Source organism: Drosophila busckii, chromosome 3R (genome assembly GCF_011750605.1).
Source record: "Drosophila busckii strain San Diego stock center, stock number 13000-0081.31 chromosome 3R, ASM1175060v1, whole genome shotgun sequence".
Classification (NCBI taxonomy): domain Eukaryota; kingdom Metazoa; phylum Arthropoda; class Insecta; order Diptera; family Drosophilidae; genus Drosophila; species Drosophila busckii.
In genome coordinates this window covers 3980590-4052510 of record NC_046607.1, presented here as the reverse complement: position 1 = coordinate 4052510, position 71921 = coordinate 3980590, and the positions used below count along the sequence as shown (strand labels likewise).

At 41.4% G+C, this 71921-nt stretch overlaps 4 protein-coding genes across 5 annotated transcripts in view; 1 reads left to right on the top strand and 3 right to left on the bottom strand.

The window, feature by feature from the left end:
* LOC108604505 (ankyrin repeat and SAM domain-containing protein 1A) overlaps positions 1 to 3140 on the bottom strand; it is a 7572-nt gene extending 4432 nt beyond the window's left edge. For both annotated transcript variants that reach the window (XM_017994003.1, XM_017994004.1), the window contains exons 1-2: positions 2780 to 3140; positions 389 to 1278 (exon numbers count right to left, since the gene is read on the bottom strand). In XM_017994003.1, the coding sequence (XP_017849492.1) occupies positions 389 to 1268 (880 nt within the window). In that variant the 5' untranslated portion in view covers positions 1269 to 1278; positions 2780 to 3140. The remainder of the gene's footprint in view (positions 1 to 388; positions 1279 to 2779) is intronic.
* Positions 3141 to 5689: 2549 nt separating this feature from the next.
* On the bottom strand, positions 5690 to 6286 carry LOC108601479 (kunitz-type serine protease inhibitor PPTI). Its single transcript, XM_017989378.1, has 2 exons — positions 6205 to 6286; positions 5690 to 6147 (listed from the first exon to the last, which is right to left on the bottom strand). Exons 1-2 carry the CDS (start codon positions 6284 to 6286, stop codon positions 5885 to 5887), a joined length of 345 nt encoding a protein of 114 aa, XP_017844867.1. The 3' UTR covers positions 5690 to 5884.
* A 10222-nt stretch (positions 6287 to 16508) lies between these two features.
* LOC108602187 lies at positions 16509 to 20563 on the top strand. The gene is made up of 5 exons (XM_017990232.2): positions 16509 to 16682; positions 16735 to 17135; positions 17425 to 17713; positions 18737 to 19165; positions 19232 to 20563. Exons 1-5 carry the CDS (start codon positions 16536 to 16538, stop codon positions 20561 to 20563), a joined length of 2598 nt encoding a protein of 865 aa, XP_017845721.2. The 5' UTR covers positions 16509 to 16535.
* A 2100-nt stretch (positions 20564 to 22663) lies between these two features.
* LOC108602163 (myb-like protein AA) lies at positions 22664 to 35302 on the bottom strand. Its single transcript, XM_017990196.1, has 3 exons — positions 35245 to 35302; positions 24947 to 25383; positions 22664 to 24867 (listed from the first exon to the last, which is right to left on the bottom strand). Exons 2-3 carry the CDS (start codon positions 25304 to 25306, stop codon positions 22888 to 22890), a joined length of 2340 nt encoding a protein of 779 aa, XP_017845685.1. The 5' UTR covers positions 25307 to 25383; positions 35245 to 35302; the 3' UTR covers positions 22664 to 22887.
* Between the last annotated feature and the right edge of the window lie 36619 nt (positions 35303 to 71921).

Genomic DNA, 71921 nt, shown 5'->3' with positions numbered 1-71921 from the left:
TTTTCTTAAGCAAAAATAAATGTTGTTAGATTAAATTTATAATAAAAACTTAAAGTATGACTATGACAACAAATTTTACAAACTTAGAATGCCAGCTGTGCATTGATTCTCAATATAATATCACATTAGTAAGCCAAATGGAAACTTTAAATATTTTATTTTTGATTATTGCAACGATTTGATTGGAATTTTGATTACAACTCAAACAATTTCATGAATCAGCCTATTATTATTGTTGAAATTCAATTATGAAGCAATTATTAATGCCTATTATACAGCTGCAGTGCTATAAATTTCTTAATAAAAGCAGCTCTGCATGAGTTTAGTTTAATCATAGCGCTGCTGACTTATGCATTTCAACATAGACCTATATATTACGCATACGTACTGTTGATGACTGCAATAATATGCTTAGTCACATGCGGTGGAAACTCGCGCAGAATGTCCAGCGCTGTGCGTTCCTCATTATCTGTGGCAGCCAGATCGATGCCAGCGCGCAGCAGCGTACGCACCACATTCTCCTTGCCACAAAGCGCTGCCTCATGCAGCGCCGTACCCGAGGGCGTTAGCAGATTGACACTAACGCCAGCTGAGAGCAGCACTTCCACCACGTTCTTGTGACCATTGCGACTGGCCAGATGCAGACAGGTGTGCGGAAAGATGTGACGCGTGGGCGATGCTGGCGAGGCACGATGATTGCTTTGCGCCGACAGCGCCTCTGTGCTGAGATGCGCTATCAGCTCCGGATGTGCGCGTATGAGCATCTGCACCGCCTGCAGACGACCATACTGCGCCGCCAGATCCAACGGTGTCTCGCCGCGTGAGTTGCGCATATTGGGATTGGCGCCATGTGCCAGCAGCAGCGCCAACGCACCCGTGTGTCCATGCTGAGCGGCGCAGTGCAGCGGCGTTTCCTGCTCTGCTGTCTGCAGATTTGCATTGGCCGGACGATACGGCTGCGTTAGCAGCTGGCGCACAATTTCCGTTTCGCCTGCCCAGGCGGCCAGATGCAGCGGCGAGGAGCCGCGTGAGTCGGGCAAGTTGGGCGACGCCTCATGCGCCAGCAGCAGTCGCACTATATCCTCATGGCCATTGAGACAGGCATGATGCAGCGCCGAGTAGCCGCCGCTATCCTGCACATTGACGCCAGTGCCACGCCGCAGACTGGCCAATGGACCCGCGCGCTTGCCCTTGGCTGTCAGCACCTTCTCAATGTGACCGATGTTGCCATTACGCGCCGCCTCCAGAAACTCCTGATCCTTGCCCATTTTGTTTTAGCTGTAATTGCAATTGGGTACATAAGTCAAGTTGTGAACGCGGCAAATGTATTTATGAGTCTAAAGTGTGCTTCATTAAAATGCCGTCAGCCTTTGTGGCCACCAGCTTTTAGCTCTAATGACTTGGCTTGCCAGCAACCCCAAAACTGAACCACATTAAGCGCTGACGACGAAAAGGAAAAACGTTAACAGCCCAGGCGCTAAAGCACTCATGAGGGATTGACGTCGAGGCAGAGTCAACATCTTTCGCTTGATGAAGTGCGTTTAAATACAGTTAAGAGTGTTTGATGTGTCAAGAGCACAGTGGCTGCAAAACGTAGCTTGCCGCATATTAAATTATAATTATAAATTCAAAAGTGCTGCAATATTTAAGCTCCTAACATTTTAACAGAGCTGTAATAAAATGTGCTGAATGAATAGGTTTGAAATTCAATTCTTGCACTATTTTTAACAATCTGTATTTAAATTAAGGAATTATAAATTCTATTTAAATTTTGTTTGTCTGCAGTTGTTTGAATTTGATTGCTCTTTAGTCAATTTAAGCATTCAATTACATGCAGGCATAGCATTAATGTTGTAATTGAATTTATGCTGAATTTGATTTAATGCGGCCATTGTACGCAACGTTAGTCTGTCTGCCCATTGGGGGCGATGGGAGCTTTGCTGTCACTTGGGCCTCAATGAGATAAATACAAGAGACTGCAACAGATAATCACCTGCTTAAACACGCACACACACACATAGACACACACACATACGTATATTTTTATTGTGCTACTAGCAAATTCAACAAAAGGTAGGTTAGGCACGTCCTGGAGAAGCAGCGCACAAGCGAGCCAGCGCCAAAAAGAGAGAGAGAGAGAGTGAGAGCGTGAGCGTATGTATGTGTGTGTGTGTGCTTGGGAGAGAGCAACGCTTTGGCTTGCATAAAAGAGTCCTGCCGCACCCACCAGCGCCTTTTACAACTTTATACGCAACTTTGACTTGTGTGTGCTTTTTTATGCCTTTGCATGCAAACGTTAAGGCGTGTCTGTCATAGAGAGGGAGCGGGTTGCGGGGTTAACGTTTAGTCCATTTGCAAGCCAGACAAATACATAAAGCAACGGAAATTGAAGCACATTATAAACGACTTGATGCTGTCACAAAAACAACAACAAGAGCAACAACCACAACGAGTTAAGTAAAAAATGTCAATTGGCTGCTTTGCTTATGAGCTTATAGTGGCGTTCATAATTGGGTCAAAGGATATTGACCCCCCCCGCATATGCGGATAAGTCACTTGGCAAATGGCCAGACAACAACAAAAAAAAAAAACTCAATTTAATATGTAACTTGATACAATTTTGGCGTCAGTCTGCCACGCATTTCCGGTTGAAATTTTTGCGAAATAAGTATATCAACAAAATGTAGCAATTAGCATAAGGCGTGGTACACACACACACACACAAAAGCTAATTGCTATAGCATTTTTTAGCTGCACTTTAATACATTTGTTTATCTACCTTGTGTTAGTTTATAGTCGTTTTAGCTGTGTTTAGTTTTGTTGTATACATATGCATAGATATGTATGTATGTATGTGTTTTTGCTGCCTGGTGTGTATCCAAATGCAGCTTGTAACTTTTCACTTCCGTTCGCACATTCAGATTTGGGTTTACACATACGTCTTCACGTTCTTTTTAATTTAATAAATTTCATTTCATTTAGCTGCTGCTGCTGCCTGCCGTGCTGCCCGCGCGTTTAACTTTAACGTCTGTCGTCTGCAGCGTCTCTAGCACTTTTCCCATTTACGAAATGAGTTTGCTACGCCCGCGTTTGAATACCAAGCGCGTACTGACGACAACAACGACAACGACAACGACGACGACGCGGTTTGACGTTGATTTCTCAATGCGACGACACTGAGTGTCTGACTCTGGGCTCTGTAAGTTCCGTAAGAATTTCTACTATATATACATATATATATATTTATTTTTTGCTCTTACACTGCGCGCTCTGGGCGCTCTCTCAACACTTTGCAGCTGCCGTGCGCCGTGCACTTTGCTCTACTGCAATGTAAGCAGCCTTGTCGTAGTAGTAGTAGTAGTCGTCGTAGTATTTGTATGCGTGTGTATCTGCCGCCGCTCAGCTAATGAAAGTTGTAGATACAATAGCAGACAATAAGTTTTTGGCTACGCTCAGCTCAACGCTTTCACTTGATTGTTGTATGCGGGCACAAGAGCGAGCAGCAGCAGCAGCAGTCGCCGCAGTGAGAGCGACAACCATTAGCTATGTGAGAACAAATATAAATTTCGTTTTGTGTTCTGTTTATTTACACTGCCAGCCGTACGCTTTTGTTTACGTATTTTGATGCGCGAAACTCTACGCACACTCTCTCTGCTTCACTCTGAAGAGAGCGAGAGCGCGTATACGCAATGCATGCCAGCCAGGCAGATAACATTTGTCACAATTGTAAAAGATGCCAGTTGAACTGTTGTTAATTGCATGCCAGAGCGCCACAACAGGCACTCGAGCAGCAGTTGCTAAAACAAAAGCAAATATTGTCAACATGTTGTCTAAGTTGTCAGCAATAAAAATACAAATACGAATGTGTGGAATGTAAGGGATTAGTTGACATTGCTATATATAGATAGTATATAAATATATATGCGATCGGTAAATTTATTTAAAGCATAGTAGTGTTGGTCACAGCAACTTTCTTTGGTCCATTATATAAGTATAATTAATTATAATATGAATAACAAAAAGACGCAGAGAATTGATTAAGCTATAAATAATTATATTTAATTGCATTTAAACGATAGCAAAACTAGCTAACATATAAATTTTTTTAAATTATATTTCAATTGCACTTTACCAAAGAAAACTAAATACAAATATTTATTACAAATTGTTGCTCAATTGCAATTGAATAATTCTCATTTAATTTTTAAACGCATTCAAGTGATTGCCAAAATTAATAAACTATAATTTGAAGTCTTGTATTTCAAGTGTCAAAGAAAGTTAAATAAAAATACATACTTACAAATTGTTATGCAGTACCAATTTATATTTAATTTTTATATATTTTTTGTTATTGTACTTCACACTCTTTTGTTTACAGGGTATATAAAAACTCATCACTTTATTGTCTTTGCTTTTCTGAGCGTTTTATTGTTTGATTATCAATGCGCGCGCGCTCTCACCCGCACTAAGAGAGAGCGCAGCGCTTTTGCTCTCTCTCTCTCTTTCGCTTTCCCTCTCTTGATAATTAGACATGCGCCCTGCGCGAGCTTTCTTATCAGCTGCTTGGCTGTCTGGGCCAAAGCTTTGCGTTGAGGTCGTGCGGAGTTTGCGGCTCAGCTGTTATGGCTAAGCGTTTGGCATTTAACCCTAGGTTGGCCCAACAAATGCCAGAACATATATTTTGGGCCATGTTATTGAGCATGAATAATGGCTTGCATGGCTGGGGCAACATGACTCACTTGACCACAGCGCAGTTGTGGGCGGACACATGCAGCTTTTGTTGTGGCATGCCCCATAACAAATAACCAACAAAGCAGGAATAACCAAACATAGCAAAATAGACAAACATTCATACAGACAAACAGACAGACAGACAGACAAAGAGGCTAACACCTACAGTCGATTGCACTGGTTGGTCGACCCACCGCATTGGTGGCGGCGCGATTTGCCACAAATGCCACAAATATGTGTAATTGACTTGAAAATGCGCCAAGCAAATCAATCCAAACGCAAACGCAAACCGCTATCCGCTTTGGCCACTTGAGTCGACCTCAAGTGCAGCGCGTGAACTCATTCTCATTCCTGCAGCCGCCGCCGCCGCCGTTGCCGCCGCGTGATTGATGAATGTTGCATATTTTGGACACAGCGGGACGTTGCCGTCGCCGTCGCCGTTGGCTGCCTCCATTGTGTGGCATTAATGAGACACTGGCCATTTGTTTGGCTGACAATGAACTGGACGCTTAGCCCGCTGTGTTATGCCGAATTGTAATGGGCTGCATTATAAATTGCATGCTTAAAATGTTGCCTGCTGCACTCAATGACGTTTCAACATTTCAATATGCAACGTGCGCGCGCGCGCGTGCGAAATCTGCATGCCACCAAATCAGCTGAACTAATAAAATTTTATTGCAACTCTAACACTATTTTTTTTTTTTTTTTATTTAGCAGAGCGCTGCAATTAGGCGCTGCACATAATGTGGACTAAAGCTTTGCAGCAGCAGCGTTGGGTCTGGGGCAGCTTTAACGCTTTTTATTACCATAAATAATTGTCAACGCTTTGGAAAAGTCAACTGATATACAGTCGGCCCGACTTGGCCTGGCCCAGCCTGCACACACTTAAAAGGCCTGCAAGCCGATGCCGACGATGCCGCACCCCTGACGTCATCATGTGGGTGCAGCGGCAGCAATAATAAAGTCATTAGAATGTGCGCTAGCTTAAAAACCAAACACACAAGATCTAAAGCTCAAATTCTCGACAAGTTAGGGGCGTTTATAGTTTAGTTCCGCTGCATTAGCTACGCAACTTGTTGTTGTTGTTGTGGGCGTTATAACAAACTTCCGCACTAAGCAAATTAGTTTTTTACGACTATATATTGGTTATTGGTTATTCGTCGTCGTTGCCAGGCGTTGTTTCCATCAGCTCATCTTCATTCGAATCGTACGTTTGTGTCGTCTCATTTTCGGTTTTGTCATTTTCGTCTCTTAAATGGCAAAAGTGACGGCAAGTGCCTTCCGAATGAAAACGATTGGGATTGCCACCACAGCCGCCGTATATGAAAGCTCTGCAGCGATTCGAAATAAAGTCATAGCCATGCCTTTCGAATTCTCCATTACAAGGACCCACGTCAACAATCAGTTTGCAAAACCCTGCAAATGAGTTTGCTTTAAATATGAATTGAGTTTTTCTCAAGTAAACTTAAATACGTGGCTGGTTTTCAATTGTAGAATCTGCACTTGCAGTCACAATTACAAGGCAAAGCAACAGGCCAAGGAGTGCGAGCTTCATGTTGCTGCAGCTAATTAACAACTGATTTGAAACATTTTTCAAAATTAGTAACTAAGCCCTAAACTACATTTTGTTTAACAAATTAAAATATGGCTAGCAAATTTTATTCTCACAGAACGTCAACATATTATATAGTTGCTTATTAATAGCTTGGGCACAACAGTTGGGCTAGCTAAGGTTGCACAGTGGCAAGTCAATAAATAAATAAATTGTATCTAATTTAGCAGCATTTTATACTAAGCAAAAATATTTAAAAATTGTTGTAATATAAATATATTTTCTTAATCATTATTGAAGATGAATATCATAAACATCCATATACTTAATTATTATTAGTAAAGTCCCTGCTTCTTTTTTTAATGCATTTTGCTAATGAAATACTAAATGATGAGCTTAGTATATTAGCTTTATTTATTATAAAAATTAAATAGCGGCAGCTCAAATATATAAAATGCAGTAGCTTGAATTCTATTACTAACAATATTAGATTTATTTCTTGTACGAATTGCTAGCTTGCTGAATTTTTGCACCACTGTGCCCTGGCCCTGCTATCATTGTTTGCTGTCTCATCATTGTCGCACGACTCACGACGGTGATAAATAATCATCACTCTGACTGACGGCGTTGACTGACTTTCTGTCTGTCTCTTGGTCTATGTGTCTGCCTGTTTGTTTGTTTGTTGTTTGTGTCTGGCGCACTTGTCCACGTTGCAGTTATAGTTCGCGTCCAAAGAGGCTTCTAATTAAGCTTTGCCTGGCTTTGGTATAGTTAGTCGTAATTGCATTAGAAGTAACGGCACTTGTTGCTGCTGCTGCTGCTGTTTCGTTATTATCGCCATCTCTATGGCTCATTTTGTACTAGCTCATAGGCATTATTGTTAGGAGCTATAGATAGCAACAGTTTGGCAATGACATTTCAATGCATTTATGATGTTTATCTGCGGCTTCATGCAAAGTGCCTGCCTGCCTGCAATGCAATGCAGCTGCCAAATGTGCACCGATTTCGATAAAAACAAAAAATAAATTGTGCACGTTTTGCTTAGGCAGGGCTGCTATTTATTTTATTTGTTATCACAACAACTTCATCATCAGCAGCAGCAGCAACAACTGCAGCAGCCCATTGATCTGTTTGCTTGCCTGATTTTTTGGGCTGCTTAATTGGCCAAGTGATGGTCAAAATAAAAACAAAGGACGCCGCGTTCTTGCAGCTGCAGCCAGCGCGCTGCCTCAGCTTCTACTCATAACTCATTTGGTTTTGTTTAGATTTAGTTTTGGGCTTGGTCGATTAGCATACAATTAGAGCATTGCATATATAAGTATTTATAATATTTTTCTGTGTTTTTGTTTTAGGCAACATTCAAATGCAATATGGCGCAGCTACTATATATAGTCAGCTATTTAAGCAGATTGTTGCTGTTGTTGTTGCTGTGGCTTAGTATTTAGCAATAGCCTAGACAGCCGGCTAGTTTTTTGGAAAGTTTTTTTTTGTTGCTGCAGCTAGCACAAAGTTTACTGCTACACAGCGAGGCATGTTGACCGTTAAGTGCCATTAACCAGGCGATGGCTTTGACTGCAAAATGCAACTGCAACTGCGACAGCGACGGCAGCGGCGACGGCGACGGTTACAGAGTCTCTGCATTGGCATTGGCATTGGCATTGTTGTTGCTGCCGCTTTCCAAGCCAACTTGAAAATGAAGCAGGTGCGCAATTGTCAATTTTCTTGCGGCCTGCTCGCAGAGATATACAGAAAAGCAAAAAAATAACAACAATGCATAACTAAAAAAAAGTCAAACGCTTGCTGCATACGCTTTTGGAATATATAAGTTTAATATATAAAATATATATTGTGATTAATCATAACTGTTAATTAATAATAACTGTTAATATTGTATTGAGAATAGAGTTGACCACTTCTCTACAACTTCCATTTAAACCTTAGAACATATCACGTATAATTCCTTTTAACTAAACTAGCTCTAAGGCATATTATTATGAATTATGATGCGTAATCACAATGATTAGAAATTGAAAATATATAACACCTGGGCATTAGTTTAATTGATGTAAGTATATGTAATAACGACTGTACTCTTATTATTAAAGTGCCAACTTAAATGCAATGTGTCATTTGATTTCTTGACTACTATAATCATCTAGTATATATAAATATTAAGCCAACTCTAGCTATGAAAGCGTATTAGCTCTTCTTTATGCTTTAGCAGCTTCGTTTTTTATCAGTCGCATATCGGCTTGACACAGACATTGTAAGTAGCTTTTGTTGCCTATTGCTGTTGTTGTTGCTGCTGCTGTTGCTGTTATTGTTGCTGGCTGTTATTGCCGTCCAGCCGCGCTGCGACTGTGATTATTATGATTGTCCAGTCAAGCATGGACGCTGCCGCTGCCAATACTGCATATCGATGTTCAAATGCTGCTGCTGGCGGCCAAACTTGCGCTATGATTTATAGCCTTTTTCCTTGCAGTTAGCTAGATTTAGCGACGGCGCTTGTTCTACCAGTTGTTTTTCCATAGATATCTCTCTCTCTCTTCATATATATGAGTTTATATATGCATATCGCGAGCCTGTTTTATTCATATAATAATAATAACTATAATTTGCTTGATTTATGTTTTGGTTTTGTGACATCAATTTGGCATGCGCGCGCAGCCAAAGCTAACTGAATTTGAATTGTGCGCGCGCCGTATGCGGCGTATGCGTAATAAATTGAGAAATTATTTTGTTGCTTTTAATAATTAGTTGAGCAATTGCAACTGTCAAACCGCATTGCATGCCGCTTTCTACAATTGCAGCGGCAACACAAAGCAGCGCAATTATAGCAACTACAACAGCAACAGCAACAATATAAATGCTATCAAAATATCAAATATAATTGCAAAATGTCATTTGCTGGCGCAAGAATCACGCGCTCATAGACAATGCTCGTTAACGCAATGCCAACAATAAATAGCAATAGCTTATAATTTATGTTGGCAGCAGCGACAAGCGATTGCTGCAAATGCGTCTACAAATCTATTGAGTGACAGTTGCAATTGCCGCTGGGCAAAACAGTTGGGATGTCACATAAAGTACGCAAAGTAATTTTCCAGCGCATGCTAATTAAAACTGCCAGCAGGCAGCAGGTGTAAAAAGGGTACAGCACACAGACACAGACACAGACAGAGAGAGAGCAGTGATTGTGGCACAAGTTCTGGGAAGTGCAGCCGGCGGGCAAGTCCAAGCTGCTGCTACTGCTGCCTAGATCAGGGCAACCAGTTGTTTCGTTATGGTTTAAATGAGCAATTTAACAAGCAGGCAGCAGTGTCTAAGCTGTTGCTGCTGCTGCTGCTGTTGCTGCTGTTGCTGCTGCTACTGCTGCATGTGGAGTAAGAGATCAAAGATAGAAATCTCGGCAAGAAGCGGCAGACAGTGGCAAACAGGCACACGGCGCTGGCGGCTTGAGCTCTCAGTCTCAGTCTCTCGCTTGCAGTTGCAGTCGCTGGAGACTCAGTTAGGGTTATTGCTTGTTGTTGTTGTCGACTTAATAGCGGCGCTTGCTGCTGCTGCTGCTTTTGTTGCTGCTGCACTTGAAATTGAATCTGCTGCAAAATCGTGCACATTCTGAGGCGACACCGCGTTGCGGAAACGGCAGCAAAGAACAAGCACAGAAGCCCGTTAGTTAAACTGTTTTCCCGCTGCCGCTGGCGGCTGGCAGGCGTTCAAGTGCGCGCACAGCTGCAACTGCAACCGCAACCAAGATCCAAGCCCAAACGAAGAACGTCCAATTGCCTCGAACCCTGCCCTTGTCGCCTGTCATAAGCGCTGGCCGGCTAGGCTCGCTCGCTCGGTTTTTATGCTCTTGAGGCATATTAATTATTTTTTTGGGCGCTTTTGTCGTTTGCTGTCGTTGCTGTTGTAGCTGTTGAGGATGTACGCCAAGCCTGCAGCTGCCATGGTCAAAACGCCCGCCAGCGTTATTTTTGCCTTTTTGTTTTTGTTTTTTTGTTTTGGGCAGAGATTTTCGCAATTGTTGGCGAATCGTGGCCAGCAAAAAGCTGCAGCAAGCAATGAAAATTTTTGTTGTTTTTTGCCTACATGTTGTGCATGTTGCCGGTACACTAACAATTGCTGTTGCGACTGTGGCTGTGTTGCTGCTGCGGCGGCAAGTCGAGCCACCCATGGCGGGTTCAATCGGGTTTCGTTACAGTTTTGCTTTAAAGCCAATGGACACACATACATACATACAGTGGGGAGATTGGTCGCCTAGTTGTCTTTTTAGCGTTTGGCATTTTCAATTTCATGTTTGCTGGCTCTCTTGTTGTTATTGCTGCTATTGTTGTTGTTGTTGTTGTTTTCCTGGGTTTTCTGTGAAGCACGATAAGCATTTCTTTTGAATTCGTTTTGTTGAGGGCGTGTGCAAGACAAAATCACAGTTACATCAAATAGTTAATTCGTTTCAGTTTGCACTGACTGCGCGCCACAGTTATCAAGCGCTTGTAGCTACCGTTGCCTTTCGACAACAACAACAACAACAACAGCAGCGGCAGCAGCAATAACAACTGTTGAGGTCAATTGAACTAGTGCAGAAAATCAATTGACAGCAAGCGACTGTTGCTCAAAATAGGGTTTGTCTCTTTGTCGCATTAGCGCTGGTCAATCTATTAAAAAAAAAAATATATATATATATATAGGTAACTTGCTTGTCAGCTTCCAAAAAGGCAAACTAACTGTATCAGCAGCAGCAGCGCCCACCTGCCACTGCTTTGGCCTCAAAAGTAGCTTTAACTAAATTATGAGCAGATGTACTATAAAAATTTCCACATAAATTTCAATTTGCTTGCCTGCAACGACAGTGAAATTTGGCACAGAAAAGCGTAGCATCTGCTGTTTTATGTACGACAGCCGTTAGCAAAAGCAGCCTACGCCTGCAACACGAACAACAGCAGCAGCAGCAGCGACAGCAGCAGCAACAACAACAACGCCACCCACTGTTTTAATTAAGCTGAAATGCAAATGAGTTGCAGTGCAAGTTGGCTGCTCTCGGTTTTTCGTTTGAATTTTCATACATGTGTGTGTGTTAGTGTGTGTGTTTGGGCTGGGGGCGGGCGCTGCCTATTGACGCTGCTATGCGATTAATTGCGCAAAATTGGCGCGCGGCATTTGCATGCAAATGCCAGTGGTAAGTGAAAGCTTTGCCAGCTGCCGGTGGCTTCTTTATTTTTATAGTCCAACGTTGCGATAAGCAATCTACCAGCAGCATTTTACTTTAGATTGATTTTTTCCCAGCTGCTGCTGCTGCTGCTGCTTTTGGGCTCTTTGGCCCAACAAATGCCAAATAATTTAAAATAGCGACAAGCATAACTTTTAGCAGCGACACTTTGGAAACACGTTTGACTAGGCTGTCCTAAGATCGATACCAGTCTGAGCTGCTGCTGCTGCTGCCAGCCGCGTTAGATTAATTTTTCAAAGGCTGTCATTAAAATTCCAGCCGTGTGCAATTTATATGCCACACACATGCCAATGCAGCCACGATGCCATCTAGGCCTCATGCAATTTTTTAATAAAAACTGTTTCATATTTATGACAAAAAGACGCAAAAGCCAAAAAGCAGTCAAACACAAATAAAGACAACGACAACAACAACGACGGCGACGACGACCACGCGCCGCTCGTTAGCCCGTTAGCGAGCAAGACAACATCATCAATGTGGCACATGCAACATGCAACGCGCGCAGCGTACCGTTGAAATTTGCATGACAAACTCAAACTCATCCATCAATCAGCAGACGCAAGGCGCGCGGCAGTTAAAGCTGCAGTTGTAAACTCGTTAGGACCTCTTGGCCAAATAATTTCACTTTTAATTACACCCATACCAATGCAGCATTTACTTCTGTCAGTGTGTGTGTGTCATGCTAATCCCTCTAGCCAGCGCTTAGCGTAAATTTTCACTTGTCTTTTGCATAATGCAGACAATCTGCAACAGCAACAGCGATTGGAGACGCCTGCGGCATTTGGCACGGGCGGCGCCACAAAATCAATTTGTTGCCACGCAATGCGTTATCAATGTGTGCGTGTGTGCGTAAGCCTGTTGGAGCGAGCTGGCACTACCATCGACTGCTCACCTCACCTGTCGTCGCTCGTTAGCGTCATCATAAATAATTTTAGCAGTTTTGCTTTAGCAAACTCTATGCAAATTTAAACGATGCTGCAGTCGTGTGAGTGAGCGAGACGGCTGGCGATAGCCAAGTTTAATCGGCATTTCCTAGTTGCTCGGCAGTGTGATAACGAAATTACCATTATGGCCATTAGAGAGCATTTGCTTTTGACCATTTGCTGTTGTCGTTGCTGTTGCTGTTGCATATGCGATGGGCAAACATGTGCATGCTATAGCAGCTGCCTGCTGTGCCACGAAATGTATGCAACTTGCAACATTTTAAGTTTTTCTTCGCTCTCTCCTGCTCTCTGTGTGCCAGGCGAAATAAATAAATAGAAATAATTGTAAATCGTTAGATTTATGACCGAAAACATAGCCACGAATTATGACGACGGTCACAGGTGGAAATCGCATGCTGATTTCAACTTGATTTGCTTGCCATATAATTGCAAATTGTATTTGTTTAAAGACGTTCGTATTTGTGTACACGTATTATGTACTTATGTACATACTACATGCATGCGTACACTGAGCAAAAACAAACAGCAGTTTGGTATTCGTAGCTTATAGAATTAGCAAACGAAATTTCTGTTAAATTAACAGCAAATGTTATGTTAAGTCGACGAGCGACGTTTGGCATTGCTTTGAGTTTTGACTTTGCTTGTATTTAAAATTAAATAAGAAATATATATTTTATTTGATTATTTGATATCAACTATATGTAAATTGTCGATGGAAAAAGGAAATTTGAGCTATAAAAACATTTAAATTACATAAAGCGTAAGTATTTGAAAATGATTTCTATTATATATGTTAGTGTTGCTTATTAATGCTTATAAATAACGAAATACATTGTTAAAGCATTAAATCTAATTTAACTGTGTTAAAGACATAATATAGCCTGTTGTAATATGGTCAGAGTATTCGTAGGAGTTAATGCAAGGAATAGTTAGCAGTACAGTCTTTAAGACATAATGCGATAAAATTACCAATACACCTGTCAGGAATATAACATATAAATATTATTATTATTCAGCTCTCTTCAGTCTTTATTTGCAGCTATTTTGTTAAGTGCATGCATATGGATACTGTAGGTTTGATTGCTGATTGCTAGGGGTATGAATAGAAGCACGAAATTGGCGTCAGGCTAGCGCACGTCGCATGTTGCTCATGTGTACACTTTGGCTTCGGCTGTTTAAAATGTTGCACGCCCACACACAACATAAGCCACACTCTCCACACTTCACTTCAGTGCAGCTCAGTCCACTCTACTATACTCCACAGCTTTAAATGTTTCTGATTGCTTGACGTGTTGTCCAATTGAACTCAAGTACTCATCTGTTTATGCGTAATGCAATAATTAATAAATAATGTAATGTATAATGTTCCTGTTTTATGCATTTGCGCTGCAGCGTATTATAAATTAACAACAATTGCTGCATCTGCAGCTGCAACATTTCATGTGTGTGTCTGTGTGTGTTTGTGTGTGATAGCGTTGCACGTGTGTGCTCCATTTCTAGTTGCCACGAAAGGTGTCAATGTGGCAAATGTGCAGCGCTTAACGATTTTATGACCAACATAAGTTGGCTTAGAACGCGCAGCTAAATTTGCCTGCGCCGCGCGTCGGCCACTGACACTTGAGGTATCGGTTTCATTAGCGAAATGTTTCCTTAAGCATGGCAAAAGGTCGCAATTGGTGCCATTTACAAGCCAATGGCCATAAGAGGGCATTACTGCTACACACACACACATGATGCTTGTGGCCGTAGCGTAGCTGCAGTGGCAGTGGCAATGGCCATTATAATTTGTATTGAATTTCTGTTGTGCTTATCGCGCTTGTGGCCATCGCTGGTGATTTGTTTTTGGCAGGCGCAAAGTGCGGCTAGTAAATTCAATAAATTTATCAAATTGAATATAAATAAAGTTGACCAACTGCAGCAGCAGCAGCGACGGAGCTAAGCAAATAAACCAAATAAAAGTTAAATAAATAAATAAATAGTGTTTTGATTTTTTATGGTATTGTGTAAGCAATCAGCTAGGCCCCACCTTTGTACGCTTAGACTTTAGCGACAATATGTCGAAATTTATGCTGCAGTTACATTTGTGGTGCAAAGTGCAGCGGGGCGTGGCAGCCACAGCCACAGCAACTGAGCTAGTCAGAAACAAATGCAAACCGCCAAAAACTGCGACACTTTATATAAATTTTAAGCAGACTTTGCTTGCAATTTGCTGCACACACAGATACACACACACACACACACCCCTGCGGGCCAATGCAACAAATTATTGTCATCAGTTGACCAGATGCAAAAGCTTGAGGAGTGACATTTATTGAAGCATGCGCCTGCCGGCTCCAGGATGCAGTCAGTCGAACGTGATTGCTGACTGTTAATGTTGTTGTTGATTATAGTGCTGCAACTGCTGCGACTGACAATGACACGTTTGCAACAAGTGGCAGTCTTAGCATTGCTTTGAATTTCGTTTTCAGTTAGCGCGCTGCTTCATTAACGCCCAAAAAAGTAAGAGCAGCCAAGAAAGAGATAAGTAATGACCATAGTTGTTGTAAATTATGGCAACCCTTTCATAAATCACAACTACTGCTGGCAGCTGCAGCAGCAACAGCAAGCAGGACGACCTAGCCAACTATGTTTGGAGCACGTTGGAGCAAGCGAAATTTACATTGTGGCACAATTGTGTGGCAACTGCCACCGAAGCTGGACAATCGCTTGCTTTTAAACTGTGCCATTTATCATACAAATACATGTTTATATACTTACTTACTATATAGAGCGCACGTTATAAGCGCGCATTTTGTCAGGCTGCATTTAGCCTTTTTGGCTATTTTCACCATTTCTTTCGCTTTCGCAATGCCACTGTGTCCAGCTAGCTGGCAACAATGCCATTGTTGCTACCGTTTGTTGTGGCACGCGGCAACTGCGTGGCAACTTGAACTGGGCCGCGGCGACTCGTGGCTTTTGTCGCTGTCCAAAAACCCAAATAGCTTGCAATATTTATGCTCTCACCAAAATATTGTATATATATGTATTTATGCTTTATTTTAAAGCGCTTTTCGCACTTATGAACTCTGGGCTACGCAAAAATGCCAATTAAAGGCCTACACATGACCCATCAGCCAAGCCAACTTCGCTTGTCATTGTCATGCAGCATTTTTTCTCTCTCTCTTTGAGATATGCGCAGCTAATTGACCGCACATCGCGGCCTCAGTTGCTGCTGCACTTCATCAAAATCAACACAACACAGCATATAAAAAGCTTAACGAAAAATTACGAACAAAAAGCTAGTGAGACCCACTCGACTGAGTGCTGCGGCATTACGTCAACGTCAACTCAATTTGGCAGTTAACAAGCATGGGACACAGTTTCAAAGGCTCTGCCAAGCAGCGAGTCTCGAGTCTCGGGTCAAGTGCCGACGCATCTGCCAAATCGAGTGAAGTGCATCAAAACTTGTTGTAACCAAAAATTTATATACAAAATGAAAAAAAGCTTGAAAAATATAATGAGAGTTGTTGCTGGCTGGCAGCATCATTAAGAGTGATCAGCTGTCAAACAGCATGAAACATGTGGAGATCTTTGCAGCAGCTTTTGGATTTATTACTTTTTTTTTCATTTAGCTTGAAAAGTTTAATTAAACTCATGTTGGTGAAATTTAATAATTTTATTGTTCTTATTACAGCTGACATGTGTTTTCTTTTTTGTATGAATTGTATAATCTAATAAATTATTAATATCAAATATTGTATTAAGAATATCAAATTACAACAAGCATTTGAGATTCTCTGCAAAATATTTTATTTTCGTAACTTTCACTCATCTCTTATACATAACTGACTTCTCTCTTTGATTGATCGCTGATATCAAGTTTAGCCAAGTATATTTTACATTTAAGACACTAAAAGTTGCATATTACTGCAAGTAAGTGTATTTCTGTTTTATTGTTTATACAACTATTAGCTCTTGAAATCATACAAATGTTTTTCATTTTAATGGGAATTTTATTAGTTGCTGCTTACTTGAGACTATAAAAAGCCAAGTATTTATTCCAAGCTTTGCATTAATCAACGCACACTCTACGCAAACAAAAATGTCCTCAAACACAGTGCGACATTACATTTTATTAATTTCCTGGTTTTTGTTTATATGCAACAGTCAAAGCGTCGCTGCTAAGCACAATGCTTATTGCAAATTACCCAACTGCGGCACACACAACTTGGCCTGCCTAAGTCCAGAGGTAAGCAAAACAATAAAACAAAAATCAACTACTTAATATACAAATGGCAAAGACTTTCAGTGCAGCATGTCCAGCCAACGCTGCTATGGTGTCCTTAAGGCCATTTAAAGCTTTGCTGCTGGATCACTTCAATACGTTTAGAAATAAAGTCGCTGCTGGTTATACGAAAACTTTATTTCCTGCTGGTCGCATGGCGAGAATGGTGTGGTCCAATGAGCTGGAGAACTTTGCTAAGATGGACATACGAATTTGTCAGATTGAGCCACGTCCTTGCATGTCCTCGTCACAGTTTACCTTGATTGGCAGCATTATTGATGCTGTAACCATTGGAGAGCGACCAAATGCGCGCACCTTGCAGGAAGTTCTACAGCAGCTAATTGAGGAGTGGATGGAGGAGGCGCGACTTGTTACAAGAGATTTGCTCATGAATTTAACACCTACTTTTAAAAGATCGTAAGTAGAAAGTTAGCAAAACCAATTATATGCACTTTGGTTTTTAAGTAATAGTTGAGCGCATTTACAAAAGTATAAGTCAAAGTTTGTTCATTGATCGTGGATCATTTGAATGTCTGTCTGCCTTAATCTCAGGGACTATAAGCTAGAGATAGCAAGTAAATTGATTTAGTCTTTACTGGAGCGAAGAGCATAGATCAGCTTATGGTTAGACTCGAATAGTGAGCATGGGTTATATTGTTTTCTTCCGATCTTAGCCTAACGCTTATTTGATTTTCTCTTCTCCAAGCAACATGCGACGTGCCATGCTGCTGATGGCTGATCGCAATACTCACGTTGGCTGCAGTGCCTTGCAAGCTATCACAGGTTATGCCACACAATATCACGTATCCTGCACCTTTGCCACTGAGAATCTGCAAAACAAGCCCATTTACAAGGTGGCCCCAAAGCCTGGCAAGTTGTGCAGACGACGCGATACGACTTATAAGAATCTCTGCGCCTTGGGTGAAGCTTATGGCAACAATCGACGATATAAGGATGGTGACATTTTGCCAGCGTTCGCCACCAATTACGGCGCCGTTTAATAGTAACAATTGCAAGCATTTTAATAAACACACTTTAGTCTAATTTTTTTCATTTTTATGCACACAAGTAGAGGCGCATTCATAGTAAGATCTAAAGCGATTTGGATTGCCACCACAGCCACTGTAATCAAATTCCTTGCAGCTATTTTCAGCTGCATCATAGGCGAACATTGTAATTAGAGTCTTACAAGGACCTGCATTGGCCATCAGGCTACATAAAGCTACAGTATGCTGCGATAAGTATATTGATATGTATATGCTGCTCAAGACTTACCTGGATATGGCTGCTCAGCTGCGCGGCAGGCTAAGAAAATACTAACAAGACAGCAAATTAGTAATTTATGCATAATAAACAAAGTTAATTTTTTGCTAGCTTAAATGTATGTGTTTTATTTGAATTTAAATTGTGTGCTAACTTGATAAAACTAAATTCAATATGTTAAACATATAAAGCTAATTTTAAATACATAAAAAAAGAAATAACGCATCGCCGCGCTAAGGAAATCATAGATATATATCAATTTACGCATGTTCCATATTAATTTTCTGTATAAAGAGCAGCGCGAAGAGTTAAAGCTGACGCAAATTGTATTTTGAAAGTTGAATGCGTCTAATTTTAGCGGCGCTGTGTTGTTTGATCTTTTTTTAAATTTCGTATTAGAATAACAATTTAAAAGCAGTTGGCCTAGCAGCTGCTCTATTAACAAGACGCTAACTGCCACTGAACTGAACTAATTGTTAATTGTCGTGATGTGGCAATGCACTTGGACTAGACCAAATCAATTAATGCGGCGCTGCTTAATTATTGTGCTGTAGCTATGTAAGCCCTTGGGTTGTGTTTGCTTGCTTGTTAACAACGTTAATGCGAAGTGTGCATTGGGGAGTTGGTTGGCGAACCCTTTAAAAGTGCAGCCGCATCAATCAGTGTCAGCGAGTTGTGTTTCAATAGTCAACATGTTTGTTAGAAGGATTTGCTTGTGCTACTTGCTTGCCACTTGCTTAGCATTTGTCGCTGAGTGTGTAACGCTGCTTGAGCTGCTGGGGCATATCAAGGCGCAGGATAATTACAATTGTGTGCTGCTAATGAAAGCTCAAAATGATAGCATAGCAGAGTCAAAGCCAGAGCCAGGCTTGCTGCAAGGCCTAATGACGTCGCTGCAGACGCCAGTGATGCAACTGGATGAGCGCGTGACTTACTTTCTATATAGGCAACAAAGCAATCAACTAATTACGCTGCTCTATATGGCAAATGCAACGCTGGAGCAGCAGGCTGCACTGCTCAAGGCTTTGGTGGCTAATCTGCGACTCATGACAACCACGCGCGTTGTCTTGCTGCTGCAGCAACAAACTGCAGCTGCAGTGGATGAGAATTATTTGGGCAAACTATTTTTGCTTTGCTGGCAGTCGCGGCTGCTCAATGTGCTGGCGCTCTATGAGAACTTTGAGGTGCGTGCTGTATGCTTATAAATTAAATTCAAATATTTATTTATTGTTGCATCTTGCGCGGTGCAGCAAACTCAAGTGTATTACAGCTATACAGCATTTCCCAGCTTCAAGCTGCTCACACGCAACTATGAGCAGCAGGCGCGCATCTTTGTTGATCGCCTGAACAATCTGCAAGGCTTTGAGCTCAACATAGTGCTGGGTGGCTCCACACCACGGCTGATAGCCTATTATGATAAGCATGGCAGTATTGTCTATCGCGGCACCTTGGGACACTTTATGGATGCCTTTGCCCAACGCTACAATTGCAAGTTGCGACAAAAGTTTCCAGCCAAGCCCAACGAATTTCAGCCTTCCACGGAGCTGGTCAAGGCGGTGCGCAATGGCAGCGCGGATATATCCATGGCCATTACCTATCCTACCATACCGGTGTTTGGCTTTAGCTATCCCTACGAGTTAATGCACTGGTGTCTAGTGCTGCCTGTCGAGCCGGATGTGCCACCCGCGCAATATTATCTCAAAGTCTTTGAGCTCGAAACGCTGCTGCTAACGCTGGCGCTGCTGCTGCTGCTCTCAGTCAGCTTGACCTGGAGCCTGCGTAGTCATGGCTATGCTGTGCACTGGCATGAGTTCCTTGTGCATAACAATTGCTTGCGCGGCATTTTGGGCCAACCATTCAATCAAGTTTTTCGCGCTCCCATTGTCATACGCATGGTCTATGTGCAAATTTGTTTGCTGGGCTTTCTGCTCACCGCCTGGTATAACTCCTACTTCTCTGCCTTTGTCACCAGCGTGCCCAAAGAGTCGCTCTATCGCAGCTTTGACGATGTGCTGGCCTCCAAGCTGCAGGTTATAGCCTGGCAGCCAGAGTATATGGAGCTGCTGGGTCGTCTGGTCGAGTATCGCAAGTATGCGCCCATGTTTTTGGTCGAGCCCGACTTTGGCCGTTACATAAGCATGCGTGATTCTTTTAATACCAAATATGGCTACATGATGCCCACCACCAAGTGGGTGGTGGTCAATGAACAGCAGAAAATATTCAGCAAACCGCTGTTCTTCATGCGTGCAGACTTTTGTTTTTTTAACAACGTTCCACTCTGCTTTGTGGTGCATGAAAATTCCATTTATATGGAGTCTCTATATAGCCTCATATTGGTGCTGGCCGAGCGTGGCCTCACCTCCCACTGGACGAAGAGCGGCTTCAGCGAACAGGTGGCGGCAGGCGAATTGAGTTTTCAGGATTTGAGCACACGCCGCGAATTTCGTGCCATGCAGCTGGATGATTTGAAGTATATATGGTATGGCTATGCCGTTATGATATTATTAAGTTCCACTGTGCTGCTGTTGGAGCTGAGCACAAGCTGTTTGCAGCGGCGATGTTGCAAGCAGCGACGCAAGTGAATTTCACTCGATTTAATAAAATATATACAGTGAACACACTATATAAGCAATCGCTGTAGTATATATTGCAAAGAAATAAATGGAGCTATTTAATCTGACGCAACAGATTCTGTAAGTTTGAAGATCTTCAACTTTTGTCCTAAATGTTTCATATTTTATTCATAAGTTGAGCAAATCAAACTAAAATGTTAAAGGACAAACAAATGTGAGTTGATTACGTTCAGTTAGAGCATTTCAAAGTCAACAATACAATCCGAATAGGTATACTGCATTGTTTATATTAGAAAGTCATAGCACTCATTAATCTGAATTTATCCCACATTTTTCCCAAAAAAAATTGTAATGCATCTTTGCTTAGATGCTTATAGTTGGGCTGAAGCTTCAGCTTACTTTCAGTTTTGTTGCTTGTACAGATGGCTTACTGTACTGTAGTATCTGCTGTGCAAATATTCAGTTAGCTGTGCGCGCTTTGACGTCCAGCTCAAAGTTCATCAAATGCAATTAAGATGCTTACCTGCTGCCAGTTGCCAGCTAGCCAAGTGAGCCAGCCAGCTGCAAGCCGTTAGCTGGCGCCTCTTGAAATTCCCTAATCGACATGTTTCGATCGCCAAATGACTTGCTGCCGCTCACTGCGGCAACAAGTTAGTAGCAGCAGCAGCAGCTGCAGCTGAACTGTTTCGCTGGATTTTCTCTAATCTGCTTTGATGGCTGTGGCAGGCACAGTTGGCGCTACTCCAGCATGCGTGCCGACGCTGCTGCGGCTGCTGCTGCTGCTGCTGCTGCTGATGATGCTGTTAATGCAGGCAGTAGCTTGCACACACTTTGATTTTGACTGACAAGTGCCGCCGCCTGTATAATGTTGCCGAGCTTGTTGACATGCGGCAGCTGCATGCGCTTTCGTGTGATGGCGCTTGCCTTTATTGGGGAAAATTATTTATGTGCGGCGATCTGTGGTCAAACTAATTAACACAAGCTTAGCCACAGAGTTTTCTTTTTGGCCTTGAATTATGTACAGTTTGTGTGATGAATTTCATTTAATTGTCAATAAAACGTTTTTATTTTCGTATTTTTGTTGTTGTTTAATTTTAATGCTTACATTTAATGCAATAGCTTAATTGCTAATGTGCTGCGTAGCTGCGTTTTCTTTTTTGTATTTTAGTTGTAGTTTCTGTGTGCGTGCATAAATAATAACTAACAAAACATTTAACTAAATTAACTCAATGTGCTGGCGCTTAATTTTGTAGCAGTGTGTAGTAGGTATATAAACAAAAGCTTAGCAAACTATATAAATCGGAGTATCTTTGCTATGTACACATACTGGCTAAAAATACAATAATAAATAAGTGAAATATATAGTATATGTAGATTGCAAAGTTCGCAGTTAATAACAAACCAAAACCAAACACCAAAAAATAGTAATTATTTATATAAAAAGTATTTAAAAACTATCACAAAATAATTGGCAGTTTAATTAACATGTACGCGCATTAGCATTAATTTCAATTTGTTTAACTTACAATTGTAGCTTAAATTTAAATTGCTTACATTTTTTTATAGTACATATTTGATTGTTGAGTAAGCAGCGCAGCTAAAGTTTTTGTTCAGATTCATTATAAATTAATGGCAAGTGGCAAATGTTACTCAAGGTAGTCCAAATAGAATTTAACAAATTGTATTTGCTTAAATTACGTATTATATATACATGGAAAATGTGTTTATAGCAACTCAACTAACGAAAAAAAAACATAGTAAACAAAATACTTTTAACATACAGGAAACATTTATTTGTTTAAAAGCGAATTTAATAGTATATAAATTTTTACATAAAGTTGAGTTTGAGTTTGAGATTAAATGAGCGTGTGTGGTTGAGTTTAAAGATTTTTTTGTTTGTTTCTTAGCGCAATTAAGGAAGCGTTTGGCCTCATTTTGTTATCACCACTCGTATTAGCTTCATTTCAACTTGTTTGCATTATATTATATAAGTAACATATTAATATATAGTTTGCAATTAAAAGTTATTTTGTTTTCAATTTGGCACATTTATAATTAATTTGTGTGTGTGTGTGTGTAATAATAATAATTAATAAGTTTTGAGTATTGCGTTTGGAGTGCAGTTAAAATAAATTTATGAGTTTCTTTTGTTTTTGTTTGTGATATAGGAATTGCACAGAAAGCTGAGTATAGGAATTCATCAATTGAAAGGAGAGCACTCTTTTTGGCAAGAGCTTGCTTAAGTAGTTCTTTTGCTTTTGCATCATCATCAAGTAAGGAACAAGAAATAGTAGTTTGATATTTTTTTTGAGTGTATTATATAATTAAGGGTACTACCGATTCGCTAGCAGCCCATTGGCGGGCGGCAGCACCGCCGTGGGCGTATTTGGTCCATTGAGCACGACGCTGGCGCTCATCAAGCTTGCACTTGCAACAGTGGGCACAACGCTGAGTTGTCGCTGCTGCTGCACCATAGTGCTGCTCACATTTGCAGCGCTTGTGGCTGCTGTGGCGCCGCCGCCGCGTTGATGCTTGGCTGCATTGCCTTTGATGAGATTGCCATTGTTCTTTTGCGTCATGTGCGTTTGGTAGTGTTTGGCCAGATGTGCCTTTTGGCGAAAGCTTTTGCCGCAGAGTGAGCATGCAAAGGGTTTCTCGCCGGTGTGCGTGCGTATGTGCACATTGACGGAGTACTTATCCTTGAAGCCTTTGGAGCATATGGAGCAGTAGTGTAGTGAGCGCTCTTTGCGTTGTGCGCCGCTGCCGCTGCCGCCGCCGCTGCTGCTGTTGGAGCTGGCACTGTTGTTGCAGTTGGCGGGCGGACTGTTGCTGCTGCTACTGGCGCTGCCGCTGGAGCTGCTGCTGCCACCGCTGCCTAGAGCTACAACGCCCAAAGCAGTGCTGCTGCTGTTGTTGTTCACTACACTGGGATTGTTATTGTTGTTGTTGTTGGCGCTGCTGTTGCTGCGCTTGTATTGCTTTTTGGGCTTGCTAACGCCACCCAGACGCACCTGCGCTGTGGCTGTAGAAGTGGACACCTCTGGCTTGAGTGGCTGCGGCGGTGGCTGCGGCGCTTGCTGCTGTTGCTGCTGCTGCTGCTGCTGTGCATTGGCCAGTGGCTGCAGCTGCGCTGTTGTTGTGCTTGCTGCTGCTGTTGCTACGGCATTCGGTGAGATTTGCATGAGCACATCGTTGCTGTTGTACTCGCCTGGCGTGGGCGTGCTGCAATATTGCTGCACCTCATTGGCAATGCGCTTGATTTTCTCAAAGTCATCGCTAAAGGCGTTCTCCAGCGACAGGAACATATCATCCACTATAATGCTAGCATTGGCGGCGCCATGCTGCCCATGATTGGCTGTAGCCATATGCGTGCCCGCGCCCACATGGCCCATGCTTTGGGCATCCTCGAACATTTGCGCTGTGCTCAGCGTGGAGTCCGCAAAGCCCAGCGCATCGGCTGCGTCGTCGGGCGTGAAGAGCAGTCGACGCATATCGTCGTCTTTGACCACAGGCAGTGCCAGCCCATTCTGCATATGCAGACCCTTCGCATAGCCTTTGCCCTGCAGCGCGCTGCGCAGCAAGGACTCGGCTGTATTCTGTTCCGCCTCCGCATTGTGATCGGCCATGTGCCAGTCGTTGTTGTTGTTCTGAAACTGCGCCAGCTGCTGGCCTAGCTCGTTGACTCCACCGCCGCCGCCTGCTAGCGAAATGGCTGTGACCAGCGAGGGTAGCGTCTGTCCATGCTGCGTTTGAGACTGTGAAATACTGTTGCTAAGGCCATTGGCATCGCCACCACCAACACCAACACCGCCATTAACATTAATGACATCCTTGCCGTCGGTGCTGAAGCCGCTGTCGTCGTATGGATACTCCGATTTGATATAACCCGGAAAGCTGCCAAGCAGACTGTCCAAATCCAAGGCGCTGGGCAGTTGTTCCGCTTCGGCGCGCTTCAGCCAAGGCTCGCCGCCATTTAATACTGTCAGTGTGTAGATTTGGCCATCTGTTGTGTCCATGCTGCTGATGGTGTCGCTGCTGCTGCCCGCTGCACTTGAAGAGCTGCTGGCATTTGGCTGCTGCTGTTGGTGTTGCTGTTGCTGCTGCTGCTGCTGCTGTTGGTGTTGATGTTGTTGTTGCTGCTGCTGGGGTGATGTGGGACTGGGCTGATTGTTGCTGCGCATATTTACATTGCTGGCGTTCACGCTGGCCGTGGCGCTGGCTGTGATTGGCTGCTGTTGCCAGCAATAACGATCGAGATCCTCAAAGATTGAGCTCGAGTCCAGGCGACTGTTGTCCTTCTCCTGATGCCAAAACTGCCAAGACAAAATTAAAAATGCATACAAGCCGATTATAAATAGTTTAAGTTTTTAATTAATTGCCTATTGAACTCACCTCATAGCCCTGTAACGTGGGATCGCCGCCATTGCTGCTGTTGCCATTGCGATTGCTGACGGGCACTATGCCCGCTGCAACATCTTCGCTGCAATCATGCGTCATGTTGCTGGCGCTGCGCTGAAGTGATGCTTGTGCTGTTGCTTGGCTGTGATTATGATTGTGACTGTGCTGCTGCTGCTGATGATGCTGCTGTTGCAGTGTGACGCCAACGTCGACGCCAACACCAACACCAATGCCAATGCCCATATCTGGTGCTGTGACAAAATCAAAAAAATCTGTTTTCGAGAGATCCTCGGCACGAAAGGATTCACTTATATCCATGCCAGTCGATGTGGACATATCTTCGGTGCCAATCATTGGTTGTGCGCTTCTTCTTCTTGTAAAAAAAACTGTATGCAACGCGAATTAATTTACAGCTTGTTTGGTTTAGTTAACTGTAAAGAAAATTAAGGCATTGTTATAAAATTAATTGAAGCTTTTACAATAAAATAGATAATCTAACTACTTAAAAATATTATGTAAATTTATTTCAATTTTTGGGTAACCCAAGACTCTGCTGAATTATTTTTCTATTATAATGTTATCTGGTTATTATACGATTAATTTCCATAAATAATTTAATTGAAATTAAATTAAACAGCTTTGTTTTATATATATACGAGCTTAAGGAAATGTTTATAAACTAAGCTGCTTAAGCAACATGTTGTTGTTGCAACTGGAATTGTCAGCAACATGTTTGTTGCATTTTAATTTTAAAGTTAGCTCGCATACAAATCAACAGCAACAACAACAACAACAGCAACAAGTAGTGTGAATTTTTTAAAGAAACTTGCTTTATTTTTTATTTGGTTTTTATTTTTTTTCTAACAACATCCACGCCTCTGATTAGTAAACAGTTGCTTTCGCACTGTTTGCTACAAAACGCATAATTTATTTGAAACCCACTTGTCAGTTGGCTGCATAAGTCAATCATTCATTCATTCATTCATGCGCTCATGCCAGCGAACGCGTTGTCCGTGTTCTTAGCGTGGACTTGCATTCCAGCAATACTTGCATTTTAATTTGGCATACTCAGTTTTATTTTGTTTTTTGCGCTGGACTATCTGCAAATAAATAAATCAAACTGACAGAAGGGTGACAAAGTGTAAACACATTTGGCGCGCTCAGCTCGTAAATCTCGCAAAAAAAGGCGCAATTGGACTTTGGCTAACGTCGTTGAACGAGACGCGTTTGTTTTGTCATTTATTTTGGGCAACATTTGCATGAACTGAACCGCTAAGAGTGAAATGGAGCTGACAGCGGGTCTACTATATGTATATAGTTATTTTGATCTGCAACGCGCTAAACATTGCTGTTGTGCTAACTATTTAGCTGGCAGCGTGAGAACCACAAATGGTAATGACTTAACAAATTTGCATGCTGCGGCACTGAGAGCAAGCGCATTGCTTAGATAAGGGCTAAAACGTAGCGAAAATACCGCATAAATATTTCAAATGCTGCTAGCAAACTCTTTAAGTGCCACAATCTACGCAGAAATCAAGTGCAATGTGAAAATCCAGGTCTAGCCAGGCTATGGCTGCGGCATCTCAGCATCAACACCTGATCTCCAAAGACATTTAAGTGCGGCAAATGGTAAGCGAAACATTAGAGCAGCAGCAACAACAACAACAACTTAAATTACAACAAGTGCAGGCCATTGGCCAGGCCAAGCTCAAATTCAAGTGGCTTGTTGCTGCTGCTGCTGCTGCTGCATCGCGTCTTATCGCGCGTTCATCTGCCTGGCCTGGCCTGGCCATAGAAGGCAAAGGCTGCCACAGAAAATTTCACCAAACTCTGCGGCTTTTTGGCCAAATGCGTAATCATTTGTAGTCATTTGCCTGCCGACGAGCCTAGCAGACAGTTGGCCAGGCCGCTTGCTTGCTGCCGCTTGGTAGTTAAGTTAATCATGATGTTTAAATTTAAAAATTACTTTATACATGCTTTAATGGCTAGGAATAAGAATGCACAGCAACTGCAGCGAGAGTAAAATTAATAATAAACATTACAAAAAGCAACAACAAAAAAAAGCAATGCAAATAAAATAATAAGCCTTTGTTTCATTGCAGTCTTTTGGGGCGCAAATATTGACTAATTTGTGCACGATTATTGTGATTTGGCCAAAAGAAAGTTAACAGACAGACGGCCCGACGAGTCAGTCAGCCGTGCAATCGTACATATATAACTGGCTGATCAGCTGCCTGGCGGCCAATCATGTGGCATGCTACGTGCATATATCTGCCACATGCAAGTTGCTGCAAAATGAAGATGCATGTGCCCAGGTCGCAGCACTACAGCGACAGCAGCAGCAACAGCAACAGCGACAGCGACAGCGTCTGCACAACGTTTTATTTTTTTTTCTCTTTCGGGCAATCGCAATCGTAATCGTTGAAATTGTTAGCGCATTTTGGCCAATGCAAACAGCCTCGAGCGGCATCATTTAAAAAAACATGATAGCAAAATAGGTTTTACACTCACAGGCAAACAACAAGGCATATATGTATGCTTGGCAGCCAGGCCACAACACATTCATTATTATAGTGTAACCTGCCTGTCGTTGTTGGCAATTTATTAATTTATATAGTTTTTTGTTTGGCTGTCAAGCGGGGGCTTCGATTAGTGGCCATAAATAAAAATGAGCCAATAATTTGTTTTTTAATTAAATGAAATTTTGGCATATTTATTTACACATGCAGTATGGCTGACGTGCTTGCATTTTGTATATTGTATATTGTGTGGTTGCTTCGTCTTTTGTCTCTGTTATGCAAATTGCTGGCAAAATTTATTGTGTGTGCCAAAATGTAAAATGATGAAATGTTCGGCGCAATTTCTTTGGTCTGCGCCTGAGCCATGGCCAAGCATGATTAGCATTTGCATTGGTCTGCCATCTTTAGTCCCCACTCGCGCAGGCGTCAACGCAGACAACGTCCGACGGTCCCAGTGTCTGTGGAAAACTGCAACACGGTAGTCAAAAGTTGCCGCCATAGCCAGTTTTCTTTTCAGCTTTGAGATTAGTTTGTGTGCAGGAATTTTTATGCTGCGGTTACACAACAGCAGGCCCAGTCGTATATAAGTATATTTTAAAAATCACACGCTTTGGCGCTTCTGCTGCAGTTTGTTTCTTTCTTGCGTACGCATTTTCTTTCTTTGTTATATGCAATGTTTTCACGATTTTTCCACGCATTTTTAACCTACATAGCGCGCAAAACGATTTTTTAATGTCTTCACTAACAAGTTTCAATTACCAATTGGTAATAGGCCGACGCAAAATGCGTGCAAATGCCGTTTTGAGCCAGAAACCAGTTACGCTATCAATTAAAATAATTCAACAATTGTAGCGCAGAGAAAACGCAATCAGCGCAGTAGTTTGCTTAGAATATTTATTGATTTTTTTTTGCTTCTTCTTTTTGCGAAATGCCTAAATTGATTGCAAACTTTATTGTTTAATAAGCGTAACATGCTTGAGTGGTAAGTGCAATTTTTTATGCCAACATCGTTAGCGTTATGAGCATTTTTTATTTTCGTTGGCGGGTGTGGACTGCTGACCAGACCAAGTGGCAGCAGCAGCAGCAGCAACTGTTGAACATTAGTTATGTTTCAATTGCATGCAAATGCATAATTGAATCAAATGAACTTGCCACAGTTGGTGGTGGTTGCCACAACGACTTTCCCAAATGGAGGCTTGGCTAATGAAGTAATCAACGTGCAGCATCTCAAAAAACTTGGACTGGCATTGTCAATCAAAATCAACGTTTTTATTGGCTTGTGTTACAAAGCAAATCGCATCAAGATGTATAAATCATTTCAAACACTGTTCGCTGGCTTTGGTTGGCTGCGGCGTTGGTGGTAGCAGCAGCAGCAGCAGCGAAGAAGTCGCGAACGCGTCGGCATTGGTTTATCAGTATGCAGCAATCTTTTGGCATGGTCAGTATAAAAAAGCAACCAAATAACTTGAGGCGAGACAAGCATGATTAAAATGCGCAAAAATGGCAAATACCGAAATGGGCGCTGCTGCAACAGCAACAGCAACAGCAACTAAAACAGCAACAACAACAAGTGTTTGTTGTGTGATGTACATGCGGCGCATTTCAATTCGATTTGATTAATGACAAAAAGCCTTAAAAGCAACTGCGCTTTGCTCTGTTGCCATTGCTGATTGGCCCGTTGTCTCTAGCTGTTGTCAACTGCCAATTGCAATTGTGGTTGCTACTTGAGTTGCCTGCAACATCTTAGTTAGTTTGATCATTGTCAAAATATATGCTTGCACTTGTAGTTAAAAATCGACTTGATTAAATGCTAATTTCACATGGCAGCAAGTAGAAAGTGTCGCCCACACACACAGATACACACAAACACACACAGACACACAGCGTGCAACAAAAATCTGCATAAACACTGGCACACCAAATAAGGCCAAGCAAATGCGCTTGCTGTTGCTGCTGGCCTTGTTTGTGGGTGCTGCTTGCTGCTGCTGCTGCCAGTGAGTGATGTTGGTCGTTGTGGCATGCAACATGCCATAATAAATTTCGAATTTGCTATGAAACTTGTATCAGAACATGTCCATCTGGGCAGCCCACACTACCCAAGAGAAAACCGGGACTGCTGCTGCTGCCGTTGCTTTCACAGCAGCCACAATTTGAACTCGCTTTGTTGCCAGCATTGATTAATGTGTTAATTAAGCCAGTGTGCACTACACACAAAGCACAAAGCATAGCCCAACCCTTCAAAAAAGTTCGTGGCTTTAACAAGCGTTCAGCACATTTATCAAAATCAATAAATTGTCTCAATGCCAAGCCAACCAAAGTCTTTAAAGCAAATCAGTCTGCCCGCAGCCCCGAAATTTGCATTTTAACAAGTTAATTTGTTGTTGTTCTTGCTGTTAACTATTCTAAAAAACATTATTGCAAAACGGTAGCGCACGAAGTTGTGCCTTACTTTCAATTGCTTTTGACTGGCGACATAATAATGAGAACTGCATTCAAAATGCCCCGAAACGTGACATGTTAATTGCGAATTTTGGGTGGGCGTGCACGCAAGTCAGGCAAATTTTTGACAGCTGTCTGGCCAATAACTTTATTTTGACTGCCAGCCAGTCCAGCAGTCCATCAGCGGCTGATAAGTTGCAATCACAATTAAATATAGAGCTAAGCACATACGCGATATATGCGCAATAATGAGCGCTTGAACGCTTGCGACGCCTCTGCTAAGCGAAAAACAAGGCGCGCAAGCATTGATAACTTTATTGATTTTAGCCAACAAGCTGCGCAGACATTGAAACAAAATCGTGAGTCTATGGCCAAAACAATTGCAGGCAAACTATTAAGCATAAAGCCAAGCCAAGAGCTGTCTATTGTTGCTGTTGCTGTTGGTGGTTGCTTGGTTGCTGGTGTTTGGTGTGTCTGTGACGTGATCGCTGCAGGCGCCACTTGGCAGCCAAACAAAAGAGCAGGTCAGAGCCACTAATGCCTGGAATTCTGGCTAATCAGCATTAAGAAAAATAATAATAAAATGTTAGACAAAAGGGTGGGCGCCTAGCCCAGCTATAAAGCTGACAAGGCTGTCATATATTAAAGACATTTAAATGCACATTTAGCTTAGCTAGGTGTGTGCATGTGTATGTGTGTGTGTGTGTGTGTGTGTGTGTGTGTGTATTTAGCAATTTGTTTGCTGTCATGTCAAAGTGCAATGAAAATATTTTCACTTGCCTATCAAGCACACACACACACACACACACAGACAACACAACACTTGACATGAGACAGCAACGTCAAATATTCTGCAATGCCACCCAAAAGGCATCTTCATAAATTTTGTGGCAGCAGCAACAGCAACACTCCCACATACCAAAAAAGCATTTCATGGCAACATCGTGTGTTTTGTCTGCAGGCAGCCAACCAGCCAGCCAGCCAGCTATCCAGGCTGTCTGGCAGTCTGGCTGACTCTCAAGCAGCTGCGTCTTTGGCTTGATCAAAATGTTTGTGGCGTCTTTGCATCATCATCATTAAATTCGTCAAGATGCAAATTTCTTGCTTTGTTTGTTGTGTGCTTTGCTGGTTGTGCACATCTTCCTGAAAAGTGCGCCAGCAACATTTCTTAGAGCAACTGACATTATTTTGTTTGCAATTTATTGCTTCGTATTGGCTTTTAGCCTACAAAACTGTGGGCGTCTGCTGCTGCCGCTGCTGCTTATATAGCTCATGCTCAGACTAAACAACATAAATTGCTCGTGACTGCAATTAGACAATTGTCGCTGTCGTCAAAGTTGGCCAAAGCTTAGCGCAGCAGCAGCAGCTAATGAATTTTTATTTGTACTTGCACATGTCTAACAAGACAAGCAGCGGCAGCAACATTTACAAAGTCTTCATTGTGTTGGTGTTGGCTGCTGCTGCTGCTGCTGTTGGTGGGCCAAGTTGCCTTAGCTGCTGCTTGTATAAATTACCATAATAACAAATTACGAATCATTAAGATTGTCAGCTACTTCGTTTCAATTAATTAACCATTAATTACAAAGCGTCTGAATGGCAGCAGAATGTGGCAACACATGCACAAAGCCTAAGCGCAGGCGAAACTCATCTGCGCTGCCATATTAGCCACGACTGTAGCCAATATTAATGCAACAACAGCCTGGCAGGCAGGCTGGCTGGCTGGCGGGCAACAATACGAGTAACAGCAGTAGCAACAGCGACATCAAGTGAAGAAATGCAGCTGTGCCAGCAAATATGCAAATTGTAGTAAGTAAAACAGCAACTGTGACAACAACAACAACAACAAATATGCTAAGAGACTTCACTTTCAATATACCAGAGTCTGAGCTTTATGGCAAAGGATGCTATTTGTTGTTGGCTGCCAGTTGCACAAATTGCATTTGTCCATATATAAAACACAAATTTTCAACGGCAAAACAAAAGAAATAGAAAACAGTAAAGCAGCAACACAGAAACACAACAAACAGTTGTAGATGAGACAATGGCAGACAAAGCGCTGCTGTTGCTGCTGCTGCTGCTGCTGTTAAAAATGTGACAAAAGCCCAAAAGCAAATTGAAAGTGAAACTGCGCAGAACCATAAAGGCAACTAGAAAATTTGCATAGAAATGAATTTGCAACAGTTTGTTGCACCACAACAAATCCAAACTAATTACATTACATTACAGTTGATTTGGTGGGAATTGCATGCCAAGCTCATGAAATTAAAATACTTGCTGCCTGCCTATGCTAAATAGCTCAACTGGCTGAGCTGAGTGCATTAGATAAATAAGTCTATGGCAATTGTTAGCTATACCAGCTATAAATATATATTTGTATGCTAAGTAGTTTTGCATATTAATTGCTTGTGCTGGATTTTTATGGCATACCATTGCTGCTGAAACCCTATAACGATTGCTTGTGTAGCATTAGCGGCATAACTTGATGTCAGGCCGATGACTTGACTCGAGCAAGTTCGTTGCCTAAGTCTTTTGTACTGCAGCACATGCAAATATTTGCATATGCTTAGGTTTTTGCACACACCCACCTAAGGCCAACTAGCCTTAGCAACAACGACAACAATAACAATACTAAAAGTCGCTCGCAGATACTTGACTCAAAATATATTACACTCTAATGTCTTTTAAACCGAAACTATAAATTTCTTATCGCGAAGCGAATATCAAGCATTGCCCCTACAAGTCAAAACTGAACTGTAGCCGACGGCAGTCCCAGTCCCAGTCCCAGTTGGCCAGCCGGCTAATACACACACACACACACACACACCCTAGTTGGCCATGCGGCGCACTCGTGCGTCATATTCAAATGTGAAGTCGGTGTGTGTTGTTGTCGGGAGTCTGAGTCTGGTCGAGAGTCTGTAGATTGCGTTCGAGCGATAACGCTCACAGCGCCACTGTTTCGCTCAGCAGCGCAGCGCAGTCAACTCAATGACTATGTGGCATTCTTTCAAAGGCCGTTTGGTCAATGCTAATACTAACGGATTCCAAACCAGGAACCAAAGCGTTGCCCGCACTCGCCATAAATGGCTGCAATCCAGTGCATGCATGCGTTGCCTTAAAAAGTCAAATGTTTGTGGATAATAATTTTGATTTATTGCCAAAGTAGTGCACCACACAACCGCAGCCATAACCACACAGCAACCACCACAAGCAGCACCCAAGCCCAAGCTTCGTTACCAAATGCCCCAGCGAGATAACTTAATCGCGCTTGTAGTTTCACTGCGCAGCTAACATTGTGGCCTATTATCAGCTAGCGTTGGCTAAAAGCTCGGCCTATTGGGGCGTGTGCCAAACATGCTAATGAGCCAACATTTGTTGGGCCAATAGCTGCGCAGCAACAACACCAACAACAGCAGCGATCAAATTTCGAATATGAGTTTTGTGCTTATTGTTTATAGTTTTTTTTTTATTTGTAATTTTTGTTGTTGCGGCGCTTGCATCTTTGGCCATATTAGCTACAAATGGCTGCTTGCATAATGGGTTTGTTTATTTTTTGTTGTGTTTCTCTCTTGTTTTGCGGTAGCTTGGGACCGCAACTTTTCCAGTTAAGCGCGCAGTTTAATTATGAAACGCGCAGCTCGTGCCAAATGCAAATCGATACGTTAATTTCCATAAAGCGTTAATCAAATAAAAACTTAAGGAAAACAACAGAAAGAAAAGAGGCAAAAAGTAATTTCATAGTTATTCGGCTCGTCTCACTCACAAAAAGCTTAAACAATAGCTACAATGAGCCAACAAAATATATATAATATTAATGAATGAGCCAACGTTAACGCTATACAGTCTGCATTAGTTTGATAAAATCTGATAGCTTGATCCGAGCTTTCGGTTTCTTTATTTTTTGCTTGGCAGTATACTGTGTTTTTTTTTGATTAATAAGCCTTTTAAGCGAATTTTATTGCTGCGGTGTTTTATTGGCATAGCTGGTGTCATGTTTGGCCAAAAAGAAAGTCGCTCGCATTACTTTCTACCCGAGGCGCTTAATCGCAGTTAGCCTATCGCCACACACTGACGAGTCATTCATCTTGGCCTGGCGAGGCAGCCAGGCAGCCAGGCCGGCAGGCCAGGCAGGCACTAAAGCAGATTAAGCTGTAAATAAAATTGATGCTGCTGCAGCTGCTGCTAACTGTCGGACAAATGTCCTCGTCTGTCGCTTTTATGTACTTTTAATTGCATACGCTAAATCGAAGCTGACATTTATGCGCGCGCTCCATTTTCTAAAAAAATTTGTACGACTGCCAATTGAATTGCCAGGCCAACTAATTGCTTAGAATGCGCAACTAACTCTAACGGTGCATGCAACATCCTCGGCCATGCAAATTGACTTGTTGCAGTGGCAGTTGTACGCACAATTAATGCGCGACAGCAGCGCTACAACACTCAAAGGCAATTAGGGTCGTGTCGGTCGCGCCACTCGCTGCCTAAGTGTGTGTGTGTGTGTGTGTGTGTGTGTGTGCAACAAGTGGCAGCCAGACTAAATTGTAATTTATGTGACAAATTTTTATGTACAACATGTAAAAATTTATGGAGCCATCGATGAGGCGCAAGCAGGTGCAAACACACACACACACACACTCACACAAAAACTTTGAGTGCCACTAAATATGCTCATTCATTTATTTTTTTATTTTATTTTTCGTTTAACTAATGCTGTCTATTTTGTTGTTGTTTTGTTTTTCATTCAGCAAATCGCTTGACGGAAGCAAACTCACACACATCAAATGTGTTGACTCTTTAACAGTTGTACGCACAGCTATAATCCATGTCAGTTTCAAAAGTCATTTATCACAGGTTTGGGCTTTTAGTTAAAGCTGCCTTTTGTCTAGCAATTTGTCAATGATGCAACACACAGACAAACACACGCAGATTTCTCATCTATGATTAAGAGTCGCATTTTCGTAGTGAAACTTGTTTTCAGCACAGTCGGTGGGCTTCGATTTAGTTAAAATATAAATTCAAAATTAGTCTAAAACAAAATAACGAAAAAGAAAACATATATCAGACAAAGTGCCGGCACGCATTAAATTAATTAATCTATACGGGTTTGTGGCGTGTCCAAAAAAAAAAAAATTGAAATTTGCATTTTAAAAACCTTTTTTGAAAAATATTTCTAGAGCGCTAGCGCAACAGCAAACACACCCCCACGTAGGTCAACTAGTTTAAAGAGCTCCGGCTCATCAATCATTTAGATAGCATAAACTATGGCTGCTCTTGGCCCTGCTTATTTATGTCAAATAAATTGGACTAAGCAAGTATTTAAATACCTGACAAACTTACGTTTTATCAGCTTAGTGGTTTGCTAAATCCAGCTTAAGGTGCCGTCTGCCACATATTGCTGAAAATATAAAGAAACACACAGAAAACAAACTTAAACATGCATAATGTTTATCAAGAATATAATATATAAATATATAAATAATTAAAGAAAAAAAAAACATCAGCAAGAACACAAGCGCGGCGCTGAGGTTAAAAAACAATAAACAAAAGGTTAAATCGCAAATAAAATAAACCGGTTTGCAATTTTAGCAACATTTTTAAATTAACTCTTTGACGTCATTGGACGATTAAGAGAAAATTATAATAATCAAATTTAAATAATTCCGCACTGCCACACGCGGTTTCCAACCAGAAATTCTATTAGGATACCAAAACAAAAAATTTCTGACCTAATTTAATGCAAAAAATATAAAAATTATGGCAAAGCAAACAGCGAGAAATAAAAATAAAAAGACTCACTGTCTGTCTAGCTGTCCGACTGTCTGTCTGTCTGTCTGTCTGTGTGTAATTTATTACATGTTTTGCTCATTAAATTGATTTTTCCTTTTGATTTCTGAGTGCCGAGTGTCATTGCCGTTGACCGCTGCGGCCCAAACAACAGGAATTCAGGAGCACGAATATCTTTTATGTATTGTTGTTGTCATTTGGTTTTGCTTTCAGCACGCTCGAGTTTCATAAAAAATGCCAATTAAGCGTGAATATAAGTGCCTGATAATTTTGCCAGACAGCAGCCAATGTAACCCAAATTGCCAAAAAAAAAAGCAAGAAAGGAACAAAACAACACAAAAAGAGTTACAGCTGTAAAAAGAAAACAAGTGCAAGTGGAATAACCAGTTAAGAAGGCAAAGTCCTGACACATAATAAAAAAGAATTTTTTTGTTTACTCACGGCTATTGTTAGCAGCGGCCACACACTCACACATAAGCACACAAAAGCTTGAGCTGTCAATTAATAAGCCTCGTTGATCAAGCAGAGCATACGCTATTCGTTTCAACTTTAGCGCCTGGCAGCTTTAAAAAATATTTAAAGCACTCAAGTGCAGTTCAAGTGCTGGGCCACAAGTCTCACTGAGAGATGCCAACAGCAACTCACATACAAAACTGTAAGAAGTACGACACAGTGTGCTTTGGCCTTTTTTTTTACCCATTTTTTCGTTTTGTGCATTTTTCATTTAAAAAGCCGCAAACAAAAACAAAAATAAAATGAAAAAAACATTACAACAGGCAACTGAGAAGTCGTTGTACATGTCCATTGCCAGTCTTTGTTATCTTTTATTATTTTTCCGTTTAAACTGCAGGCACTGGCAAGAGATTCGTCTCAATTCACAATTTGGAGTTTTCTGTTTGACCGAGTTCACAATAAGCCAAGGCTTACAATTTCAAATGTCAACAGTGCGTTCGCATTGCGTGTCGGGCTATAAATTTGATAAATGTTTAATTAAATTTGTGGCGCAGCCAAACATTTAACTTGGCTATTTTCAAGCTTAATGAATAAAAATTAACAACAGTAAGACAGACACCAAGATATACGCAGCTCATGCGGAAGATCTTCAAAGTGAGTTTTATTTTTGTTGTTGTTGCTTACATTATGCTGGCTTTATATTATGCATAAATGTTTACATATGTGAAAAATGTTGTAATTAGTTTTTTACTTCTACTTCTTTGCTTCTGCTGTGGCGCAGCCCTATGGGCACCAAAAGCAGCTGCAAATTACAAGTTATTATTAATGTTAACAAGCGAAATCTTCATGTACATACTTATGTGAAGACTCATTTGGCAGGGGGTCGCCTTTGATTTATTTGTGCTGCATATGTAAACAAGCCAAGTCTCTCTCTGTGGTGTGTGTGTGTGTCTGTTCTTGATTTATGTGCGCTTGAAGTTAGTTACATAAAGCGCACAGAGCACAGCACATTTGCCAGGCAAGTGGGTCACCTGTCCCCCGGGTCAGATATTGACGAGCACTGGCAACTTGACGCGCGCACATAAAACAATCTTTAAGCCACGGTAGCTGGCAGCAGTACATAGAATTTCAAATCAAAAACGTTCCACAGTAATTATGCAAAGAGTTTTCCAAAAAAAAAAAAAACATCATTGCACAAGCACAAGGCATTGGGTTGCCAGCGGCACATCCACACACACAGCAATGACAACAGCAACAACACGAGCTCGTAAAATATGCAAAATGTGTGCCAGGCCATGCAGTGAGCCGCCGCAGTCAGCTAACGACTTGTGTCAATAAAAATCAAGCCTTTGCCTTCATGCCTGGTATATACTTAAGCTCATACTCGTAACTATGAGTGCAACTCTCTGTGTGTGTGTGTGTGTGTGTGTGTGTGTGTGTTTGTCTTCAGCTTAATGCTACCTTCGTTGCACTTGTTCTACTCATCGCTGCTTGTGGCTGTTGCAGCTGTTTGGCAGAGTGTCTAGACAGCAGACAGCCAAAGTCACTTCACTTTGTACATTGCTTCCTGACTGACGCTAACGGACAAACAGTGAATGTGGATGTGGCTGCTGCTGCTGCTGCTGTTGTTGCTGCTGCTGTTGCATCTGCTTGTGGCAAGTGTAGCCTATAAATAGCATTGGACTATTGTTTTGTAAGCGCGCATTGTGTTTGACATAATTTCAAGCTGTGCAAAATAATTGATGCGCTTTTGTTTAGCAAAATCAATTGCAAAAACAAATGACTTAGGCAACAAACTTGTTTAAATGAGCTGCAGCGCTTGCTTTTGCTATTTATAATATGCTTTAAAGCAATCGACATGTTCTTAGCTTGACCAACGCTAGAGCTGTAAGCAATTTATGACACATGCTGACTGTGGCACACATTTCTGTGGTATGTACAAGCAAAAGCTACTCCAAGCCGAACAACGACTGAAGTGTAACTTCCCACTGACCCAATTTACAAGCACTTAATGCCAAAAAGGAGAAGTTGTAGAAGAAATAAACAAAGGCGAAAGCCAAGCTGGTAATGCATATCAAATAAAATTAAAGCAACACCAGCACCAGAGCACTGGCCCCAGCAATGGAGCAGCAACAATGCGTGCAAACTAGACGACAAAAAATTATGACCAAAAATATAACAACAACTAAAACGAATCAACAAAACAAAAACAACAAAAATTAAATTAAAAGCCAAAAACTCCCACACATAAAAGTCGAGAAAGAAACTTGAAGTCAACAAAAAAAAAAAGGTCTGTCAAAATTAAATCATTTCGGTGGCACACAACATAAACCGATGGTTAAAAGTTGATAATGATGATGCTTGGATAACGCTTGTTGTTACTTTGCATGAAACAAGACGTTGTTGTTGTTGTAGTCCAATGCGTTGGTGTCTGGCACTGACAGCGTAACAAATGCTATTTTGACAAAGTGTCTGACATGAGGAGCGTGGAAAGAGTAAAAATAAACGCTAACAAACATGCCAAACGTAAACTAGACTGCAAATATTTATAAAAATGAAATTATTTTCTTAATACACGGAATTTACCAGCAGCACTTTAGCTTTATTCTACTTGATTGCCGCACTTCCGTTTCCATTTTAGGTGAAATTTTTAGCCTACAGCAGATAAATTTATGTGAGAAAACGAATTTCTCACACACACACACACATTAACTAACTAACAAACGCCGCATTTTTCATAGAAAATTATAAACGATACCAATCAAAATTTTATGGTATTTGCATATGATAAAGGTCTGCGTGTGTGTGTGTCTTGGTGTGAAGGTGTGAAGCGCTTTAGCGCTTAAACACGCATTAATTGCTGTTGAATAGAAAAGCATGCGACGGCAATCAAAACGTAATTATTAATTTCAAACATTAGAAAAGTCCACAAACGGCAAATTAATCAGTTTCATTTTATTTGCTTAAGCACATTGTGGCCATAATTATAAGCTGCTAATCCCCCATAATTTGCTCATTTAAATTTTATAGCTTGTAGTGCTAAAGTTCTGTCAACAGCAGTAAATGCACAATTAGCTAAAAATATTGAGCTGTGCTTTGCTATTTGTAGCTTATTTTACTTTTGGGCAAGTCGAACATTTTCAATTATGAAGCCATTATTGTATGTGCAGCAACCCAAGCATTAACCAATACAAGCGAAAATTTGATTAATTGCTTTGTGATTTTTGTAGCCAGCAGTCCGTCAAGGGTTTAGTCATGCGCGCTGTTTTCTATTTTCGCAAATATTTTTGCACAGAAGGTGTTGCCGGAAGATTTTTTAAGTCTCTTTTTTCGCTGTTGCTTTTTGGCTTTTGGCTGCGCAGTTCTAATTAGCTAATTATACGCTAAATTTGTATATAATTATAGTAAGCTGTGCGCTTGACGCTCTGTATGCTGAGCCGTAAGTTATTGCAAATAAAAATATATGTATTGAAATGCTCTGAAATATATTTAGCCGTAGTCATCGATAAGTTATATGATTATTGCAAAAATTAAATATTCTAGCTCGCGAGAGTGCATAACAAAGAATGAGACAAAAGGAAAATAATAAAATTTGATTCGTCGACGATCTGTGCTATCGCTGGAGATAAAATTAAAATTTATGCTCAACATTATTGTGACACGTTGCTGAGCGCCTTTTGTCTCTAATTTTCTATTTATACAAGTATTTATATTAAGCAAAACTATTGATTGAAAATGTATAGCAGCTTCATTTTGTTTTGTTCGTGAATTTGAGCTGTCGCCCTAACAAAAGACTTGGGCAACGAACTTGACGCATAAACCTGCACTCACCAGTTTGTCTGTATAGAAAATTTTGTATCCAATTTGAATAGCTTAATAAATCCATAAAGAGTGAAGAAGTTCTCGACTCATTCACTATACGATATATATGTATATGCACTAGATGTAGCAGTTGATAAGCTAGACAATTCTCTTGCTTTGCTCTCTCACTTTATTATTTGGCGCAACACTTTGCATTAGGTTCTCACATGGCTTCAACTTAGCCCATTATGGGCATTATTTATGGCTTTCAATTGTTGGCCACACTCACACACATATCATGATACTGATATTATAAACTTATCATACAATGCCAACTTCATAAATTTACACTACGCATCCAAAACTTTTCGCGCTATTGCGGCTCATTAAAAATTCTGGAAAACTCAAATTTTAGTTTTAGTTTGCTCGACGTGCCTCGTTAATTAAAAAACTGTTGCAACTAATCGTTGCGCGTTATCGCTGGCAAACACTTCCGCTGCCGTTTGCTATTTCCGTTCAAAGTCTTTTTGGCCTTTTTGGCGTTTGCCGTTTGGCGTTTGGCGTTTGGCGTTTAGCGCGGCAAAAGTTTAGCGAGTTGGCGACAGGAATCACAAACGCCCACAACTTAGATCGTGATCGAATTTTCGGCGCTGCTCGATCAGAGCCGACGGCAAGTCAACAATACGGAAGTCGTTGGTTGCGACGATGCCGAAAACCAAAACCAAAACAACGTCGACAACGGGCGACGACAGCGACAGCGACAACGAACGAAACCGCTTTAACAAAATCTCCGCTCAGCGCTTTGAGGTGCACGCAACGCACAAACACTTGAAACTGAACTAAATCTCGCCGGGCTCGGACCCAGGCCAGCAAGTCCAAGAAGTTGCTGCTGTTGCGCAGCCCGCTGCGCAGTCTCAGTTTTAAATGTTTGTTGCTATTGCTGTTGGAGTTGTTGCTGCTGCTGCTGCTGCTGCTGCTGCCGCTGCCGTTGCTGAGAGCATGACGGCAGAGCGAGACATAAAAGTTTTGTATCTATTTTTTGTTGTTGTTGCTGTTGTGTTTTCTTTGCTTTTATACGACGGACAAGCGGTAAATGATAATAAAAGGTGCCCAGATTTTAGATTTGTACGATGCTAACACTAAAGCTAACGCTGCTGTTGGCGTCGCTGTCGCCGTCGCTGTCGCAGTCGCAGTCGCAGTCAGTGAAAAATCAATGAAAACACTTTTTGTGGCTGCGTTAAGAGTTTGTTAGATTATACGCTCTTCGCGCTCTATTAGCTTTTCTGATTTATGCTCTTAATATATTTGTCAATTATTTTTATGTTTGTTCGTTGCCTAAGTCTTTTGTTAGCGCCAAAATCATTTTTCGCTGCTATTGTGCACACATCGGGTCTTTTCTACCTAAATTCATATGCATGCATATTTTTTACCATTATAACTATATATATAGATATAAATATTTTAAGATATCAAAACTCAAAAGCGCCTTAAATTTATAGCAGCGCTTTTGTGTTTATTTTTGTTTATGCTATTAGCATATGTCTAGCGTCTGGCCAGGCATGAGACTGTCAACATTTTGTTACGCTTTTAAGTTCATAAACTAAATGCTTTATGAGTCGTGTGCAAAAACCATAAGTGTGTTGGCTGGTTGGCCAAAAATAAACCTTTTGACCTCTAGAATTTTGAAAGGCCTGAAAGCGCGACACGCCCCTTAGCTTAACTTTCCAATTGACTTATATTTTCTCACACACTTATGCTGATCCATTGATAGTTTTGTCTCGTACAATCTTGAAGGCTCATTGATGCGTTTTGCTTTACATTATGCTTCTTTTCACTAAGTTCCCCCCACCCCGCTAGCCACGAACTAACTCTCATGCGTATAATTTATCAAAAGCTTTTAGTCAATGATTTCGAATTTACGATATTTCGACTGACTCGACTCAACTCAATGGCAATGGAGCGCACTGGGGATAGCCTAAAAGCCTTTGACTGCGCTCGACCCCCATAAGCGTTTACTAATTCATTTCACTTCCACTTATTAGCCAGCGGCAACATCGACAGCAGCAGCAGCAGCTGCTTGGGCTGAGTTTGCTTCACTTAGCGTCGCATCAATATGCATTTAAGCTCAATCAGCGGGTTTTCATTTTTTTTATTTTGGATATGGCTGCGGACATATCAACGCTTTATAGCTTAATGCCGTTCGAACACTTTGGCTTAGAATTTCGGCTAGCTCTGGCTATTGTGTTGCAGCTGGGAATTGCCATTACTTAGCTTATTAGTTGCTTTAAATAGCTGCGGTCAGCGCGTTTCGATGGCCACATTTGCATTTTACAACGCATTTAAATGTCCATTTTCACATGCTGCGCTTTTCTCACATTTCCAACTGTCACAAACACATGTATGTCTGTGTGTGTGATTTCAATTTTAAACAGTTTTTATGAATTTCTAATAATATGTTGTCTGTTTGATTTGACACCAAGCGACGAGCGTTTCCAATATTAACGGTTTTTTAATTACCCATGCGCCCCATTGGTTCTTTGGCTTCTTGACTTTGTCTCTTTTGCTTGCCAGCAAGCATGACAAGCACACACACACACATGCATGCACACATATGTATGTGTAGAAAAGTGAAATTGAAAAAAAATAGTAACATTGCTCGTTGTTATAATAATAAGAATAACAAAGGAGGCAGCTCATTAACTTGCCGCTTTCGTCAACTGCGCGACTGCCGAAATGCCAAATAGCGCCACGTCATGGCCACTGCCCTGCAACCGCAGCAGCGACAGCTACTTGAAAAAACCAAAAAACCAAATACCAAAAAAACACTTGCCCCCTTGCAACTGTATGTACATTGTACACGCTGTGGCATGCAGCAGCAGCGCCCACTCAACCACCGAAAAGAGAAAAAAAAATGTAGAAAAATAGATCAACTTTTTCTTGGGCCGGTCTGCCGCCCCGCTTGACCCATTTTCACTTGACCACGGCTACAGCCTCCCTCCAGCTGCCTTATTGTTAAGTGTAACTATTAGTTCGGCGGCTGTACGGCAACGTTTTCAGGTCAACGGGGCAATCAATCATATTACAGTGTAAGAAATTTGTATACCGACTGCCGACCGTCGACTGTCGGTCGTCGATTGCCGCCGCTTAACGCCACACAAATAAAACTACCAAAAATTCCAATACTTGCAGCCTATTGTTGTAAAAGAATTATAATGTCAATTTAGAGCAGCAAATTAAGTTTCAAGTATATTCGAGATAAAGATAAAGATAAAGCTATTCCAGCTTAATACAATAGCAAGTTAGCAAGTTGTCAAAGTAATTACGATAGCTGCGCATATGACCTTAACAAATTATGTTTGTTCAGTTCGGACAGCTGCTGCTGCTAAAGTTTATTTTTGTTGTGTAAATTTGTTAGGAATGTTTCGAAGAAATCAGCGCAGGAAGCGCATACCAGAGAAAATGAAAAAAGCCGTAGTATGTATCTATATAAAACTTGCACAATCATTGAACTGGGCGACTTGGTGAGTATGAAAATGAGTTTATTTTTGTTTATTTACTTAAAAAAAACTGAACTTTTCTCCATGTCTACAAGCTTGTTCCCATTGCCAGGCACTGGCGTTGGCTCTAGCTCTCCAGCTGGCCTGTAGCTGTTGCTGTTGCGATTGCCGTTACCCATTTTGGGCGGATGTTGAGTGTTTAGAGGAAAGTGAAAAGTACTGCTTAAAATGGCTTAGTTTGCAGGTTTTGCCTTGCGGAAGTGCTTGGCGGCAACGACGGCAGCACTAACAAGTTGTCTATCATAGAAAAGCAATTTCCATGCCAATGATTTATGAGCCCGGTTAAGCGGCCCATTACAATCTTATCTCTAAGCTATTATGTACACCATTTGAGCTGACAAAATATATTATGCTCGAATCTAAAGCTTGGCGTTGCCACTGCCACGCTGACATGTCGCGCTTATCGCTGCAAAACTATCAAACTCCAAGCCAAGAGACACATAAGAGACAGAAAAACAAACAAAACAAACTTGGCAAACAAAGCTGGAGCTGAGACAAAGGCTTACATTGCTCTGCTAGAAGTCTACATACAGTGTTTCCCAATTGTTAGCCACCACGCAAGCGCTCACACACACACATGAACACATGGACTGGCAGTTGGAGTTGCCCATATCAAGTGTCTGTTGTGTCTGGTGTGTGTGTGGGGGGGCCGCCTATGCAAATGCAGTGGAACAGAAACTGCTGGAGCGACCCTCGTTAGGCCTACTGCCTACTCCACAGCTTGACCTGTCAGCCGAGACGAGCGTTTTGTTGCTGTAAACTTGACATTTGATTGCATTTTAATTAAAAAGCCAAACAATTGCAAATTTATGGCGATTTGTGGCACGAAAAGAATGCTGCAACAAAATTGGCGCGATTTAAGTTTGGGCCTTGTGTATAACTCAAAATTATTTCACGCAGCGCTATTATATGCCAAGGCGTAACAGCAACAGCAACAACAACAGCAACAGCAACAACAGCAACTGCTCAGGCTGGCGCGGGGCAACATTGCCGGTGGCATATGAATGTTGTCCGTGACCGTGCGGCGTAGAGCAGCAACAATGACGACGACGCTGACGACGACGCCTAGCGAAATGAGGTCAAAATTATTTGCAATTTATTGAAGGCAATCATAATGCTTATGAACCAAACGCGCCGTTTGTCTTTTTTCACTATTTTTTACTTCGTGTTGTGGTCGATTGCTGTCCATGGCGTAAAGTTTATTGGCTCTCCATTGAGGCATGAAATGCCGTTTTCTAAAACCTAAGAATTTATTTCAACAGCCACATAGCTGTTTACCTATGCCAAGGGTAATTCTATCTATCTATATAAATATTGTTAGCGTATTTCTGCGTCGTTGTTGTGCCGGCTGTGTGCCAATTTATCAAGCAGCAAATCATAATCTGCTCTCGCTGCATGTTATCCGCTACTTAGATTGAGTTATTTTTTGGTAGCGGGTGGTTGATTAAAACGGAAATGTTGTACATTAAGCCTTCATATTGTTTCGCATGCCCGCAAAGCCGCAAGTGCCAAAAACTATTCAAACACTAAATACGAAAAATGTCATTAGGCAATGGATCTATCTAGCTTGATCTACAATTACATCATGTATGGGTTTTCATTTGTGGGTTAAAGCGCTGACAGCAGCTTGTAAATACAAATGCAATCGAAGAAGACACAGCTGCAGTTTTCTCAGGCCCACAGCTGTGTGCCTGGCCTGGCTCTGTTGTCAATTTTGGCAGCCAAATTTGAATATCGTAGTAGTGTTGCTGCTGCAGCAGTTGTAGTCGCAGCTAAATGTTTTGTGTCGACGGCTTTCATGTTTTTCATGTTTGGCGTGATCATTCAATGGCAAAGACTCAAAGTCTCAACTCATCCAGACGCAAACGCAAATCGCTGCATCTAACCAACTTCATCTACATTTTCATTTTATGCGCAGGTGTTGGATAAATATCAAAATAGTGCAAAATCGTGCATACAAAATTTGTACGTGATGCCATGTTGTAGGTGTCGGTTTTAGGTTTTGGGGTTTTTGGTTTCAGTTTCAGCCACAGCGGCCAATTTAAGTAGAGAACTGTCGAAACAAAGGCACAGGCAGCGGCTGAGGCAGAGGCTGTGGCAAAGTAACTAAAGCTGGTCGTCATTGGGGAGTACATGAAATGCGTGGTTCATTCAAATTGCTCAAGCAATGCAGACACACACACACAAGCACAGACAGACAGACAGACGTCATTAAAAAACGTTTAAAATGAATTTTTGCGCTTTTTATTAACTCTGACATTTGAACAAAAGCCTTTTGTCAGCCTCTGCTGCCAGTTGTCTATTATTATGATTTAAATATCTACCAAAAAATAGTTTATTTTTGATGCCGCTACACTTTATATCTATGCTGTGTGTGTGTGTGTGCTATTTTTTTTATTCATTATCCAAGTGCGCTGTTTATTTAAGTAGCCTATGGCAGCAGCCGCCGCCAACTCGACACAAAATTTTATTGTTGTTGATAATAGTTATAGTTATATTTTGGGCCGTGTTTGTTACTTCATTGTGTTTGTGCTCCACATATATCCGCTGGAGTATTTAACGCATTCAATGCTATTTATATGCTGGAGATTTCGTTGTTATTGTTTATTTTTATAATGTTTGGCCAGCTGAGCTGTGTGGGGACACACCTCGTATCAAATACAACTATCATACAATTGCTGTCGGCTTCTTTATGCTGCGTTAAGCACTTAGAATTTGTTTAAGCCAAAAGCCTATATTGCACAAAGGCGCAGCGCATAAATATGCGCGTATATTGTCGGTTGACATTCTGTATTCAAATATAAATAAATCTGTAAATAATTCGCGCCATTAAGCGTGCGACGATCTGTTCGATTTTCAGTGGTTCCATTAGCAGGCCTTATAGGTTGCTGTTGTGTTTGCTCCGTTGCTCTGTATAAATAAAATATCGATCTCAAGTTTTCTTGTATGGTTGTTGTCATAATTTGCATTGTTGTTGTTGTTGAAATTTTTTTGTGTGTTTTGTATGTTTATGGCGCAGTTTGACTGATAATTTGCTGCTCGAAATGTGAACAATGTCGACGTCAATGGAATCTAATAAAATAAATTTAATATAATTAAATCAAAATTTAAATTTAAAATAAATAAACTACCGAAAGTTCATTTGCATATGACGATAATTGATGGATGGCAAAGCAAAACTATTTGGATGATAATTTTACACACGAAAACAAAAGCCAAGCTAAGTAGCCACAGTCGTTAAAACTGTAGCTGTCTTCAAATTAGGAGTAGAAATTTTCACCTGCTGCCTGGCTATAGGAAATCTATAAAGTATTCAGTTTTCATATCTGGGATGCTAAAAAAACAGTGTAGTGCCTAATGAGCTGTATTTGTTCCCATGGCCAGTTATGAAACCAGTTATACACATTAAAAGCGTAGCTTACAAGATTTTTATTTAATTTTTTAACTCATATTAAAAGCTTTTATAATATTATAAAATAAATCGGTGAGAAACCAATGACTGCGACACAAATATGTTACATATGCATGCTATTTATAGCGACCAAATTAATTTATATTGTGATTGAAGCTTTATAAAACGGAGTTTATTAAATTGTACCACAAATTGAACGTCATGTTATTTTAATTTTTTTTTGTTTGTTGAGCTTGTGTTTAGCATTGAGCTAAACTAAAATGAATTATGTAAACTCTAAGGCTGGCAGGCTCGTTAATTTGATTAACATTTTTGTGTGCATAAATATTCATGCTATGGATAGTTAAACTTTAATATGGTTCAGGCTTATTTGGTATGCGGCTCCATTAACTATAAGTCTAAAGCAATTTCTTGTTTTGACCATGTCGGAAACTAGAGCTGCAAACATATTAAAAATGCTCAAATTTAAAATCAATTAAGCCAAATTTATGCTGACATGAGAAGCAGCTCAAGCTACAGCTACAGCTAAAGCCCCCCAAAGCATTTGGCGTGGGCGAACGACACTGAACATGAAAATGAAACAAGCTACAAGTTGAGGGAGAGAGAGAGCGAGAACTCCAATGCGTGCTAAGGTAGCGCATTGGTCAAGGCGTAAACAAATCATTAGACGCAAGCTTAAAGTTTAAAAGGCCCGTTGTTTTATATACTAGACCTGCTACATTTTTCGGGGGCAGTCGTAACTGTTGATTTATGCAGCGACTGCACGCGATTTAGTACAAAGGGGTTGGCTGCAGGACCAGCACCAGCACAGTGGGGCCACCTACAGCGTGATGAATAACAATTAGTGGCATAAATCAATGACAAACGGCAATCGATAATCGAGCAACAGTCATCGACGCTTGTCTTAGTAGACAAACAAACGCATAAATAACTAGCAGAGCCCCAGTGGCAACAATTTTTGTATATTTATCAAGCTGTCGCTGGCATTTTCGGCAGACACGCAGCAGCAGCAGCAGCTCTGCTTACTTCACTTGTTGTCAATCTGGCTCTAATTGCTGCGCGTCAATGTTTACCAAGCTGTGGGTGTTCCACACGCACTCTCTGCTCATTGACCGCTTTAGCTATTTTCTTGCTGTAGCTTTTGTTTGCTTATTCTAATGAGCTGCAATGTTGTTGTTGCTGTTAATCATTAGCAAGCTCAAAATGATCTCATGTAACGCAATTCACATAAGTTATGCGTCTGCCAACAGTTGCTGTGAGAAAAATGTCTTGAATTAAAAAACATGTGTGTGTTAGCCAAAGCCAGCGCAGGCGTACGATTTTAATCGCTTCATTTAAAATGTGGCTCGATACGCATCAGGCAGTTATTGCGTGCCACTTGCTGTGATCTCGTTTGGCCAACACACACACCACACACACATGCACGCAGAGCAAGTCAATTTGAAATTGAATTTCCACTTGGCTGTTTGTCAATTTCATCATTTCTATAAAAAGCGCATGTTAACAATTTAGTTTGCACATTTGCATGTGCAACAACTAAACACAACATTCTCTCTCATATGGCAAGCCAGGCTAAAAGGCACACGTGTCTTTTGGCTGTTTTGCTTATAAATCAAATTGCCTAATGATGCATTTAGCGCTTGAAATATGCCAATGCAGCCACGCCGGGTCACTAACTGTGGATAATTTACAGCACCGCTGCACCGCTGCACCGCTTGCAAACGGCCAGAGCAACAGAGAGCTCTAGAGCTTTAGCCTTAGATTGCGGCGCATGTGCAATGTGCATGTGGCGGCATTATGGCATTATGGCCTATCAAAGTCAAGGTGGATATTAAATGTTGAAATATATGTGAGCGCGGCACAGACAGAGACACACACACACTCGCACAGACACACACTCGCACAATATATTACATGTACATTCGTAATTCTCACAGCCGGCGTTTAGTTATAAACACCCAGACAAACGCACATATCATACATATCATATCAATGATGCAAAATAACTTTAACGGCATTTGCTGTTGTTGTTGTTGTTGTCGCGTCTGGCCAACTGGTTCTGAGGCCGCAGTGCATCCACAATTGTTGCAATGGCAAGTGTTTTATTTTTTTACTCTAGCCAAAGATTTATAGCCGCATGTTTTGGCATTTGCTGAACTTGTGCATTTATTTTGACAAAAAATTGGTGCAATGATTTCTTTGTATAATGTCAGATTCTTTTATGGTGCTGAGCTCTAGTTGCAAGCTTTATGTATGTTACTAATTCATAGAAAATAGCTTAAATTAGATAAATATCGAACGAATCGATTCGCTTTGAAATGAAGAAAGCATTAACGTTAAATTCAAGTCAATAGAGCCATCGAATTAACCAAGTTAAGATTAAATATTTTAATTAAATTATATTTTGAAAATTAAAAAGAAATGCTCTGCATTCAAATAAAAGATATTATTATCTGCTATCTGCATTTTACAGATTTACGATATCACTATGTCCAGCATTTAGAAGGAAGCAATTTTCTGGTTTTCACATATTTTTGCATTAATTTAGTTTGTCAAAATATCAATGCTGACTATTGTATCTGTATCAAAATTTATTTGTTTGTGCAGCTGCTCTAATTATTGAATTCACCTCCAGTATCTCTGTTGAGCGCTACTTATAACTGTTTCAAACAGTTCAAAGCATTTCTTTCAGCTTCGACATTTGATTATTTCTTTAGTTAATGCATTAAGTTATGCAGATTGACAGCCATCTAGCTGTTCATTCATTACCATAGATAAGCATTTAACTGATTGACATACATAATATCATTGACTGCTGCTGCTGCGGCTGCTGCTGCTGGCGCCATAAATATTCGTAGCCAAATGAAAGCTGATCCGATATCGCGCGCTTTATTAATTTCCGACTATTTTTAACAACACCAAAATATTGAACAACACATGCCATTGCTCCAAATTTGCTACGCTTACAAATCAAACGCTAAGAAAGCAGCGATCTTAAATCAAATCGCTTAACAACGGAAGCGTTCAACAACAACAACAGCAACACAAAAGTGTTTGTTGGCGCACAACAGAAATTTAAACAGAACACACAAGCAACGAAGAAATTTCTTAAAGCAAATCAAATAGAAAAAGTTGGCCAAGAGCTTTGGCTGTTGCCCGAAGCGAAATGTTGCTAAAAATTTGAATGACCAAAGAGTGTGGGATCAGGTACGTTTGGCTGTCTGAATCCAAAGGGCGGCAGCTATTTTGCTGCGTAATCTACGGGCAATTTTGTTTTAGACTTGAAAAGTAGAACAAACCTTTGAGAGTGCGACTCACTCCCCCCCACAGACCAAGCGAGGGGGGGGCCAAGACAATTGTGCGCACAACAAATACCAAGCTATGAAATGGCCAATTAATATGAATAACTCGTTTCAATGGAATGCCGTGGCTTATTACGGCTTTTACAGCTTTACAGCTCTGTTTTCAAGACATTACTCATACGCACCATACGGCAGTAGCCGTAAAGGCAGTTTAAATATTTAGCGTGTTGCTGTCAGGCGCGCCACCAACAGCCAACAGCCAACAGCAGCAGCAGCAGCCAACAAGCTATAACTATAACCAATATTTATGTTGACTTTTGTGACTTAGGGGCACGTAAGTAAGCAAGCAGGCAAGCGATGCCTCTGTTGCGACACGTTACGCATACGCCGCGTATGTTGCTGCTGCTATTTGTTGTCGTAGCGCTTGATTGATATACGCTCGCATAATATGATCGATCTCTTTTTTCATCATCAATTACACTTTGAATAGCTTATGGCCTGGCCATAAGGCTGTCTTTGATATTTCTTTCAAAGCGAGCAACAGCAACAACAAAGCGCGCAAAAAACAAAACAGTTAATAATAGCACACGTTGCTTGTGCTCTGGCATTTGTGGGTTAACTGCAAATTAGTTACTGTTTGCTTTTGAACGCACAGGCCACACACACAGATAAATGAGCCAAAGCCATAGCCAAAGCCAAAGTTGTAATAAGTCCAAGCCGTAGTGCGCTACGTATTATTAGCCTTAGCCCCCCACATGAATTTAGTGAGTCATTAACAGTTAGCATATGAAAAGCATTTCGACTGCCAGCAGCAGCAGCAGCCGCAGCCAGCAGTAGTACCGTTTAGTTCAGTTAACGCCTGCATTTTAACCCACTTAAGTGAGTCTTTGTCTAGCGAACACTTCAAACTGATTATGCAAATGTCATGCAAGATATACTATATATATATATATGTAGTATCATCGCATAGAAATGAAGTGCTTTGATCAAAAACTTTGATGACTCTAAAAATATTTTAGTTAAACAGTCGAATTCATTTGCTGACGTCTGCTTGACTACCAGTCAAGTTTTATTTTTTATTTTTAGTTGCTGCTGCTGCTGCTGCTGCGGCTGTTGTTGTTGTATTAATTTTAAATATTGTCATGAGAAATTTGCATAAATGATTGCTTTATCGAACTAGCCCAATCGCCTATAGTTGCGTGCGCGATCTGAATGGGGCGTGGCCTGACATGAGCGTCTGTCTCGCTCTAGCGGCTGTTGGAGAATTGACATGTCACTCAATAGAGCGGCATAGATATGATGAAGTGCGTGTGGGCGTGGTTTAATTAAACTGTCCGAAAGGCATAAGCCATAAATAAGGCTTAATAAATATACAAAATTTAATAATAAGTTGAGGCGCATAGCTAAAGCTTATGACAAGTTGATTGCAACTCGGCTTGGCTTTTGGCCAGTTTGATAACACAATTAAGTAAATTAGTCGATAATAAGCAGCATCAAGGCTAGATGGCAGTATAAAATCAATAGATAGCTAAATTAGCTGTCAATTGGTAAAAGTCTAAAACGGCACAAGCGTTTAGCATAAAACTTAAGCAAACCACTTGATAACTACTCAGAAGTTTTATAGTTTGTTAAACTAACGCTGCAGCTGTTTAATTAAATCAGTTATAGAACTAAACAAAAAGCAGCAACATGAAGTGCCAAATGTTAGAGTGTGTACCATTAGACACGTTGATTGTTTTGGTTACCACTTTTTTTTTTGGCTTACACACCACTGTGGGCCGAGTTGTGTTCGCTTATCGGCCTGGCCTGGCCACGCCATTTGCATGCCCCGCTGACAGCGCAACATTTTGTTGCCTGGCTACCAATTCCGCAGTTGCTGTAATAGCTTATGCCTGTATGTGTGTCTGTCTGTCTATCTGTCTGTTGCACTAACATACGAGCTAGTTGGGCTTGTAGTTGCTGCTGCTGCTGCTGCGGCTTTAGTTGTAGCTCGTTTTCAAAGCTGCAGGTTGTTCTTGTTGCAAGTTGCGCTGCTTGCTGCTTGTTGCTTGTCATGTACGAAAATTGTAGCGCGCATTGCTGCAGGAAATAGTTCAAACATATCAATTTTATTTTTATTTATGCTAATAAACCGTTAGCCCGCCTGATTGAATTATTGCCCATACATATAAAATATACAAATACACATGTGTGTGTGTGTCTGCTGCAGCACGAGCTGAGCCTCAGTCTCAAATCGAAACTGTAAGCGATACGAATAGACAGACACTTGGATGTTTGGCTGGTGAAATCTGTGCCTGCGCTTTGATTAATCAAATCAAATTAACGTTGCATTCCCACACAAATCAATGCAATTTGGCAGCGGCTTTGGCCTCTGTCTAAAGGCAAAGGCCTGCCTCAGCTTCAATTGCCAATTGCGACGGCGGCGGTGTTGGCGAAAGTGTTGAATTCAACACCCACCCAAAATGTACTGACAACACTCCAAAAAAAATTACAACCTGCCCCAGTTCTCCCAAACGCCCCGCATCATTGATATCTAGGCTGGCCTGGCCTGGCATGGGCTGGGCGCGGGCGTTTTTCGCCAACCAAAATGCAAAGCAAGTGCGCCAAAAATAAACAAAATCAATCCAATCCAACTTGTAGTTGCCGCAGTCGCTGCAGTTGCAGTCACACAGCCGTCGCTGTTAAAGGCAAACTGACAAAACGACAAACGTAAGCGACATGCAGACTGACACACAAAAACGCAAACGCAAAAAACTCGCTGCCAAACGTCCAGCGCCATTTTTGGGCAAATCCCACTACCCGCTCCTCACTGCAATTACAGCTAAGGCAGCGTCATTATTTTTTGGACACATAATTAAAATAGACTGCCGCATTGTCGTCGCGCCCAGTTGGTTGGTCGTCCGTTCTCGAGTGCATAAATATTGTCAGCAGCTGTTTGTTATACTTGTGGTGCACTTAGCCCAACAAATCACTGTCGCTTTGGCAAAATAAATGTTTATTGTTTTGTAAGTGCAGCAGAAAACGCAAAAAACGCGCAAACCAAAATGTAACATTTAATGTATTAACAATTTACGGCCGCCATTTTTGGCCATTCCCAACCAATGGGCGTCAACTGACAACTGTGTGTGTGTGTGTGTGTGCCTCTAAATTTACAACCTACTGTACATAACAATTTGCGATTGCTACCACAATTGCTAAAAGTGCGAAAAGTCGGGCGCAGTTGACAAAATGAGACCTGCTACAAGCTTGAATAGCAGTTAGTATTTTAACATAGCAATATAAAAATAAATCTAAAAACTGTTCATGTTTGATCAGCTATTGTTAATCGCATAACTTTTGCATTAAATATGCGATCGAGACAAAATTTTGGAAGCTTGCATTAATATGAAGCTGTTAATTCTAAATACTTAAATTTATATTTTGAAAGCTGCATCTGCTTCACTTATTCTTGATTTGTGTGTGTTTGAGACAGCTTAAAATTTGAAAATAAATGTGATTAGATTTGCTTTGGATATACACAGACGTAGTTGTAGGCCTAGTTACCAAGATAGTTGCCTCTATCTTTTGCTCAAATCAAGAATATATACTATAGGCTCTGCCACGCCTTCTGCTGCCTACCAACACGCATTCGACTAACTCAGAAGACTCTTTGTGCATATTTGTGTACCGGGTCTCGCAAGCGTGTCTTGGCGCACGTTACAAAAGTGAAAACTTCATAAATGCCTGAGAATTGCAGGCAAACATGAAATTGTCTTCAACATTGTCACTTTGAACAGTTTGCTTTATGCGCAATTAACAAAGCAATGTATGCGTACTTAATAACGGTGACCAAGTGGCCAAGAGTGTGTATTTAAGTGTGTATGTGTGTGGTCCGAACGGTGGCTATGTTTACTTTGCGTATTTAACTCTGAGCAAAGCAAACAAATTGTAGCAAAGCGTAAGCCTTGGCCTTGTGCGACTTTTAAGCGCAGCATACACTTTTTACATTTAAGTTAATATATTAAATCTATAAAATATCTATTGCTGTTATACACTTTTTATATCAATTCGTTTTTAAAGAGCATTGAGTATTCGTTAAGTGCTTGTTAGTTATTTACTTTTGGTTTTAGCAGCGCGACTGTTTGCTCAATGTCAATCTGGCATTTAAAAGCCAATACGAATGCGAGCGACAGCCGCAGCAGCAGCAGCAGCAGCAGTCGCAGCTTGTTGCCACCAATATGGTATTGAATATATTCAGCATTGCTAAAGCGTTGCGATGACTCCAGACTGCTTGGCGTCCAGCGCTTAGTCAGTCAGACAGTCAGTTAGTTGTTTGTGCCAAGCAAACAATTGACTCGGAAGCAACACACACAGCCAAAGTCAATACCAAAATGCCTACACGTGTCCGGGACACACACACACACACACACAGAAAGACACACATACATACAGACAAAGTTTAGCATGTTGCATGTTCAATTTAGTGCTCGTAGCCCCATTGGGCAGTTGATACCTGCGGACAGGCCACTCGACATGTGCAACAGACAAACACAACTGTTGCATCTTGTGGCCAACGTGTGATCCACTTGGCTTGGAAAACTCTCAGTCTGTCTGACTGTCTGCAGTGCACTCCTATGGCTTTTCTAACTGTTTATCTGCATGAGCGAGTGCCTGACGTCAAGTATTTTCTTCATGTGGCGTTTTTCATAGCCAAGTCTGTTACTCTTGCTGTTGCTGTTGCAGTTGCCGCGTTGCACCTGTTCGCAGGCATTTGCATTTAGTTTTGTGTTGCAAATTAATTTTGTTTTCATTAGTGCTGCAAGCATTTGCATACAGAGTGAAAATCTGTGAATATGGCCATAAAACCGCTTTAGGTGCCCAACAACAATGCTCGTAACACTATCAGCCTTGTCTTGTAATATGACATTTTGAAACTCTTGTCAGTTTTCAGTTTCCACTGTCTAATGAAGCTCAAAAGAGAGTTTTGTTAGCCAAACGGGTTTGCTTAGGCCTTAGGCTTCTGCTGCTGATATTTAAGTGTATTAAGTTCTGATAATATAAATGTTTGCAGACTTAAGATTCTCAGCAGAGACCATTTAGCAACAGTTTCTCCATGTTGTCTGCCACAAAACGCTAACAAGCAATTATATGTATTTAATGGCTGTGTCCTAACGATTTCCTCTATTAAGTGAAAGCTGCAACACACACACAGGCAAAGAAAAAAAGGAACCACATTTAACGCGAGTAACTTGCTTTAATTTACAACATGCAAAATGCCAGGCGAGGCAGCAAGAAATGAAATACAAATAGAATCAGAGTCAAAAGCCGCTGCACCACCGCACCGCCGCACCACTGGGCCAACGAGGACATCATGCTGTGCACAGGCAATTTATTGTGTGTTTGTTTTAAGCGCACATATGAGCGCATAAGCTGCTATAATATATGGCAGTGTGTGTGTGTGTGTGTGTGTGTTAGCCTAACTGCAAATGTGAGAAAAACACAATTAGCTTTTGGCGGCGCTGCAACAGTTGGACCACCTGCTGCTCGCTCGCCTAGCAACGGTAACAACAACAACAACAACAACAACAACAACAGCAAAAACTAAAACCTTTCAACACACGACGCAAAATTCGAGTACAGCAACAATGAAATAAATAAAAAAAAAGTTTACAAGAGCATATAGCTACATATGTATGGACTTATATAGGAAAAACTAATTGCACATAGCAGCTGAGAGCTCAGAGTGGAGTAGAGCTAAGCGTTGCATAGTTGTATTTTGAAGTTGTTAAATGTGGCATAAATAAAAGCCGCATGGCAAGTTTAAGGTCAGTTGGTCGTGTGATTGAGCTTTGAAAATTTCATATAATTGCCAGGCCAAGACACACACACACACACACAAAGTTAGAGTTGCATGTGTTTAACTATATACTTTAGTTGTATGCAAAGAGCAAGTTAATAAAACATAACAACAACAAAAGCGTTAAACAATAGCTATAACAATAACAGCAAATTGAAACTAATCGAGTTTTGGCCACGGGCAGCAGCAGCAGCAGCCACCGCCGCCGCCGCCGCCAAGACGGCCATAAAAACAACAGACAGACAGACAGACGGACAGAACAGAGCAGACAGTCGAACAGTCGCAGCTATAGATTGCAAATAAAAATCACTCTCATAGGTGTGGTCCTAATTACCGATATTAAAGCGGATCTATTTCATCTAGTTGGTCGCTTGTGTTGCTGTTGCTGTCGCTGGCGCAACGATTGCGATCCAAATCGATTCGTTACGATTGAATGTGCCACGCGAGCACAACGACTAACTTAAAAGCATGAAAAACAATATCATGGGCGCCGACCTGAACGGACGACTTAGATGCTGGGCCGCGCCTACTGTAAACGGCCACTGTTGTTGCAACTCTAAAGTTTGCAAGAGATTTGTGTTAATAGCATCAAATATCAGTAATTTCACTTTGGCAATTCAATACAACAAATGCGCTTCAGCTGCAATTCAAGTTGCGCCGACAGCAGCGACTGTCGCAGCAGCAGCAGCAGCGTCAGCAGCAGCGGTAAAAAGATTTTGCTGTGTTGATGTTGCAGTTGCATTTAGTGCTATCAAGGCCAGCTGACAAGGCAAGGTAAGTTAAGGTAAGGCTTGGTTTTAATTAGATAGCTGCCGCGCATAAAATTCAACAAGAAACTCAAACTCTAACTCGCTAACTAAGCAGGAAATGCTTTTTGGTCAAAGCGCTTGCAACTTTCGTTGTATCAATTTCATGTGGCCCAAACCGCTGCGCACTCATCAGTGTCAGTCAGTCAGTCAATTACAAAGCTCTAAGCTTGCGGCCCCACTCATATGCTGTCTGTCAAAGCGCACGCCCATTCATGAGTTGAGTTGAGTTATTTGGATTTCTTACGTTTAGCGCTCAATTATTGTACACTTAATGAACTCATCACATGACAGCGCATCAAGTCATAACTGCGCAAACTGTCAAAATACATTTAAAATTTATGTAAACATATCAAACTGGAGCAGTCGTTGCGTGGGAGCGCAATACATAAAAAAGAAAGCAATTAACAATTACCAGAGTCAGAGCCCAGAGTTTGAGCTAGGCCATTAGCTAAGACGACGTTTATCCGCTAATAGCAAAACTTAAATTGATTTATATAATTTTCTTTTTTTGGTGCATCGCAGGCAACGCCTGAGTCATGTACAATATCTAATCTTGTTGCGCACATATTAGACACGAGTTTACCGTTTCAGAGGTCTAATTGATTGTTGTAGTTGTTGGCCGCCACCTACTGACCTTCACATTGAGCGACCGCAACAACAGCAGCAGCAGCAGCAACAACAGCAACAGCTGCTGCTGCTTGGACAGTATCCGCAAAATCGTTCGATACGCTAGACAAACGTCTCGTCGTCTAGCTCGTGCATGCATATGTCTATTGGAACTATGCATAGCTGCAGTTGCGGCAAATATATATAAAATTTATGAACGACCACACAATGGGCGCGTTACGATAGATTGCTAATCGATTTGCTGTTCATACCATTTTTATTACGTATTCAAATTGGAGCAATTACCACTTGAAACCTGTGGCCTGGCTTAAAAGTGGGTGTGCCACAACAACAGCAGCAACAACAATAACAACAACAACAACAATAATAAGCACAACTAAATACAATTTTGTTGCTTGTGTTAATTATAAATGTGGCTGCAAGTGTTGCGCTGGTTATGTGCACAACTAAAATTTCTCTAGCGCTTAAATTACCCCAGCCCGGACTTTGACTACAAGACAATGGCAGCGCAGGTAACTCGATACCTTCTTTCACAAGCACACTAAAAAAAAACTAAGAAGTAGGCAGGCAGGCAGGCAGGCAAAAAAATTATTTTTCATTCAGCTATTGCCGTGGTATGCAGATATTTGTAACCACAGCAGCAGCAGCAGCAGCACAGTGGGCAACACACTTGCTGCCTGGTTGGCTATGCGATCGTCTCGGACTCTCTTGGTCTCTTACTTTGGCCTCTGCGCTGTTGCTCTGGCCTGTTGCCAATCACTCAATCAAAACGTCACTTGGCGTGGCAGTTTTGCGTGGCGTTTGTTGGAAAATTGAAATAGAAACGTCAGAATTTCTGCTCTAATTATAAGGCGGTATGTTTTTACCTACTCTAGTCGAGTTTCTTGACTCACTGTCTGTCTTTCTGTCTTACTGGCTGTATGTGTGTTTGTGTTTTCCTCAATGAATTGCTGCTGCTGTGTTGCAAGCAAAAACAAAAACTTATGCTTTGATGCACTCACGTTAAGCTCACTTTACAGTTACAATTATTGTTTAATATCTTGACTCGAGACTCTTAACAAATACGTGCAACAAAAACGAAACCGCATTCGGTTACCATTTGCAACACTTTTGTGTATTTTGTGCACTGTTGCAATGCAAGTCGAGCAGGCTTAGTTGCTGTTGCTGTAGCTGTTGCTGTTGTTGTTGTTGCTGTCTTCACTGGTTTTAATTTGCAATTATTATACATTAATTGTGGGTGGCTGGTTTGCATGTCTCGGATGTCGCACGGCTGGACACTTGGGCCACACTCTAGCGCTGGCTCTGACTCTGTCGCTGGCTGTGGCTCTGGCTCTGGCTGTGGCAACAGCAACAGCGTGCGCCAATTGTTGCAACCGAAACACTGAAACGCAAATTGTTTTAGATTGGCCGCAAGCATTGAAAGCAATGCTAAATTACATGTGGTATGTTTGCCACGTTTTGTGTCGCTGCTGATTATATAAATCGATGCTGAAATTGCTGCAAGCAGCTTCGAGCATTGGCCTCAGCCTCAGCCTCTGTTTCGATTTCGATTGTTGTTGTTGTTGCAAATCAAGTGTCTAACTGGCTGCACATGCGGCACGTGATTATTGTCAGTTGGCAGTCGCTTTAACTGTTAACGGATTTCCATATACCTACTTGCATTTTCAATTGGTTCATGAGCATAATTGTTATTATAAAACAGACTTGTAAATTAAAATTTAGCAACTAAATATCAACAACAAAAACGCTTCAAATTAACTTGGCGGCGTATGCAAAGTGTCTTTAGATTTACACTGTATACGAATTGCTGATTAAGCATGCAGCTAGCTGCAACAGCAACATACACACACACACATACAAAACGTTGCTGTTGCGGCCGCAGCAAATGCGACGCCAACGTCAGCAGCGTTGCTATTTGCCGCTGGTTAAAAAAAAACTTTGCGCGATTTGCGAGCGTGTCAAAAAATTGGTCATTGTTTGTAATTATGAAAATTGCTTAATTGTTGCTTAACTGTAGTGGCAGCAACAACAACAACAGCAGCAACAACTGCTAGCCATATTTTTTATTTTGTTGCTAGAATTGCAGGCATAGCTTTTAAATATTTTTATTTTGCTTTTGGCATCTGCTTTGCTTGCGCTTATAATTTGTTATAATTGTTTGTGTGCAGTGCCAGACTTTTATTGCCAAATTATTAATCACAACAATATTATTATTATTATATTTTTTTTTTCCAGCTGTGGCTGCGCATATTTGCGCCAACATTGCTGCGCCCATTACTTAAGGCGTTTATGGCGCGCTTGACTAAACAAATTTATAAACTAAAGCACACACCTGTCTGTCGTGTTTTTTTTTTAATATGTGCAGCCACTTGACTGGCACACAAAAAATTGGTTTTTAATTATTATTATTGTTATTATTATGGCCAACACTTATGGCATGTTAGTGTTATTGTTGTTGCTGCTGCTGTAGTTCTGCGTAATGGGCGGCGTAATGAGCAATTTCAGCTGAAAATTCTTTGCCTTTGTTTCGTGCCCCAGCTACTGCTACGCAATTAAATGTTACTCATACGACCCTGTGGCCGCCCCGCAAATTAAGTCAAATTAAAAGCGGCTTATTATGAGTTGAGAAATGGTTCAGTAAGCCAAAGCTACAATTAAATGCCCCCGCACCCGTGTTGCGATTTGTCATTTTCTTAATAAGTTTTGCATAGATTTGTCGACGCCTCAGCCAAGCAGGAAGAATGCGCGCACAGGAAATGCGCGCAGCAAAATTGCTTAAAGCGAAGCATTTAAAACGCTATAATTATTATATTCGTTCAATATTTATATATATATATTGATTATAAGTAGAGTGTTGTGCATTTAGAGCTGGCACGCTTGGCATGCAGCGCTATTTTAATTAGACATAAATGCGACTACGCACCAGCAACAACAGCAACGGCAGCAACATCAGCATGCTGTTGCTGTTACTGTTGCTGATGACGATCGGCGCTGAAAGTGTTTTAACTGGCAATTACATAAAATAAGGAGCAGCCAACTGGCAACTGGCTTGCCGTCTTGTTCGCTTGTTTTGCTCTTTATGCAACGCACGACGAATTAACATGTTCAACAGCAAAAAAAGCAAACGCACAAGTGGCTGCTGTCCAAGATGCTGTCATCAGACCTAGCCACAAGACGCACACAAACAGACAGACAGACAAACAGACGGACGCTCAGACAACTTTTAGTTGAGCCTTGCCTTTGCTTTGCTCTGATTTCAGTCAACGACAACGACAACGCCAATAGCAATAACTGCAACAACAGCAGCAGCAGCAGCAGCAACTGTTGGCCAGTGCGGCAACAGGTGCCTGGCAACGCCCATTGCGTGCGCCAAAAGGCGGCGGCTAGAAAAAAAAGAAAGACAAGCAAAGTTCCCAAGCTGCTGCTGCTGCTGTTGCTGCGTGAGAAGTTGCAACTGGCAACATAGACGTAGCGCAATGGGGGTCAAACTGTTGCTTGGCTAAAGCCAAACTGTCAATTAAAATGAATGCAATGTTTATTTAGTTTTGCATGCCCCTCTCTGCAGCGCTACTGTGCGCTTTGTCCAGTTACTATGGCTCCAACGTGGGCTGTCTGCGGATTTTATGGCAGCCAGACGAAGATGCGTTCGTTACGAAAAACTGCTGGCGCTAAACGCTTTTGCCATATAAATATCTTCATTGCGTATGAGTGATGAGGCAGCTTGGCTGCATACGCGCCTGTCTGTGTCTGTGTGTGCGTATGAGTGTGTCCAGGCATCGTCGTCGTCGTCGTCTCTGTTAACGCATTTGGGTGTTGATTTAAAATTTATGCGCTTTTAATGTGCGAAAAAACATGCATTTAAAGTGAATTTATTATGAATAAAAATTGAAGCTTAATTAAGTGCCCGCTGCCCAGACAAAAGACAAGCTGGAAGCTGCGTGCTAAATCTTTGCAGCCAATACGTGCTGAAAATTTGTCGCCGAGGGAATTGCTTAACACGCAACTCAACGCAACGCAACGCCGCAGCCGCAGCCCACATCCTGCAACTGCGTGTGTTGCAGTTGCAGTTGCTATTGGGGTTGGGTGCCTGCCACACACTTGCAACACTTTGCGCCCCGGCATGCACGCATGCGCGGCATTTTAATGTGTAAAGTGCAGCACCCAAGTGCAACACGCCCACTTTTCTTGTTGCTGTTGTTGTTGTTGCCGCACGCTCTTTTTAGATTTATTATATTGTATAATAGGCCCGTACGCTGTGTGTTTTTATTTATTGCAACGCATGCCGCGCAACAAAATCAATTGAAAAGCTATAAAAACTCAAACACACACACACTCAAGCACTTTTATTTATTGTTGCGTTTGTTTTGCGCAAAGTATTTCAACATCAAAAAATTTTTTGTTGCTCGCATTGCGCTAAATTGCCAAAATGGCAAAATCATTTTATTTATTTATTTTTTTTTTGTTGCCTTGGCCAATGGGTTTGGTCTAAATGCAATTTTCAAATTGTCCAATATAAGTTGTGAGTGCTTAAGGGGCACATAGATTGTTCAAATTTATCAATGTAGTAGTATTTAATTTTTTAATGAATTTAATTTGCATTAGCTTGGGCGCCCGAAAAGTTCACGTACGATTTCACTTTGGCTCACAATAGAGCTTAAGGCTTTTGCGAATTCACAATGGGTGAATCAAAAAATAAATATGCGCAGACAAGTGAAACGCTATCAAAGAGCTCAGCTTACAATATAATAACGCTGAAGCGCGTCTTTTTGTATGCAGCTTAGCAGCTCTAAGCTGATTTGCGTCCTCACACTTCATTCGATGGCTCTTCACACATCTTTGGCGAACGGAAATGCCACACCCCACACACACACACATGTGTGTGTTGTGCTTTTTATGAGTGCGTGGCGTTTATTGTTCTGTCAACAATTTTCTAAACTATATGATCGCAGCGCGTGTGGCATTAAAACGCTTAGGGAAACGCATAAAGTCTGACTGGCTGGCTGGCTGGGTGCTAATCATAACTGCTACAGATGCCACTTGGCTGCTATTTTAAGCTACATTCACTTTTTTGTTTTTCGATGATTTCATATAGCCATAAATAGTTATAACAAGCAGGCATGTAAAAGCAAATTGCGTTTAACACTCATAAAGCAGCAGCCAAGCCATGGTGCGTATTTAGTATTTAATGCCGCTTGTCAGTTATATGACGTCTGACGAAGTCAAATAGCGTCAAAGCGTGGCCACAAGTGGCTTCGTTTATGCTAATGCCAGCGCCAGCTACAGCTCCCAGCTCTATGCACTTGAGTGCGCGCTTAAGTGCGCAGCAACTGAGCCAAATCTTCATACATCTCTGCGTTTATATGTGTGTAACTGTGTGTGTGTGTGTTGGTAACAATAAGCACAGCAAGCGTTTTGCATTTGAATAGCGCCATAGAATCTCACGGCCCGCTGCAGCCAATTAGATGCAAGTCTATGAATATGAGAGCGACTGCCTACATGTTGGGGCGTACTTTTTGTGTATTGTGTCTAATGTTGCATATTTGCATAAACGTACTAAGCGAGCGACACCTCTGTGACCACGCATGAATGAAACCGAACCAAAAGCCAACTCATACAGCCATTCATTGAGCACCACTGACTCTGGTGTGTGGTGTGGGGTCCCATTGTGATTTATGCCTGGGAGCCTGTCTGCCTATATTTCGGTTTTGTTTTTTTTTTTTTTTTGTTTGCCATAACGAATTTATGAAGCTGGGAAAGTTACAATTTTGTAGCCGCATAATTCAATTAGAGCTTCGTAACTGTAACTTGTCAAACAAGAACAGCGCTAAGCTTAATAAATAAAAACAAAATGAGTTAGTGGCTAGCAAAGCAGCAAGAAAATACTTTATACACCTGAGAGCTTATGATACTAATGTTTAAAATATAACTTATTATATTTGCTTTCAATACAAATCGCAAACAAAATATAATAAATTTTTTTCAATTTTATCTTTAGCAGAATAGCAAAACAAAGAGCTCTTAGGCATTGCAGAAATCAAATATTTGTAAACTAGTGTTACTTGTATGCTGGCATTGATTATTAGCTTAATGCATATTCTTTAATAAGTCTCAAATTTCCACATTAGTTTGGCGGAAGCTTTTGAGCCAAGGACGCCGTCCACGTTAAATAAAGCAATCAACAGCAAATCAAATTGGCAGCAAGAGCAGCAGCAGCGGCGACGGCGGCGGCTTCGGCAGCGAAATTAAACAAAATGCGCTAAATTAAGCAAGTTTTTGCTTTTAAGCAGCCGCAGCAGCTGGCATTAGTGGGAAAATAAATGTTTGGTCTACTAACAATGGCAAGCTGGACGCGCTGAGCTGCAATCGTAGCTGCTGCAAGTTTTGTGGGCGCAGCTTGGCGCTGCTGCTGCTGTCCGTGTATGCCATAACTATTTATGAACAGTTAGTTAACTCAAATGCTAGGTGGCAATTAAATGGGCGTGGCCACAGTCACAGAAACAGTTACAGCTAGACAGCAAGACAAAATAGCAAACAAAGTAAAGTTTTCAGTGCCAGTTGTGTCAGCTTCTTGTGTTTGTCCGAATCATAACCTTGCTGCTGCTGCTGCTACTTCGGCTGTTGCTGCTAAAGCAGAGAATCAATGAACGTACTCAGTGGCCGTATAATTAGCATTTGGCTAGGCAGACTCGCCCAGTGGTACACACCCCGAAACTGCGGTAAGTTTTGAGCCAATTTGTGGCGTTCTTTGTTTTCGAAACTCTTTTAATGGCCACAGTCAGCGCAAGAGCCAGAGCCAGAGCCAGAGCCAGCTAATTTGGCCAGCATTTAAGCAGCGCCACATGCCTTAATTAAAATGCCACTCTCACTCTAATTGATAAACGCGTTGTCTGCTGCTGCCGCTGCCGCTTGCCGCGCTGTCTGTATTGGTGCAAAGTTGTTAACACAAACATTGAACTTCAAGCGCGGCTCTGACTATGGCTTGGACTCAATGAATCCATTAATTTACGCCTGCGCCCCCAAACCATAATCAAACCAACAACAACAACAGCAGCAACAATTGCAATTCGAAGTGCAAAGTTGAACTGCAGCCCAGACTGCTTGGTACTAAAAAATATGTTGCTGCTGCTGCTGCTGTTGTTGTTGCTACAGCTGGCAAAGGCAAGTTGGCGAACCTCGCCTTGTGTTAGTCCCAATCTTGATCGCATTTTTTACGGCACATAAATATATGCCAAACACTACAATGAAAATATTGTGCTATACGAAAATGTGGCAACAACAACAACAGCGGACAGTGCAACAAGAGCAGACACCACAACTATGGCTTGAAAATATGAAAACGTTTTCAATGAAAATTAATGGCTAACGCCGAAAATTTTGGGGTGCTTGCAGCGCATGCGCAAAAATGTTAAAATCGTGACCACAAAGGCAGCAGCAACAGCAACAACAGCAACAGCAACATGGACAACAGCAACAACGATGCTACAGTTACGGTATTGTCTTGTGGCAACATTGGCGACTCTCTGCGCTGTGCAGCGCGTGTGATTTGGCAAATATTTAGACCGTATATGGAGCACTGGTCAAGCAATGGCAACAATTTCCTGCGTTGCGCAAAGCCAAAAAAATATTTGAAGCGGGGGCCAAGCCACTAACCAGAGCGATGTCACCATTCCAACCGCAGCCGCTCCACTCACTGATTGTGATAATTCATAACGCAACCATTTTGGGCAGGCCAATTGAAATTAACGCGCCGCAGTGCAGACGGCGACGGCGACTGTGTGTCAACATCAATTTGCCGTGCCGCCAAGCGCAGGCTTTGATAAAAACCATAGACAGTCGCATAAAAAAAAATATTGTTGCCAATCTTCGCTGCAGCAACATGTTATGGCAATTAAAAATGCGCATACGCCGCGTTGTCAGTTAAATGTCGTTGGCGGCAAAAGTTGAAAGCGAATGCGGAAATCAGCAACAAAAACTACAAGCGGCCATCAAATTATTATTATTATTTTTGAGGCCTAGCAGCCCAGAGAGCGAGCTTGCTAGTAATAGAAACTAAAGTAAATGCAGCGCAAGTCACGCGAATCTAACGGAGCGCACTCATTAGACTAATCGTATGCGCAATATGTACGTATTACTCATTATACAATTCACGCCCCGCAGGCAACGAGCACGCACTTTATATAGCCATTATATACAATTATTTATTAGCAATGCTTTGCTTTTAATTAGCTGCAAATGCTTGTTTCATTGACAACAACAAAAACGTAAAGCTAAGGCTAAAAATAAAAATAATATTTATGAATATTGCTAATCTAGTTGGCGTAGCCAAATGGCTTGCGTGCTTAATGTATGTTTCACTATTTTTGGTTAATTAGAGTGCAGTGCAGTCCACTCGATTTGAATGTTCATTAGGCTGGCTGCTGGCCAGGTGTGAACAACAACAATGCCATTGAACATAACATAATCAATCAGCGTCATTTGCAGTGCCAAAATATTGCAATCACTGTATTCCCACACACGCCCAAACTCCAACTTTAACTGCAACTCTAACTGCAAAGCCTTTGGCGTTAATAATGCCAATTGCAAGTTTTATGTGCTGCAGCAACAACAACAACAACAACAGCCAATAATAATCATAATAATAAACTGCATATTATTAAGCGCTTTTAAAGCATTTTCAAGCCAGCCATAATTCAAAAGCCTGCGATTGACCGACCGACCGACGGACCGACAGTTCAGTTCGTTCGCTCGCTCGCTCGCTCGTTCGACAGTCAGCCTAAGCGACAAACGACTGAACGACTTTAAAGCCGGATCTATGACTAGACGACCTCTTGCGGGGGCATACACGTTGTGCCAGACTTAGCGACTAGCGACTGCTCTCTTTATTTTTATTTTTTTGCATGTTTATTGCAAAATGGCGTTGTATTTAAAGCATTTGAACTATGTTAATGGATTGATGGATGTAACTGTTGGCACCTTCATGCTCACACAGCTTAGTTCAGCTCATGCTAATCAATTCATATAGCTGTAAGCACACACACACACATACATAGACACAGAGGCAAATATGATTATTGAGCATCTGCAACAAATTAATTAGTCGCTTAAATGTGACACTAAACTTGACTGCCCAACTCCACAAAACCTACAAATTACCTATGGCATTAGCATAATAAAGCGATGCAGGCCCCCAAACGTTGCTTATAAATTATGCATAGTAGTTTTTTTTACTCAAACAAAACACAAAAACGAAACCGTTGGAGGCAACTACAACGAGCAGCCGAACAACCGCCGAGCAACCAAATTACTATAATAAAAGAACGCGAGACGATGAAACTAAAACTGTTTGGCTGATAGTGACAGCATTGTTGACTTTTCGCATATATTTCATTAGTGGCCAATATGCGAATCTACAATTGCACGCTAGATGGCGCGACAGTGCAAAACTGTAAAGCAAAAGAAAAAAAACTAAACTGGTTCACATTCCGTTTTCAGTTGGCCAGCGGCACAACGAACTGCGCAGGATGACGACGATGACGACGACGGGGACAATGATGATGATGATGATGATGAAAATCGTTATTGACAACGGAAGACATTGGGGACGGTTTGAATTTCAGGCTGTGGCGATTTCCATGCAAATGACCATGAAATGGAATCTGCTCAGTTTGCCAGTCCAGGCTGCTGCTGCTGCTGCTGCAGAGTTTTCAACTTATCTGCCAACAAACGTACTTGAACCAGAAAATGTAACGAAACGAAACGAAGCGACACTTTAATGCAAGCCGACATTGAAATGTTGTTGTTGTTGTTGTTATTCATGTTGCCATTGCCGTTGCCTGTCAGCGCCTGAGCCAGAGCCAGAAAGTGGCACACAGGCTGGAGAGTAAGCAAACAATGCGTAAAGGAAAAAGTAATGGAAAGCAAAGTGACGACAGCGTAGTAAAATTAATTGAAATGTATCGAGGAATGCGCGACTCTGAAAGCGTTTTTCAATGTTTGTCATTTTTTTCATCCATTTTTTGGTCATTGGTATTTGCCGTTTGGCCAATATTTTCAATTAAGCTGCAGCTAATTGCATTTGACAGCGGCACTAAGCAATTTATAACAACACGCCATGAAAAAAAAGGCAGCCAAGTTTGTTGTCTGAGTCTTTTGTTTTTTATATGTGACAGGGTGGCCGAGCTGCTGGCAATTTTGCAAAAATATAATAATCATAAAATAAAACGCTGGCAACAATCAAACGGCCCAAACAGCCAAACAGACAAACAGCAACCTGTGCGATAAAAAAGAAATCTGTGCGATTTCGCAAGCTCACAAAAATAACGTTGGGAAAAAGCAGCCAGCAGAAATCAAAGCAGCCAGCCAGCACCACCAGCAGCAGCAGCGACTCCCCAGAGATTTTTATGACATTTTCACAGGCAGCTCTAGCTGCGATTGGAGCAGCTTAGCGGGCAGGCAAAGGCAGGGCAAGCTACATGGCAGCCGTCTGACAGACGCTTCACTACGTGAGCGACGTGTTTAAAAGTTTAATGAGCCGCAAAATAATTGCAAATGCGGCGCATGTCGCCAAAACGTAGCAACAGTAGCCGGCCAACCAGCCAGGAAGACTAACGTGCATGCGAGAGCTGCCGAAAAAAAACCAAAGCAAAAACCTGCGGCCAACACCCGCCAGGCGATCAGCAAGGAGCGCACCTGTCGAGAGGGCAGCACTCAAAGGTCGACAGTCGACAGTCGACAATCGAAGTGTTTGGCTTTTGGTTGGGGGGCACTTAATTGCCAAAAGCGTGACTAACATTTAAAAAATCATAAAACGCCAGCATCGCGATAAGCAACAGATAAACGCTAGACAACCCGGCTAAGTGTCTTGTGCGCCTGTGCGCTGCAAATTAACGAAATATATTTAGAAATTCCTGGGACGAGCCTGGGCGCAGCAATTAGCAGCACTTACCAGCAACAGCAACAGCAGCAGTGCTGACTACAATTTGTTATTGCTGTTGCATTATTGATTTTGGGTTTTTTATGAGGTTAAAAGCATTTGAAGTGAGTCAAAAAAAGCTCCATTGACTAATCCCCGCCAGAAAATTGCGTTATATAGCGAGTGTCATTATTAGCGTGGGCTAGTGGGCGTAATTGCCTCAACACATTGTAGATGGAGCGGCAGAGCAGCGGCGCTGGCGGTGGGAACATTAAATGGCCTGCCTGGCCAAGCCAACAGTTGTACGCATAAATCATGAGCTCAAAGTGTCAATCGGTTGACAGCAAATACACCAAATCAGCTGCCAGATAGCAGTACAGTTTCGTTTTCAGATCTGGAGCAGCAGATAATAAATATAGTGTGTGTGTGTCTGCTATGAGTATGACTCGCATTTAATAAACACACAAGCTCGAGTGTGTGTGTGTGGCTGGGAGTTGCGATCTAAGGGCAATAGCTTGGCTATTTATCAATGGTTGCGTATTCGAAAACGTTTTAGCGCGTGCCGTCAGCTTAACGCAGCGCGCGCGCCCTCACTTTTAGCCAAATGCTAATCCCTTGGCTAACGTTTTCATTTTTGGACACAGTTATGTGGGGATTAATGCGCTAGCGCATTGACAATCTGCCTTTTGTGGCAGACGACGCACAGCGTGTGTTTCATTTTTTTTCTCGCGGCTGTAAATATCGTTTATTGTGTTGCTGCTGTCGCTGCTAATGAAGCGGGCGGATTTGTAAGCCAAATCTGCTATAGGCAGGCCGGTATATAATCAAGTGTAGCTGTTCATGCGATCGCGAGTAGCATTTGATTAATTTACCAGCTATTTTAATAGCTGGACAAGCGACTATGCCTGCTTGTTGTTGTTGTTGCTGTTTCATTAAACAATCATTGACTTCAAGACGGACAGTCAATCTTTATGACCACCATATAAACATGCATAAAAATTCATCAACAGTTGTTGTGCGCTGCGAGTTAATTTTAGTTATGTGCCCGTTTTCCGTTTTGCTTGATTTTTATGGCCTTACAGTTCTAGAGTGTCAGCATTTGGGGACGATATCTACACATACATATGTATATAGTATATTATCGTTCGTCGAGTGTTCATTTTATTGGCCCAATTTGTAAATATAGCGCACAAGTGTTGAGCATAACAATGAGCCACGCGGCTGTAACCTCTGCCAGAGCCGTAAGTTTGTGGCCTAAGTCTTTCGTTGTATTTCGCCAGGCAAGCGTCCATTTCGTTCGTGTCTTCATGATTTGTTGTTTATTTGTCGTTGCTAATCAAAAACAAATCAAACACGCACCTAACGTTCAGGCGTGTAGAAATGCATATAAATTACAATTCTTGTCTTTAGAATAAATATCAATATTTATGCATCAATGACTGCAACTATTTTGTTGTTAGTAGTTATTATTGTCTTGTGACTTACGTAAACAAACAGCGCAAAATTTACGCATTATTTATGATTGCAAGGCATGTAATTCGTATGCTAATTGATAAGTATCGCTAAATTTATTAACCGGCTAGGCCAGCAACAGCAACAACAGCAATAATAAATGCGTGCGTGCCGTGCGGCGTCAATTTTCAAGTACACAAATGCAAAAATTGAAATCTTGATATATATAAGGCAGCAGCAGCGAACGCTATGATTTCTTACTGCTGTTGTTGTTGTTGTAGTTGTTGTAGTTTTTAATGGCCAGCTGGTTCTCACGCACAGCCGTGCCGAGCTGCAGCTGCATGCGGCTAACGTCAGGTACAAAGCTGACCCCGACCCCCTATGCTAGGCACTACACCCCGCCCACACGCCAGCAGCTCCCCCCGCCCGTTAACTTGGCCCCTGACTTTTGAATTACTTCTAAACAAAATCAAGTTCAAATATAAAATTGTTTTAGTCGCAACGCGCTTTGCAAGTCAAATTTATTTACGCTGCTGTTAATCGCACAAAATATTTCTGTAATATAAAACCGCCAACAACAACAACAACAACAGCAACTAAAACTACAACAAGTGCAACAGCCAACACGAAATTGCTCGCAATACACTTTGCAACTTTGTAACACAAAACCAAAAGCAACAGCGATTTGGCATATCAACAACATTAATTATAACAGCCACCAACACCGAAGCCAAATCCATAAAAATAGTGCGTATTTGAAAATTAAAAACCAAAAAAAAAAAAAACTGTATACTTAAAAAGCATTAAAGTCAGCGCTGGCATACATTTTGCGATAAGCTGAAATTTGCTTAGAGCGCTTGGACAGGCGTTTTAAAAACTTGTATTTATTTTTAATAGAGCAGACAAGCTAATTTTTTGATGACCATTTAAGCAACTGTTTGAATTCTTTGCGGCAAATTGTCAATTAAAAGTGAAGCCCATAATGAAATATTGTTTTGTTGAACAGCGATGCGAATTGCGCATTGCTAAAAAGAGGTCGTCGGGCATGCACTGCGTGATCAATAACAACAACAACAGCGTACGCACGCTTGTCTCGTGTGTGCGACATTTTTGTTGATTCTTGCCTTGATCTAGAATTTTTTCCTATTAATTGATCTCATAATGACAGACACTTCAAAAGCGACATCACGACATTTATTAATTAATGCACGCAGCACACAGCGACAGCCAGTTCGGTCAGCCTATGCGTATACGTAACATAAGTATAACTTTATGCATGCAAGCTATGAATTCAAATGAGCTAATGCAACAGCAGCAGCAACAACAACAACAACAACAACTGCAACAACAAATAATGCCGGCAGCTTAATTAGCATTTTAGATTACTTGAGAGCAAGTGCGTAGCAAAAAAAAAACAACAACAACAAATGTTGTGCCTAGATTCGGTTTGTGCTCGAAAATGTTTGCCTATGAGGTTAGACATGAAGGTTGCCGATAAAACGCATTTAAATATACGCGCATATTTAAACAAGCAATTTACTAAAGCTGTACTACGTTAATTACGCGCTGCTGTCAAACGTATTTCCCGTTGTTGCATTAAATGGGCGTTATCAGAGCTCGCTCAGCTTGCCAAGGCTGCAGCAATCTGCAAATTCATTGCGCGTTAGCAGACAGCTCAATTGCAATTAAAAGCAAGAAAAAAGAAACACAAGCGTCTGCTTTAGCAACTCTACTTAACTGTTGTTCATTAATTTGTTATGCTTTGCTTTTGTTTTCATTTCAAAGCTTAGTGTTGCGTGGGCGCCCAAGTGTCGCAGTTTAGCTTTGGCCGCTGTCGTCGCATCAAGTGACGCCCCCCACATATATCTAGACTAGACAGCAAGTTCATTGAACCGCCTACGAGAAATATGCAAATCGATTGTTGCAAAAAAAATCAAACTCTATACACAATATGCGAAATAAATAGAACTCTAATTTTTATTATTATTTTTATTTTTATAGTCATTGTCTATCGGTTTGTGCCAGTAATTTGTATGCATGAATTCTGTTCGGCTCGGCTCAGCTCTGCT

What these genes read in the sequence shown, in the direction of transcription:
- LOC108601479 (XM_017989378.1), bottom strand. Translation starts at nt 6,286, where the DNA reads ATGAAGCTCGCACTCCTTGGCCTGTTGCTTTGCCTTGTAATTGTGACT. An exon ending in TACAATTGAAAACCAGCCAC is followed by an intron (nt 6,148 to 6,204) that starts GTATTTAAGTTT and finishes ACTCATTTGCAG; the next exon opens with GGTTTTGCAAACTGATTGTT.
- LOC108602187 (XM_017990232.2), top strand. Translation starts at nt 16,536, where the DNA reads ATGTCCTCAAACACAGTGCGACATTACATTTTATTAATTTCCTGGTTT. An exon ending in ACACCTACTTTTAAAAGATC is followed by an intron (nt 17,136 to 17,424) that starts GTAAGTAGAAAG and finishes CTCTTCTCCAAG; the next exon opens with CAACATGCGACGTGCCATGC. An exon ending in CGCTCTATGAGAACTTTGAG is followed by an intron (nt 19,166 to 19,231) that starts GTGCGTGCTGTA and finishes TGCGCGGTGCAG; the next exon opens with CAAACTCAAGTGTATTACAG.
- LOC108602163 (XM_017990196.1), bottom strand. Translation starts at nt 25,306, where the DNA reads ATGATTGGCACCGAAGATATGTCCACATCGACTGGCATGGATATAAGT. An exon ending in CCACGTTACAGGGCTATGAG is followed by an intron (nt 24,868 to 24,946) that starts GTGAGTTCAATA and finishes TTGTCTTGGCAG; the next exon opens with TTTTGGCATCAGGAGAAGGA.